Genomic DNA, 72,089 nt, shown 5'->3' on the forward strand with positions numbered 1-72,089 from the left:
CTAAAGAGGAAGGTAAGGTAGAATGGGAAAGGGAACTCTCATTCGAAAAGGAAGGTTTACAACTAGGTTCAAATCTTCTAATTTCAATTTTCGCACAACTTAGAAAAGTCAATTTTTAGGGTGTCTAAAAGGTCACATGGGAGTAGAAACTTGCCTTAAATTACCCCTAACCCTTAGGTATACCTTATGGGCTTTAGGAAACCCTATTAAACTACCCCTAGGTGTCCATTTAACCCTTTTTAACCCCTCTGAAGTTTATTTTCGGGTCAAACCTATGTTGACCATCCCAAAGATTCTTTACCCAAGGCATTTATGGAATCTCATTACATTAATTGAAAAAGCTATAGTTAAACTACTCCCTTCAAGTGACACAAAGAAAATACTCTTACAACTTTATACGTGAAATCGTCTCTTGTGGATTTTACATAAATCAATTTAAATAACACTTAACACACATGCATCATTTACTGTTACGAATAAAATACAACACAAACGAGGTGTTGTCTCTCCAAATAGACAAACCCTGGCTTTACGAACATACATAGGTCTAGGTTTGGTTCTCCGTAATATTTCCATGGTCACATGGATAACTTCCTGCACATCTTTATGTATATGGGTTTCGGGTCCCTTAAAACCTATTTTTAATTAATCAAAAACTTCCTGCACATCTCAATTTACACATTAGTAACTTTCAAATAACCACATATGATATAAATCACAAGAATAATAATACACATCATCACTTGCATACAATTTACATCTGAACAATTGAATACATCTTATATCAAAGCAATTTCACATAAGCAATTCATCCTAATTCTCATAATTTTGATCCACACATAAACATACATCATATTTCTATCATCATAGTAAAGTCCTGTAAATTCAATAATGACATTTATCACCGCAAATTCATCCTATTCAAAAATCATGTAGTGTTCTATATCATAAAGCATATAAATAAATCATCAACATATAGCAATGTTATCCAAATCATGGAATCATATAAGTTCTAAATCCATAATGCATAAAAATAAAGCATCCATAATAGTCTCAATATAAAAACCACTGAAATGTCAGACTGAGTTGAGGTGGGGCCTCACACCCTCCCCCTCTAGGCATGAACTTCCTCCTGGAGTTCATCAAAGAGGTGGGGGTACTCTGATCTCATACGTGCTATGTCCTCCCATGAAGCCGTAACCTCATCATAACAATCCCACTGGACCCTAACCTGGTCCAGCTCTCGACCTCGAAGGGCCAGCATCCGGCATGCCAAAATGCAAATGGGCTCCAAAGCTAGCTGCACATCTGACTCCACCTGCAAGGCATCCCAATCTAAAATATGAGACTCATCATAGATATATTTCCTCAAAGCTGATACATGAAATACATCGTGGATGCATGGCAGGCTAGGTGGCAATGCTAAATGGTAGGCAACTGGGCCTATCCTCTCAAGAATATCAAAAGGTCCTACAAAGTGAGGTGCGAGCTTAGAACCCTTTCCGTAACAGATTGGACTCTTATATGGTCGCACTCTCAAGAAGACTCTATCTCCAACCATGTAGCTACGATCTATCCTCTTCACATCAACATATTTCTTCTATCTATCCTGAGCCTCTCTAAGACGCTGCCTAATCAAATCCACCTATTGTTCCATATCTTGAACTATCTCAAGACCAATGGCAACTTTGTCCTCTATGCGATCCCAACTCAATGGTATCCTGTAAGGCCTGCCATATAATGCCTAATAGGGTGGCATCCCCAAAGAAGTGTGATGCCCATTTTTATAGGCAAACTCCACTAAGGGAAGGTACTCTTCCCATCTAGTCTGATGATCCATGACATACATGCGAAGCATATCCTCTAACACTTGATTAACCCTCTATGTCTGACCATCTATTTCTGAGTGATAGGATGTACTGAAATTGAGCTTAGTGCCCATAGCTGCCTATAATGACTTCCAAAAGGAAGAAGTGAAAAGGGAATCTCCGTCAGAAATAATCTTGCAGGGCACGCCATGAAGTCTAATAATGTCTCGCAAGAACACCTGTGCTACTGCTGGTGCTGTGAATGTAGTTCAAACTGGTGAAAAGTGGGCCACTTTGGTCAACTTGTCAACTATCACCAAGATAACATCATGGCGAGGAGAAGACATAGGAAGACCAATGATGAAATCCATAGATATAGTATCCCACTTCCACTCTGGTATAGCATGAGATTGGAGCAACCCCCCTGGATGGCGGTGCTCTGCCTTTACCCTCTGACACTCGAGGCATCGAGCTACTATCTCAGCAATGAGCTGCCGCATTCCTGGCCAATGATATAACTGCCTCAAGTCGGCATGCAACTTTTTAACTCTGGGATGAACTGCATAAGGAGCTCTATGAGCCTCCGTGACAATGAACTCTTGCAATCCCTCGGAGGAAGGTACATAAATGCGCCCTCTATGGCATAATAGTCCATCAGACTCCAAAGAATAATCCACTTATTTCCCCTCTAGAGTAACCTGAGATCGTATTACCTGACCAACCTTTGCAAACCATCCATCCTCTAGCAAGTGTTGTAGTATACGGTCTCTCAAGTTCGTGCCCATAGATATGGTGTAAACCTCATGACGTCTCCTACTCAAAGCATCTGCAACTACATTTTCCTTTCCTTTGACGTAGTGAACATCAAAATCATATTTGCACAAGAACTCCATCCATCTCCTCTGACATGCATTAAGGTTCAGCTAAGTGAAAATGTACTAAAGACTTTGATGATTTGAATGCAGCTTGAAGTGATGACCTAAAAGGAAGTGTCTCCACCTCACAAGTGCATGCACTACTGCTGTGAGCTCAAGGTCATGAGTAGGATAATTAAGTTCATAAGTCTTAAGTTTCCTAGACTCGAAAGCTATAGCCCTACCATCCTGCATAAGAACTACTCCTAAACACTCTAGTGAAGCATCTGTAGAAACCATGAAGTCAGCTGAGGGATCTGGTACAACAAGGATAGGAGCGCTAGTAAGTACCTTCTTGAGTTCCTAAAAGGCCTTCTCGCACTTCTTCGTCCACTCAAATTTCTTCCCTTTATGCTGAAGAGAAGTAATAGGATGTGCGACTCTGGAGAATCCCTTGACAAAATGTCGGTAATATCCTACTAAGCCCATGAAGCTCTTGACCTCTGTCACACTGGTTGGCGCTGGCCAATCCATAATAGCCCTAATCTTTGATGGGTCAACTAAGATCCCATCACCAAAAATAACGTGCCCAAGGTACTTGACCTCTGATCGAAAGAAAGCACACTTTGACAAACTGCCAAACAACTAGTTATCCCGCAAACACTGCAATACCTATTTCAGGTGCTCCTCATGCTCCTTCTCATTCTAAGAATATATCAGTATATCATCAAGGAACATGATTACATAATGGTCCAGAAATGTATAGAATACCCCATTCATGAGGCTCATAAAAATAGCTGGGGCATTCGTAAGACCGAATGGAACTACGATGAACTCATAGTGACCATATCTAGTGCGAAATGCGGTCTTGTGGATATCACTCTCCACTATTCTCAGCTAATGGTATCCTAACTTTAGATCAATTTTGGAAAAGACTTTGGCACCTTGAAGTTGGTTGAATAAATCTTCAATTCTGGGCAAAGGATATCGGTTCTTGATGGTTACTTTATTTAGCTGCCGATAATCCATACATAATTGGAGAGATCCATCCTTCTTCTTAACAAAGATGACTAGTGCACCCCAAGGGGATACACTAGTATGAATATGACCCTTCTCAAGGAGTTCCTCAAGCTATATTTTGAGTTCATTAAGCTCATTTGTGGTCATCCTATAAGGTTCTCTAGAAACTGGCTCGGCTCCTGGTACAAGGTCTATATGAGAGTCAATCTCTCTATGGGGTAGCATTCCAGGTAACTCTGAAGGAAAAACATTTGAATATCCCTTAAAGATAGGATGGTCATCAAGTGATGTTTCATTTTCTTCCTCTTCTCCTTTGTCACTAATAGTGATAGCAAAAAGCTGACATCCCTTTCGCATGTTCTGCTTAAGCTACATTGCGGAGATCATATGAAGAGACACGGGTCTCTGAATCCCGGTGATAACTATGGGTGAACCATGATCATCCTCACACTCGATCCTTTTTAGGCAGCAATCCATCTTGGGTCTATGGGCATAAGGCCAATCCATGCCAAGTACAATACCGTAAGATCCAAGTGGTGTCACTCTAAGGTCTACTAAAGTGGTGGTCTTGGTAATCTGCAGCTGACATGCCCTAACCTCTGATTCCACTTCCCAACTGACACCCTGTCTAGTTGCCACTAGCCCGCAACACTCCACAACCAATGGAGATATAAAGGAGTCAGTAGCTCCTGAATCAAACAAAATAGATACATTGTTACCTTTGATCATACTTGCAGACTCGATGACCGTGGCCTGATGCTCAGCCTAGCGGTTGTCAACCATTGTGAATACTCTATGGGATCTGCCCATATCACCAACTGTCGGCTCTGAAGTGGCCATCCGCTGATTCCCTACCATCTGACCCTAAGGGCAATCCCTCACCATATGCCCCATAGCTCCACATGTAAAGCAAGCACCCTGTGCCTGAAACTGGGCGCCTTGAGGCCTAGAGAAAGCTTGTCCTCCTATCCTACTGGATCTTCTATACCCACCCCTAGAGGACTACTGAGTCCTTGCCGGAGGTGTGTAAGGAACCTGCACTCTCTGATCTCGCCTCTATCCCTGAGACTGCCACTACTTGGGCTTGGTGCCCTGCTGATATTGTGGAGGCTTCTGCCTCTAGTTCTATGGTGTCTATTGCGGAGGAGGAGGTTTGGAGAACCCCTGTGAGTTTCGGTTGTTTCCCTTCCAATGTGGTTTCTAGAATCCATAAGTCTGAGGTGTGGGGTTTCGGTTTTGAAACTGATCCCTATAGTCTAGTGGTCTGACCTGCATTTCCTCAGCTATCAGTGCCTTCTCCATGGCAACCCGAAGGCTCTCTGGAGCAGACATCCTCACTGGCCCGGCTATACCGGCATTTAACCCTCTGATGAAGGGGTTTACGAGAAGTTTCTCATCCTTTAGATAATCTACATAAGGCAACAACTCAAAGAATTTGCTCTCATATTGGGTTACTGATAAGCCCTTTTGTTGGAGGTCATGAAACTTGTCTATAGGACGCTGTCTGAAATGTTTTGATAGGTACCTCTCCTGGAACCTCTCTGTGAATATCTCCCAAGTGAGAGTATCAGGAACTAATCCACATTTGTACTCCTCCTGTCTCCACCAAGTGGAGGCCGTTCCTCTCAGCAGATGGACTGTGACACATGCTTTTAGGTTTTTCTCGTAAGAGCGCAACGCAAAGCACTTCTCAAGGCTCAAAAGCCATGCCTCAACCTCTACCCCATCGGTAGAACCTCCAAAGGATGGTGGCTAGAGGTGCATGACCTCCCTGATAAGATCCCTTGGATCCCAACGAGCTCTCTCAAAATAAACTAGTTCCACCACTAGAGGTGGTCCTAGTATGTGCACAGACTCTAGCTCATTTCCACCTTGACTCTCTATAGGAATAGGAGTTGGGCTCCTGCTTCATTCTCTATCAACTGATCTATGACTCCCAGAGTCCTGATTTCTAACCTGAGGGTTCTCTGCTGGAATCCTTTCCTGAACTATGCCAACTAGGTTCTGGATTGCTTCTAAGAGGTTTCGGCTAGGTTCATTTGGCTATTCAGGAGGTGCTTCTGGGTTCTCTTTTGGAACTGATTCCTCCCTAGCTACCTCTTCGCATGTTATGCGCACACGCCTAGGACCCCTTCCACGCTTGCGAGCTTGTCGCGTCGTCGGAGGCATCCTAAGAGGAAAATAAGGTAAAATAAATAACTAATTTCTTTTAGGATACTTGCAAGGGAAAGAACCTACCTCAAAACCCCAGAAGTCAACCAGGGTCTTACTGACCAAAGCAGGGGCATTAACCAAGAAAATCTTAGATTTACCTTGATTAACAAACTGACCAGAAGACAAACAATAATCATCAATCATATTTTTTATAACCCTAGCTTCTCTAATAGACCCGTGTCCAAACAATAGAGTATCATCAACGAATAGATTATGAGTATAAGGCTCATCCAAATGACCCACCCAAACACCAGTCCAATCAGCAACATAATTTTCTTTAGAAATTTGCACTACTTAAGCCTTCTGCCATAATAATGAAAATAAATGGGGATAAAGGATCCCCTTGCCTAATGCCCCTGCAAGATCCAAAAAAAACATGCAGGGAACCATTTACCAAGACAAAAAACTTAGCAGTTGAAATGCAAGATGAGATCCATTTAATCCAACTAGGGGAAAAACCAAACCTAACCAGAACTGCGCTAAGGAAATCCCAGCTCACCCGATCATAGGCCTTCATCATATCAAGTTTTAACACCATAGCCAGTTTTTTTCTAAAGCCAAGGAATGAAGAATCTCATGGGCTAGAACAACTCCCTCAAGTGTCTCCTTTCCCAACACAAAAACCCCTTGTTCTTCAAAAATGATGGAGGGAATAATTTTAGTCAACCTAAGGGAAATAGCCTTAGAAAAGATCTTATAAAGGACATTACAGAGTGAGATTGGCCTAAAATCCTTAAAAGTTCTGGACTGGTCAACCTTTGGAATAATAGCAATAAAGGTACCATTCATTTCCTTTAAGATGGTATGGTTCCTCCTTGATTCTATAAGGGATAATAAAAGATCCCTACCTATAAATTCCCAACACTTCTGAAAAAAAAGTTTTGAATAGCCATCTGGACTCGAGGCCTTATCCAGAGGTAAGGAAAAAACTACCTCCCTTAATTCTTCAAGAGAGAATTTACCCACTAAATTTACATTATCCGCTTGTGTAACACAACTAGGAATGGCCTCTAAAATAGATTGAATAATGGAAATGGGTTCAGCTATCAATAAAGACCTAAAAAACTTAACACGATCCTCAATAAATAGACATGATCCTATTTTTCTGACACCTAAGATTAGCCGAAGCATGAAAAAAAATTGTATTTCTATCCCCCTCACTAAGCCAACTCTCCCTAGATTTATGTTGCCAATAAAATTCTTCCCGATGTAGAATCTCCTCCAATTCCTCTCTAAGAGCCTTATCTTTCATCAAAATATGATTATCTATTCCTCCCTTAATGACCTACTCATTAAGTGACTGTAAATCAGTCTCAATCCTAAATATCTGAGCAAATATATTCCTAAATTGCACCTTATTCCAAATTTTGACCTTATCCTTTAAAAACTAAAGTTTTTTATAGATCTAAAACATTCGGGATCCCTCAAAAAAAGGAGAATTTTTCCACCAAAACTTGATATAAGGAAGAAAAGAATGATCCTGAAACCACATAGGTTCAAATTTGAAAGGAATTTTATCAGAAGCTCTATCTTCGAAGACCTCAAATAGAATAGGAAAATGATCAGAACCAGTCAAAGGCAAGATTGAGGAAAAAGTATCATTTTCAATATTTAACCAAGAATTAGAAAGTAAATAACAATCCAAACGCTCTGCAATATGACATAAATTCTTTCTCTTATTGGACTAGGTAAACATACCATTCTTAGGAATACAATCCATTAAATTATTATTCTCAACAAAATTTTGAAAGTCAGGAACTATTTGCCTAGGAGGAATAATGCCTCCCACCTTCTCACTACTATTAAGGATTGCATTAAAATCACCACCAAATACCACCAATTCATCACTAAGAGAGGAAATGATCTCTGAAAGTTCTTCCCAAACTTGTAACTTTCCCCTTGTGGTATTAGGAGCATATATATATAACAACCAAAATTTCAAACTCGAATATCTACTCTTAACCAAGAGAACCATAAATGAACGAACAACCGAAATAAGTTCAATCTCAACATTATTCTCATTTCAAATTGCAGCAAAACCTCCACAAGTACCCATAGCCTGCCCCACACAAAACATACCTAACTTCCAATACGAAAAAACCTTATCTGCCTAATCTAAAGCCAATTTAGTTTCTTGAAGAATGACCAAGTCAAACTTAACACTTTCCAACTTGCACTTGATTAAGCGCCCTTTGTTAGGGGTGTTTAAGCCCCTAACATTCCAGGATTAGACCTTTATTGCCCTTGAGGGGAGACCTCATCTCCGCTCTTCCTCTAAGTTTTATGGGGACCAAACTTACCCTTAAAAAACTCTTGCTCCAAACTACACTTAGTGGCAAAAGCTCTAGTGATGCGAGGACTAAATTTACTAAATTTACCTTTCTTGACCGGTGAAAAAAAAATAGTTTGAATCCCAACATCAATCTCCTCTTCAAACTTAACCCTATTTGGCTTTCTACCTCTCCTCTTCCCAAAAGAAAGAGGAGAAGTTGGGGAAAACGGAGTCTGAAAGATGGGACAAACATCTTTTGACTTAACTTGATCTGTCAAAACCATTTCATATTTCAAATTATCAAAAGGAGATAACACCTCAAAGGGATTTGGAGAAATTAGAATGGAAATATCCTTTTGGAAAGACACAAGATCCGAATAGATAGTGTAGACGTCTAAAAATGGTCAACGCTTGCGGAGTCATATTTTAACATTGGCCCATTGCCTTATTTTAGGTTTTTGCGTCGCATTAACATTTCTTCTATGTTGCATACTTGGTCTTTATCATTTGCGAGCATCGAGTCCTTCTTCTACATTCCTCATTTTTCTCACTTTCAAATTAGGTCTTGTCGATAACAATCTTTAGTCATGATTTTGGTCGATCCTAGTCCTTGTCAATATCATCATTTTTGCGATCGATTCATCATCGATCCTTGTCCTTATCAAATCATGTCATTGTTGCGATTGATTCATAATCGATCCTTGTCCTCTTCAATCATGTCAATTGGCGCCTATCAATTTGATCTCTTTATCAATAATGGTCAATTTGTCAACCAATCTCAATTGTTTATCAATCAAATCATTTATCAAGTTAGAATCATGATCAAATCAAATCTACATCAATTATCTTTTGTCAAGACCTAATCTTCTAGGGTTTCATGATTTAATCATTTAACCTTGTTTGTCATTTCTCCCTCTAGGTTAAATAGTTGATTTATCCTAAGTCTTCTTGTCACAATTAAATGTTTATTTAATTGGCTAACTAATTCCTCCCTCTTTGTGAATTAATTAATAAATGAAAAATTGTTAATTAATTCACTTAATTTCACCTAATTTAATTTCTCCTAATTCCTAATTTCCTAATTTTCATTAATTTCAATTTTCTAATTTCAATTCTCTCCTATTTTTCCTCCTAATTTCATGGGAATGACATTTCAATTTGTCATAATTTGTCATAATTGACAATCAATCAATTTTGACATAGAAATTTGTCATAATTTTGTCATGAATTATCAATCAATCAATTTTGCATAGAAAGTGCAAATTTGCCATAATTTGTCATAATTGACATTCTTGATTTGCAATTTCCATTCGAATCTCTTCATGCTAATTTGATCTTTTCTCCAATTTGTCTATAAATTGGATGATTTTCTTCAATCAAGACTACTACCTGGTCGAATCAATCACGCTTCGAGTATTCTCGTGCTACAATCTTGTCTACTTGCTTTCATATCATGCTTATGCACTAGTAGGTGAGATCCACAAACAAAGCTATTTGAAGGAGAAAGAAGGACAATGGAGCCACATGAAGGAGACATTCAAGTCTACATTTGGTTTGCTTAGTTTTCAATCTTGAATGTCTTGTTTTCATGTTTTCATTGAATGTTTTTAGGATTGTTATCATTGCATTTTAGTTTTTGTGATTGAGCTATGACTAATGTTTATATTGCTTTGATGATTTCTGATTTCCTAGCTACAGATAGAATTGATAACCTTATGAGAAAGGAGAGGATCAATACATGCATTAGATTGAAGTAAAATCTCTTGAACTTTATTAATCAACTCTTGGTCCAAGATAATATGAAGACTGAAAATAGGACCTTCCTCGAGACAAAAGGGATGCAGCCACATTCACAGAAGACCCAACACCTACATTCACCAATTTTTAATCGGAAGATAGCCCAATAGACATTGTATTCTTTTCCAAAGTGATTGCATTAGAAACCCTCTTATCATAATTATGTACATCCTTTTAGAAAATAGGCATTTCAGAATTCAGCAAACCTATATCAAGAATTTACACAAAAATATTAGCTTCCCTATTAGCAATAGCAGCCTCGAGATAACAATAGGATCCTCAAGGATCTAAGGCTGAGGATCAGACTCATTATAACAAACCTTCTGGGCATCCAAACCTAAATTAAGAGGTTGACCATTTACATTAATTTGAACTATGGGGGAAACATGCAATTTTGCGGAGCCCTCAAGTGTAACAGAATTGAACTCACTCCTCCTTATATCCTTGTGACCCATAGATTTAAATTGATCATCAACCTTATGGAATGTACCATCAAATTTACACTTCGAGGGAGGATTCTTAAAGTTAAGATTAGAAAAATTTTAGTATCCATATTAATTATAATTTTTTGAAACCAATCTGAGTTCTTAACAATATCCTGACGCCAAATCCCATCAGGAGAAGTGATGCTGCAATAGACAAGAAGGGAAGCTTGTGGTTTAACCAAAACACATATACGAACCATAATATTTCTTTCCAGAAAATAAAAATCTGATAATAAAAAGACCCAAATGAATTGCTAATAAGATCAAGGATATCAGGGTCCGTGAATTCATAAGGTATAGAAGGCAAATCAAACAAAAGAGGTTCCTCCTTAATAAGAGACTAAGAAACTTGAAAAAAAGGTTTCCAATCAAACACAAACACTAAATTCCTTCCAAACTAGTAAAAATTATTATCCAAATATTTTTTCTTTGCATCCTTTGAATCAAAAATCACAATTAGGGTATTTGCAGACAAAACTTTAACATAAAAATCCCTACCCAATTCGAAGAAAGGCGTTTATGTAAATGAGAAAGAGAAACCCCATCACCCCAAACTTGTAATATTACTACAAAAGAGTGTAAATTTAATGATCTTTTACCCAATAACTCTATATTAGCAAGAATATGAGGAACAAGAAGCCAAACCTTTGCAGGAGAGGTAGTCGTATTACCTTGACCAAAAGGAAGATCCTTACTAGAGCTCGTATCCTTACCTTTCTGACCCTTATCATTTACCATTCCTTTCACCAAAGGCTTAGCAGCATTATCCTTTAGGGGACTATTACCCTAAGGAAATTGCTTAAATGGATAGCAATGGTGACCTTGGTTAAAACCCTCATTCTGAATCCTTCCATTCCACGGTAGAAAACCCTCATTCTTTTGCCCTCAAATATTCTTCGACCGAGACGACACATTGCCATTCTGATTTGATCCGTTAATGGGTGGGAATGACCAAAAGTAATCTAAAAATAGTTCAAAATCCTCATGAGTATTTATGCCTGAGTGTCGCCAAGGTAGATTAACAATATGATTACCACCATCAAACCATTGGATCGCCTGTGTATCTGGCCTCCATGAGAATTCGATAACCTTACCAAGACCATCATACCATAAAACTTTTCAGTTGTCTCTAGTATGGACGCCACCTCCAGAACCCTACACGTGCTCTATGATAAAAGCATGCTTCAAAGACGGGTCAGTGAGGGCTTCATTGTCCCAGCGAAACCTAGCGACTAAAGATATTATTTTCCCAGGTTGTTTGTAAATAATAAATTAATTATGGGGTGAATAAAATATTTATTAATTATTTGTTTTTCTACCCCTTTGGTTAATTAATATAATCTACCTACCCTTTTATTCGATTGGTTGGAAGGGAAGGTAGGTAAGTAAAAATATATTTAATAAATATCTTCCTCATACTAGGAAAAGGTAGGTATAATATATGGTATAATGGAATAGTTTGATTGGTTGAAGTTTTATGTAATTTTAATTTTGATTTTTGAATAAATTTAGCTTCATGTGCATTCACGGGGGTTGGAATTTTTGGGAGCTTTTGGAGATTTTGTTTGAAGATTTTTGCTTTGAGCTTTGGATTCGGTTTGCTAGAGGATTCTTGTTGGATTGGGAGTTTTCTATTTCAGATTTCATTTTCCAGGTTGGCTTCATTTTCCTGCACTCAGCATTTGATTTTGAAAATATTGTCTACAAAGTGTTTGCCAAAGATTGTTTAGGGGAATTTTAATGGAATTAATTTGATTCTTAATATCAGAAATATGCAAGGGAAAAGATTGGATTGTTTTACACTCGATTTGGCAAAATTTGGTTGTGCTTTTTGCTGGGTATGGGAGAATACTTCCTGAGGTTGAATGAGATTTTAAATGTTGCCTTATGGTTTTGTTTTGGAATTGTACAAGCTTTAGTTTCCTTTGTATACCCTATTTTGGGGTCTTCTTGTGTTTAGGGTCCTATTGATTCAATGGTATGGAAGAGGTTGTGTCTACCTCTTCCTGTTCATTACTTTTGTTGGTTGAAATCTATATTTTTGTTCGGATGCCCTTATTTGAGTCTAGGAACCCCTATTCCATTTTCATTATGGTTTTTGGTGAGTTTTGGGTCAGTTTTGGATAAACTGTAGGTCTGAGACCGAATCTAGACCAATTTGTATACCTCTTTGTTCTATTTTTTGCAAGTGGGTTCCCTGATACAAAAGCACTAAAATAAGTGACAAAAGTGCTAGGCTAGGAGTCAATAGAACCAAAATAGGATCAGGGCATTTTTGGTTAGGGTTCTTGACCTTTTAGTTGTCGTTTCTTGTTGATTTTGGACTCCAAAGGCAAGGGTTTGTTGTATTGATGATTTTTTGGGTAATGATCCATGCTTTTGTGATGTGTTTGAATCCTATTTGGGCTCTAGCAAGTATTTTTTCACTTATCTATTGGGTTTGAAATGTTGCTCCAGCAAGATGTATGCATTCCTTGATGTTGAGTATAAGAATATGCAGCTTGAGCAAGAGGTTATTTTGTGCCTCCTTGTTGAGGACTTTGTGGTGTCATTGAATTCATATTATTTCCCTATTTATGTGTATATATCACTTTTGAGGCTCTATTTATTGTTACATTATGATGCATTGAGCTTATGGAATGATCTAGATCTATGGCTTTGTATGTATATGTATAAGTTGTCCTTTATGAATTAGTTTTGTATCAGATTTGTAATGGTATATTAGATGTTTTCCATGTTGAGTTTCATGTTGTTGTAAGATGTATCTTGTTATGTTTTTACCCTATGGTCTTGGTTTGTGTTTGGGAGAGTGGGCTCTTGCATGTGTTGGACCTAGGTTATGAGCACTAGATCTCTAGGAAGGGGGTCTAGATATATGGAACCACATGAAGAGTTTATGGTTTAATTTGCAACTGATAACATTATTAATAATTGATTAGTAGATTGGGTATTTAGGAATTCATCTAATTAAGATAAAGAATATGATGTTGTATGTCCCAATTGGACAAACCCAAGGAGGTGGTTTTGGGATCCTAGATTGGGAAGATTGTTGGAGCGGTATACCTGATCTCCCTTGAGTGACTCCAAGGTGGATACAAATTTTGCATGATGTTAGCATGTGATGGCACTCTACCCCACATGTATCCATTATCCATATGCCTTGATTTGTTGTTTGTACCTTTGGAGGTTGATTGCTCTGGTTTATCCATGTGATGTATTTTGATATTGTACTCTCATATTGGATTCTTGCAGTGGCATGTTGTATCCTATGATTGTTAGGTGTCATCTTAGGTCTTGAGTGTGATTTGGAACCTTTAGTCATCTCCTAGCACAGGGGGTGGTTCCTATTTAGCTCCACATGGTCATGTGGTTTGATGCCTTCTACCATTGGGATATTCTTCCTTAGATGATAGCGTGTGTGGACATGGAGTTATATTATCTCATAATGTGGATGGATTTCTTGAAGCATATTCTATGTGAATAGAAATGATATCACGTGGAATAAAGAATGTAAATGTTAAGAAGAATATGTATTCAAAACATTGGAAAATATAGAACTTTTAGTAGATTGAATTCAGAATGAAATGTATTGAGTGAGATTAATATAATCAGATACTATATCATATATGAATGCAATTTCTTGTGTATATCTTGTGGATGGCAGTGAGGGGGGGTGAATCAATTTTCACCTAATTAAACAAATTAAGAAAAATCTCAGATCTGATCAACTGTAGCAAGAATAAGAATAAAGACAATAACAACAACACACATAACATGAATATTTTTGATGTGGAAAACCTGATTAAGAGAAAAAAACACAGTGAGAACCTACCCACAATAAGATGATACTCCTCTGCAGTATTATGTTTAAATATTACAATGGGGAATGTACATGCATTCAGGCACATTGCCTAGAGCTCACTGGTCAAAATATAATGACCCAGAAGGTAAGAACCTTTAGGGAAGGTTCACTACCTTACAATAATGATTGGACTACAATCCGGATTACATGAACTACAAAGATAGCATTTGCTAATGCCTGATGACAGTTCTAGTTAAGCTCTTTTATCTACTCTACAACACTCTCTGCTTAATACACCATACCAAAGGATAAATTCACTTATACACACATACACCACTCTCTCATAATGCAGACACCACATCAACTTCCAAATTACATGACTATACCACCTATTTATACAATGCATCAACCTTGACTATAAGGTCAACCAAACCCTCAAACCTTAATTACAAAATTACATCAAATGATACATAAAATCAAGCATCGGAACAATACAATGAAATAGATAGCATAATATGGACCTAAATTAAATCTCCAAACATGCATCACCACCGAAAATCTTGCCAAGATCAACCACAACATGTTACACCACCCAAAATACTGCATAACATGAAGAATATCACCAGATCAACAAAATCACCAAGAACATGCACAAGTATCAATGCAGACCACCAAAACAAATAGGATATGATCAAGAAACACCACCAAGCATGTTAGAACCATCCGCAATAGCTCCACCAACACCACTTATTCAAATATCCATTGATCAACATGCTAACACTAAAGAACACATAACAACAGTAATTCGGACTAGAAAGATAACTTGAAAAGCACCAAATCATGAACCATCTGAAATGCAGATACATATGAACATCCAAAACACTCTCCCAAATCTGCAACCAAAAATATGATTATACCGAAGCACAATGGATGAAATACCAAAATCTGCCAACCACTTAACAGAAAGACTAAACTTCAAACAAGATCAAATGATATGATCAAGTAAACTTTTGGATCACTGAAATTAATGAATGAAGTATTTTAGCATCCCAAACAGATAAACCAACTAGATAAACTCATTACAAATATCGGAACACCAAACAACTCTCTACAACACCAAGACACAGGAATATGTTGACATCAATGACAACAACATATCCTAGCAGCAGCAATATCCAACAATCTCCCCCTTTGGCATTGATAGAAACATATGAATGTGAAAAATAATGAATGCAAAGTAATGAATCAACATCAGCAATCTCCGAAAAACTACCCCTAAGATCATGCACACAAAGCTTCAAAATTTAAGCGGTTTTTCATATGCCTCTCTCCCCCTTTGACAGCAATGTCAAAGACAAAATACAAATCATGCATCTCTACCCCAATAACTCACCTTCTAAGAAGGACAACTGATCCCCCTTAGGATAAACTTACAACTGATCATTTGAATCACATACTGACTACTCCAGCTAAATATTAGTACCAACTCATCAACCCAGATAAAAATATAAGACTCTGAAATCCACTAGATTGATGCAACTCCATGCATCTAGTTATCAATAGGAGGGGAAAAGACTCCTAACTTGTCTCTCAAATAGACAAATATATCTGCAAGTAAAGGTTTAATGAAAATATCTACAATCTGATCCTTTGTAGATACACATTCTAATATGACTTCCTCATCGCTGACTTTCTCCCTCAAGAAATGATACTTTATTGATACATGCTTTGTTTTAGAATGCAGTACCGGATTCTTGGAAATATTGATAGAAGGTTAATTATTACAATAAATAATAGTAGGCTCATCATACACAACTCTAATATCTTTCAACATTTTCTTTATCCAAACTACCTGACTACAGTTGCTAGCAACAATAATGTATTCAGCCTCATTAGTAGATAAAGATAATGCATCCTACTTCTTACTAGACCATGAAATCAACTTCTTTCCCAAAAATAATGCTCCACTGATAGTGCTCTTTCAGTCATCAACATCATCGGCCCAATCAGCATCAGTGTAGGCACATAGCAAGAAATCATCATTCTTCAGATATCATAAAACATAGTCAACAGTCCCCTTAAAATATCTAAAAATCCTCTTCACAGCAGTAACATGAGTCTCTTTAGAATCAGCTTGAAATCTAGCACAAAGACAAATGACATGCACAATGTCTAGTCTAGTATGAGTTAAGTACAACAATCCACCAAACATAGATCTGAAAGTTTGATTAACTTTCTAAGATTCATCAGTCTTAGACAACTTGCATCCAGACACCATAGGAGTTCCAGTAGGTTTAGAACCATCTAATCCAAACTTCTTTAGCGATTCCTTCACATACTCAGAATGAGAAATGAAAATACCTTTATCGTTCTAAATAATTTGTAAACTTAAGAAGAATCTCATTTCACCTATCATAGACATCTCAAATTCCTTTTGCATATCATCAACAAACTTCATGCTCAAATCATCATCTTCTCCAAAAATGATATCATCAACAAAGACGTCAATAATCAAAATGTTATCATTCTCAACTTTAAAGTATAAATTACTATTAGTAGTACCTTTATAGAATCCCAACTTCAACAAATACTTATCCAATCTAGCATACTAGGCTCTAGGGGCTTACTTCAGTCCATACAGAGCTTTCTTCAATTGCATACCATATCTCCTTCATATGATAAAGAAAATCCATCTAATTGCTTAATGTAAACTTCCTCTTCCAAATAACCATTCAAAAAGGCTGACTTGACATCCATCTGATACACCTTGAAATTCTTGTAAATAGGATATGCAAGCAGCAATCTAACAACTTCAATTCTAGCCACAGGAGCAAAATTTTCTTCATAATAAATTCCTTCCATCTGATAACATCCCTTGCATACCATTCTTGCTTTGTTTATGAATTCACTGGATTTATTCAATTTATTCTTGAACACCCATTGAGTGCCAATCATATTCTTATCTTTAGGTCTCTAAACAAGCTCCCAAGTTTTATTCTTCTCAATCTGACTCAGCTCTTCTTCCATTGCTTTTATCCAGTTCTAATTTTTACATGCTTCTGCAACATCTTTAGGCTTAATCTTTGAAATCAAACATATCTCTTCAGTAGCAATCCTCCTCCTAGTCGTCACTCCTTTATTCTTATCACCAATAATCATATTTTCTGAATGATTCAATCTTACATACCTCAGAGTCTTTTGATTGTTCTGATTGTCAGGCTCTTGAACTTCTTCACCGGTAGTAGCAATATCTAGATTAACTGTCTCCACCGGATCATTCTGCTTCAAGATCTCAGTCTGCATAGGCTTTCAAATAACATCTTCATCATCTAAATCATATCTGCATGTTCTAATCTTCTTTCCAAAAAAATCATCTACCTTTACATTTCCACTCTCCACTATCTTATTCAACCTCTTATTATAGAATCGGTAGGCCTTTCTCTTAGTAGAATATCCCAAGAATATTCCTTCATCACATCTTTCATCAAAATTTCCTATATCCTCATCTCTTTTGATATAACATTTACTTCCAAAAACTCTGAAATATCTAACTATAGGAACATGACCAAACCATAGCTCATAAGGAGTCTTACCAAAATCACCTTTTATATGCACCTGATTGAATGTGTAAACAGAAGTGCTAACATCTTTTCTCCAAAAGGTCTGTGCAACATTTCCTTCAATTAGTATAGTTCTGGCAGCATCCAAGATAGTTCTATTCTTCCTTTCAACAACTCCATTCTGTTGAGGGTTTCTAGGAGCAGATAAGTGTCTTCTAATTCCATTCCTCTCACAGAATGTATCAAAATCTCCTGATGTGAATTCTCCTCATATGTCAAATCTCAGGCATTTCAGCTTCATTCTTGTCTCGGTCTCTACTCTATCTTTGAATATCTTGAATTTCTCCAATGCTTTTGATTTCTCCCTTAGAAAGGTAACCCACATCATCCTTGAATAATCATCAATCAACAACATGAAATATATGTCACCCTACATGCTTCTCACTCTTGTAGGACCACATAAGTCAATATACTAGATCTAGTAATCCACCAGATGAATACAACTTACTCTTAAATGAAGTTCTTGTTTTCTTTCCCATCTAATATTCCTTACATACCAGATTAGCAGGTTTCACAATCTTAGGAAAATCTTTAACTTAAGTAGAACTTATCCTAATCATGCAGTCAAAATTAACATGACACATTCTCCTATGCCACAACCAACTTTCATCAATCTAAGAAATCAAACAACTTTTCTCACCAGCATTCAAGTGAAAGATATTACCTTTAGTCTTAGTTCCTGATGCAATCTCTATATGAGAGTTATTTAGGATCTTGCATTCCCCATTCTTGAATTGCAAATCATATCTTGTGTCAACAATCCATCCAGCCCTCAAAAAATTATGCATCAAACCTTCAACATACAAGACGTTATCGATATTATGCTTACCATTGAAGGATATAGAACCTCTACCATGAATCACACAAGCTTTGTCATCTCCAAATCTAACTATTCCACCATCATACCTCTCCATACTCACAAATTTGCTTTTATCACCTGTCATATGATGTGAACAACCGTAGTCAATCACACATTCATCTTTCTCTTCAATCTTAGCAGCCAAAGATTTGTCCTAAACAATGCATCTTGTAGAATTCACTGGTACCGAATCATCTTCCTTGATAGCAATAAATACAAGCTCATCTTCTGAATTCCCATTCTTTGATTCTTCATCTATCACACCTTCATTAGTAGCATAATAACATCTCTTCTAATTTCTGAACTTTTGGTAGGGCTTATAGGGTGTATCATGCTTCTTGTATCTATTATTCTTATCAGATCTATCATTCCTTTCATGCTTATCATATCTAGACATTCTTTTAGGGCGCCTAGAAGAAAAATGTCCTATTTTATTACAAGAAAAACATTTCAAAGGTAACTTCCCATCATACTTATCAGCTCCTTTAGGCAATCTTCGAGCAATAAGGGCTTCAAGCTCATCCAACTCTCTTTCTTTCTCTTCCATCTCTCTCTTTTCTCTTTCATATCTAGATACCCAACATGAAATCTCCCGAATCATACTTCTTCTTCCTGGATACAAAAGCTTTAAATGCAGTCTTAGATTTTTCATGTGATTCTCCAAATTTGCTCAACTCAAATGCAGCAAGCTTTCCAGCCAACATGTCTCTAGTCACAACAGTCGTGCTCTAGATCTCATCAATAGCAGCTACTTCATGCTTGTAAGCAGGAGGTAATGATCTCAACACCTTAGCAACAATCTCATCTTTTTCAAGGGTTCCACTGGGACATCTAATATTCATGACAACCTCATTCACCTTAGTCATAAAGGATGTTATGTTTTGATCAAATCCCATCCTCAATGCTTCCTTAGCTCTTATATTATGTTTAGCATCCTTGATCTTAGCAGTTATAACTGATCCATTATGAGGAACATTATAGAATTTTTTTGTAATCTTCCAATACTCATCTCCAAGACATTCCAAATGAACTTCCATCTGGTCCTTCCAAATAGTATAATTGCTTCCATCAAATATAGGACTCTCCTTCTTTAACACATAAGTTGTCATACCAGATCTCCTCAAGCATTCAAGCTTCTTCCAAAGGATCTAGCTCTGATACCAATTGTTGGCAACAACAATGAAGGAAAAATGAGACAGGGGGGTGTGAATCAGTTTTCATCGGATTAAAAAAATTAAGCACAATCTTAGATCTGATCAACTACAACAAGAATAAGAATAAAGACAATAATAGAAACACACATAACACCAATATTTTTGACATTAAAAACCCAGTTAAGGGAAAAACCACGGTGGTAACCTACCCATAATAAGATGATACTTTGCAGTAGTATGTGTAAATATTACAATGGGGAATGCAAATGCATTCAACCACCCTGCCTAGAGCTCACTTCTCAAAATATAATGACCCAGAAGGCTTCAACCCTCAGCAAAGGCTCACTACCTTACAATAATGATCAAACTACAATCTGGATTACATGAACTCCAAAGATAGCATCTGCTAATGCCTGATGACAGTTTTGGTTAAGCTCTTTTGTCTATTATGCAACAATCTATGCTCAATACACCATACCGAAGGATAAATTTGCTTATGTGTACATACACCACTCTCTGATAATGTACATACCACATCGACTACCAAATTACATGAATATACCACCTATTTATACAATTCATCAACCTTGACTACAAGGTCGACCAAACCCTCAAACCTTAATTACAAAATTACATAACACAAAACATAAAATCAACCACCAAACCAATACAATGATATATATAGCATAATATGGACCTAAATTAAATCTCCAAACATGTGTCACCACTGGGAATCTTGCCAAGATCAACTGCAACACGTTACACCACCAAAAATACCACATAACACGAAGAATATCACCAGATCAAAAAAAGCACCAAGAACATGCACAAGGATCAATTCGGACCACCAAAACAAATAGGACACGATCAGGAAACACCAACAAGCATGTTAGAACTATCCATAATAGCTACACCAACACACTTATTCTAATCTTCATCAATCAACATGCTAACACTCAATAACACTTAACAATAGCAATTTGGACTAGAAAGATAGCTTGCAGAGCACCAAATCATGAACCTTCTGAAATGAAGATACACATGAACATCTAAAACATTCTTCGAAATCCACAACCAAAAATATGATCATACTGAAGCACAATGAATCAAATACCAAAATCTGTTAACCACTAAATAGAAAGACTAAACTTCAAACTACATCAAATTATATGATCAAGTAAACTTCTAGATCACTAAAATCAATGAGTAATAAAGTATTCCAGCATCCCAAAAAGATAAACCAACCAAACAAACTCACTACAAATACTGAAATACCAAACAACTCTCTACAACACCAAGACATAGGAATATGTTGACATCAATGACAACAACTTATCCTAGCAACAACAATATCCAACAGGATGTAGTAAAAGAGACTATGTGTTGTTCCATGTGCTCTTGTATATTTAGACTTGATGATATAGGACTATGTTCTTGTAATAAGATGATATATTAATATATGGATTGTGTTGTAGAAGTGTTCATCGTGTTGGTAGTGAGATTCTATGTTGAATTAGGCATTGAAAAATTAGATTATGTTTATTCTTGTAGGTAACAAATGACACTTGCATTTGTTTAGTAGCATGGAATCCTATCTAAAAGTAGATAAGTGCTTGATGTTAAAATCTTGCATATGAATATGAAAAGTAATCTTGATGAGTTGCAGTTAAGGAAATAATCTAATTCAATATGTAGAAAAAATTAAATGCACTTAAGCAACATTTGGTTGGTACTCTAAAATGAACCCTCAGAGTATGAAATGTGGTAGAGTTATGTAAATATATTAATAAATTATCACAGTTGTATGGGAAGTAAATGACCCATTGGTTCATAGTATATGGTGTACTAGTTGGATATGCAATGTGTTAGTATTATGTCAAGTAGTGATGTTGAGATGCCCTAGGGAATGGATATGCATTGAATGGTTCTATATGGAGTTATGTTAATGATTAAAAGGTTATTTCACTTGCGTAATGTGTTTTAATGGTTATGTTCATGTTGGTAGTTAATGATGCATTGATGAGAAATGGTAGTAATGTTTCATTAATGATGTTATATATTGATAGCATAGAAGTAATGGTTGTCTTAAAAGAAAAGAAAAAAATTATCTCCTTTTGTTGGTAGATTATGGTTTATTTCTCTAGGGTTTTTTGGCGGGAATCGCATACAACATCCTCTGAGACATGCAAATTCAACCTTTCATGAGGTCTCCTAACATTACAATTGCAATTAGAAGTCTTAAATACTCACTAAAAGGTTAAATATATATAAACAATCTTTTCTTACATGTAGGATGACATATATAAACACTCAATAGTTCTAATCGGTACAATTGCATCATTGGTTAACATCCTTATATTTCCTATCAAGATAGGAGAATAAGGGAAGAGAAAGGATATCATTATTTACTACTATATACATATATAGATGCATTCCATGCAAGTTCTCCACATACACATCATGATCTATACTAAGTCAAATTCATATGTAGAGCACAAGCACCTCATCTTACTATTCATAAGAAAAGAAAAGTATTATTCCAAAATAATAAGCTAGTCATATTAACATAGCATTTGTTAAGGGAATACACACAATTTCCTCCTAATTTATAACATGATAATTTATATACCTAAGACCACCTTTAACATTCAAGTAACCACCTTTAACATCAATACAAAGCTTCTCAATTTACCACACAATCAAACTTTCAATATTCGCTTATGATCTCATATACCATTTCATAACTCATCACACTTTTTATAAACATAAACTTAGTCAAATAATAACCTTGGAATAATTTCCTAGGTTCAATGAAACTAGACAATCTTACACTTCACACTTTACTTATGCCAGCCACCGACATAACAAGCCAAAAATAAAACATTATGTGTACCAGTTTACCGATCTTAGTGACTTTGTTCTACCGCTTAGTTGTTCTTCTTGATTGACTGCTATGTACATCATAACCTGCTCATCCTATTGAATATTTTGTTGTAGTATGAAACATAGCTACCTGATACAATCTCCAATACTCTTGCAAAATCACGTCACCTAACTCTTCATTGATCACTCATACCGGTTGCTTTGAATACAATATTGTTCATTTTTACCAGTTGAAGTCCTACTTTTTGGCTCATTGATAAACTATCTCCTCTACCGATTATGCTTTACCGGTTGGCCTAAAAGGCTTAGATGTCTATCAAAACATAGTTTCCATCAATGAAAATGTAAAACAAGTCATCATTTAACTTATTACATCAAAATATCATCATCAAGCCAGCAATCTCCCCCTTTGGCATTGATGGCAACACTTAGGAAAAATTTTGTCTGTGTGTGCTGCAGGAGCACCCAGTTTTGGTTACATTTTCAAAGTTTTTTACAATTTTGGTGTGATTAGGTTCAAATGTGTGTTTTATCAATTTGAAATAGCATCCCATAAGTGCATCGGGATAACCTACTCCGATGGGTTGTTTATTGTTGAGTCATCGGGTATCGGAAGGAGTCAATTCAAGTTACCCCGATGACCCGATGAGTTAGCATTGGCTTGGAGCGGAGTCATAAAGTATTGGCAGAAGCTTTTTCTTGCTACACTAATGACCTGATGAGCCATCTAGTATCAACAGGACTTGTTTCACACTACACCGATGTCCCAATGGGAGTTATCGAGTATCGGGGAAAAGGGTTTCTTGTTATCCTACGGATCCAATAGGAAAGTGCTAGCTGAGGAAAGAGTTATCGAGTATCAGGATGAGTGTTTTATTTTTACCCTGATAACAAGGTGCAAGTGGAGGAGATTGACTTTGGAGACATCGGCCATTAGAAAAGTGCAATGTCATGCTACCCGATGACCAGATGAAAAGTGTGAAGCGGAAGTGTGAAGACATTGGTCATCGGTAGCCATTCTGATGTTACGCGGAACACCCAATAGGAAGTGCAGAGAATAGAAAGTCGACATCTACTATCAAAGGAAGAGATTTCTTGCTATCTTGACGCCCGAAGGGAAAAGTATGAACTTTGCAATGGGCATCGGAAGCTAGGTTCTGAGGCTACGTCGATGACCGTTTTGAAACTATTTTTCAGCTTGTAACCGTCTGTGTTTCACGATGGATGAAATGTTTAGAAGACCAAATAGGAATTTGTAAAAGGTTGGATGTTGGATGGTTGAATACTACAGGAAATATATACAGTCTATTTTCTATTTTTCTTTCGCTGTGTGTTGTACTATCTTGTTTTGTTAAAGTTTTTCATTACAGTTTCAAAATTTAAGTTTCCTTTTTGTTGTTCATTTCGGTGTTTTGAATTCAAAGTGTAAATATGGCTCTATCTTGAACCTCCACCATGGGATCCACGTGGCTATTTGAGTTATTTAGAGAGAGCCAAAAATGTACAATAAGATTAGAGAAGTAGTAGGGGGAAACTTGAAAATGGCAATCGCCATTTCTGCAAACTGGCCCTAGGCGAGCTTGGTGATAGTCCGGCTAGGTGTCAGTAGTGTAAAGGAGATAACTTGTAGGGGAGGAATCTATTGAGAAATGGAAGAAGATCCACAAGGCTATAAGCCCTGGAACTTAGTCATTTTGTAACTGAAAGAAGAGAGTTTGCCAAACCAAACATGAAGGGTGGTTTTGCAAAGAGAGAGAGTAAGTGTTGGATGTCTGGCACCCCTGCAAGGATATAGTGAGAAAGCTTACCTTGTGAGCTTGAGGGATGTGAAACAAGCAAACTATTGGTAGGGGAGTACATAGGAGAAGACTATGGGCCCTAATAGAGAATAGGATTACACCATCAAGAACTCCAATTGGTGGTAAAATAAGACTCTCCCTATCAAAGTGGTATAAGAGCCAGTTAAGACTTGGAAAGAAACTTGTTGATGACAGACACTGAATCCATAGGAGAAAATAGTTTTAGAATGGTGACCAATGCAGAGTTAGCCAAGAAGGTAGAAGATCAGGAGGAAGAGAACAAACTCCTAAGAGAAAGATTGCTACAATTGGAGAGCAAACTGGACATAGTTGAGGATAAAACTGAGAAAGTAACAATTAGGGTCAATGAAGGGAAGGGTAAAGAATCCATGGAAGAGGATAGGATACCTAAACCAGACCCTATTCTACCTAAAGAGCCTTTCCTTAAAGAAACTAAATCCTTAAAGGGAAAATCATTGGAAGGAGTGCCACTTTTTTATGGGAAAATGGAGCCTGAAGTAGTTATGGAATGGATTGAAGGATTGAAGAATCAATTTGAGTGTGATGGTATTAGTGAAACCCGGGTGAAGGTAGCCAAGTCTAGATTGAGAGGAGCAACCTTGACTTGGTGGAAGTTTATCCAAGAAGGAAGGCAAAAAGAGGTTAAGAACCAAATAGCCAATTGGAAAGGAATGATAGCCAAGGTGAGGGAAGCCTATATCTTTGAAGATTATGAAATCCAACTGCACAAAAGGAGACAAAACTTGAGACAAAGAGACTTGGATGTAAGCAGCTACACTGAGGAATTTTAGAAGTTGTGTCTGAGATCCAAGGTGGTAGAGGATGAGAGCATCAAGGTAGCTAGATACTTGAATGGCTTGAGATGGAATATTCAAGAGGATTTAAGTTTGTTATGTCCTAACACCATGCATAAGTTCTTTCAATTGGCACTAAAGGTGGAGAAAAAGAGCAAGAACAAACAAGAACAAACCAACAGAGGCAGAGGCAGAGGAAGAGATGATAGTGGTCATAGAGGTAGCTATGGTGGTAGAGTTGTAGACCAAAGATCCTAAGAGGAATCCAAGTTGGTAGAGAAAAGTGGGGATTCCAATAGCAAGAGAATCTATAGAGGAAGGGGATCTAGCAAATCTAATAGAGGAAGGTCTAGTGGATCAAGAAGAGGGTCCTATTCTTTGTTGGGAATGCATACTTTCTTTTCCTTGCTTTCTTCTTTAGGTTTCACTACAAGTACAAACCCCACTCCGTCTCCTTCCTTGAGGGTGTTAATGAACTTCTTCTCACCAACTAGTAGCACATTGGAACCCTTAGGTCTACATACCACCTATATGGAGCATTTAGTTAAATGGTAGCATCTTCCAGAATCTGAGGCCTCTTGAGTCCCTGAGGCAGACTTTTTGAAGCTCAGAATTACCTCCTTTATGTTGCCCCAAGGAGTCACTTGACTCATTTCTCATTGGGGGAGTATGGTGCAGGAGCACCCAGTTTTGGTTGCATTTTCAAAGTTTTTAACAATTTTGGTGTGATTAGGTTCAAATGTGTGTTTTCTCAGTTTGAAATAGCATCCCATAAGTGCATCGAGATAACCCACTCTAATGGGTTGTTTATTATTGAGTCATCAAGTATCAGAAGGATCCAGTTCAAGTTACCTTGATGACCCAATGAGTTAGCATTGGCTTGGAGTGGAGTCATCATGTATCAGCAGAAGCTTTTTCTTGCTACATCGATGACCCGATGAGCCATTGGGTATCAGCAGGAGTTGTTGCACGCTACACTAATGTCCCGATGGGAGTTATCGGGTATCTAAGAGAATGGTTTCTTGTTATCCTGCAGACCCGATAGGAAAGTACTAGTCGAGGAAAGAGTTATCAGGTATTGGGAGGAGTGTTTTCTTGTAACCTGATAACAAGGCGCAAGAGGAGGAATTTGACTTTGGAGACATCGGCCATCGGAAAAGCACAATGTCATGCTACCTGATGGAAAGTGTGAAGCGGAAGTGTGAAGATGTCATTCATCGGTAGTCATTCTGATGTTACGCCGAAGACCTGTTAGGAAGTGCGTAGTACAGAAAGTCATCATCGGCTATTGAACGAAGGGAATTCTTGCTATCCTGACACTCGAAGGGAAAAGTGCAAACTTTGCAATGAGCATCGGAAGCCAAGTTCTAAGGCTATGACGATGACCATTTTCAAATTGTTTTTCAGCTTGTAACAGTCTGTGTTTCACAATGGATGGAATGTTTAAAAGACCAAATAGGCATTTGTAAAAGGTTGGATGTTGGATGGTTGAATACTACAGGAAATACATACAGTCTATTTTTTGGTTTTCTTTCGCTGTGTGTTGTACTATCTTGTTTTGTTAAAGTTTTTTATTACAGTTTCATAATTTAAGTTTCCTTTTTGTTGTTCATTTCGGTGTTTTGAATTCAGAGTGTAAATATGGCTCTGTCTTGAACCTCCACCATGGGATCCACACGGCCATTGGAGTTCTTCAGGGAGAGCCAAAAATGTACAGTAAGAGTAGAGAAGTAGTAGGGTGAAACCAAAAAATGGCAATCGCCATTTCTACAAACTTGCCCTAGGCGAGCTTGGTGATAGTCTGGCTAGGTGTCAGTAGTGTAAAGGAGATAACTTGTAGGGGAGGAATCTATTGAGAACTAGAAGAAGATCTAGAAGGCTATAAGCCCTGGAACTTAGTCATTTTGTAACCGAAAGAAGAGAGTTTGCCAAACCAAAAATGAAGGGTGGTTTTGCAAAGAGAGAGAGTAAGTGTTGGCTATCCGACACCCCTGCAAGGATATAGTGAGCAAGCTTTCCTTGTGAGATTGAGGAAGGTGAAACAAGCAAAACTATTGGTAGGGGGAGTACATAGGAGAAGACTATGGGCCCTAATTGAGAATAGGATTACACCATCAAGAACTATAGTTGGTGGTAAAATAAGACTCTCCCTATCAGTGTGCAATACAAAAATTGACTCAACTCATGACACATACTCCCCCTTACCAATTACAACATTTCATAATACTTATCTACTACTTATAATTATAACAAAATTTTGACTATACTACTACTCCCCCTTTGACAACAATGGCAAAGGTAAGCAAATACATAAAAGATAAATGTAATATACATCAAAATATGCATTATCATATATAGATATAAAAGTTCAAAATTTTTTACAATGCCATCTTAGAAAATGCATCTCCAAAATGAGACTTTAACTGCTTCAAATCATTGTGCCAAGTTTCCAAAAGAGTGTCGGTTATCTCAGCATGTGTTCTTATCTATTAATCCATCTCCTCCATGGAATCAATTGTACTCATCTAAGGTGTAGCTAGAATAGCTTTAGCTTCCTTGTAGCCTCTCTAGAAGATTTCAACCTTACGGATCAAAAGTGTTTGTATCTCCTGCAGTGACTTAGTCCTTTTGACTTGTCCATTCTCATAAGCTTTTATCTTATATTGAAGTTCAACAACTAATCTACCAAAAGTTATAGTAGAGTCATTTAGGGGGCTAAATGATTCACTTATAACTTCAAGTTCCTTTTCACCTTCATGTTTCCTTTTCATCAAATCATCACAATTTTAATGAAAACTTTGCAACAGTAGAAAGGATTTTACCTTTTGTTTCAAGTGCATCTTTAAGATGATCTTTATTAACCGTCAGAGCAACTTTTTCTTTATCAATATCATTCATCAACTACTCTATTCTCTTCTTCTTAAATTCCTTTTCCACATTCAAATGGAATGAATCTTCAAAACTTTTCATTTGTTCTCCAACATCAACAACCAATTGACTCAATTTAGCAATCTGTGTAGGAAAGCTATATGTGTTTGTCTCTGGTAACAGACTAGACAAAATCTCAACTGTACAATGTATAGTTTGAGCTTCCTTTTGATGTTTATTCATTGTTTTATTCTTATCTCTAGATTGCATGGCACATGAAATCTCCATTAGTTTTGTAGAACTCAGCAAATCCATATTGATGGGTCCCTAAATACTTAGTTTATCATCATCTTCATCCTCGTCATTTTTCTTCTTAGAGGTAAGTGATAAAGGTATCACTTTAGGTTCTAGTTTCACTGATTTATTTTATTTGATCTCCTCCTCTTCCTTCTCCTTTTCCTTTACTGGTGGTGTCTTTGTATCAACTGTTTCAATGATCACTAGTGGTTCTTCATCTCTTTGTTGCTCTTCATCTTTCTCCTATCCATGTTCCTGTTGTTCAATCATCTAAACATCTTCATCATGTACATTTAAAGTTTGTTCCTTCTTTTCTCCCTCACTACCGGTTGTATCATTTTTTGCATCATCATCAAGAATTACAACTATCTCATTATGTACATTAACCAGTTTATCATCTTCCAGTTGATTAGTAAAAACAAGCTCATCTGGTGAAAAATCATCAATATCTACATCATCTGGGAGATCTTCTACCTTAAGCTTCTCTAGTTTCTCTTCTTCCTCATCGGGTATCAACCCCAAAAATTTCTTTAGAATTTTTTCAATCTCAGCATCCAACAAAGATTCACCAACTAATGATCTTGTCAACCTTTTTTTTGTCAGGAATAATTGCAGTGTCTTAGAAATAATTTCTTGAATATCTTCCCTAGAGGTTTTCAGTTGTAGATGCATCAATATAAATTCAACAAATTCTTTGTCCTATTTTATAACAATTTTCCATCTTGCCTCCAATTTATCATATAAAGAATCAGGTATCAAACCTTGCAACTCAATCAATTCTTAACAATACTTGTTCATATACCAGACAATAGTATCTTTAATTTGCATTTGTTCATCTTCACTAAAATTGTTATAAAGTCTCTTTACATCAGTCAAAATACCATACTTTCTAATTTTCTCCAAAATCCTTTCAAGTAAAGTGAATCTACTTACCAGTGGCTTCATAGATTTCACAGTGGGAGATCCAACCACTTTGTATTTCTTCCCACTAGCTCTCATTTCCTTCTATCTTCCTTCAAATTAAATATCATCTTCCCCAATAGTTTCAAGCATCCTTTATGCTTGTTGCTTTTTTCTTTTCCTGTAAACTTCTTTCACCTTGGGTGCTTCAAGCTTAGCTTCCTTAGGTTTTCTTCTAATCTGGATCTTAGGAATAGGAGGTGGCTTCTCCTTCACCAATGTACTCCTTGTTTGTCTACCAATGTTGGTACCGGTTGGGGCACTAGAGGATTCATCTATCCTTGCTTCAAAATTAGCTCTAACTTTTGCAATTGCCTCTTTAGTAAAACCTTGTTCAACTGCAAATTGTTCCACTTCTTTTCTGACTTTCTTTGCAATGACTAGTCTGGCAAGCTTAGCATGCACCTTAATGGATTTCTCCTTATAATTCCCAAACCTTGCAGCAGTAGTATCTACCAGTTGTGCTAGCAATTGTTTAGCATAAGAAACCAAAAGATCTTCTTCAACTTTGTATCCCATAGGCATCACCCAATTTGTCCTGGGATCAACTGCCTCCATCTGACATGTGTCTGTGTCAACCAAAAAATAGATAGTATCCTCATATCTACTAACAACCTGTGTTGGTATCCTCTCTCTTGCATGTATCTTTTTTCTAAAAATATTTGAAATAACCCCAAGCAATCTTACCAAAATCATTGCCCAACATCCTTATGTTGTTCTTCATCTGTAACAATGTTGGTGTGCCCTTAGACCACTGAATGTCACCTATACTAGGAAAGAAATTCTGAAAATAGAAGAACAATCCAACAATCAATTGTCCAAATTTAAACTTCAATCTTTTGTCTTTCTTGATGGATTCAAGATTGAGTGCCAACTGACTTCTCAATGCCTCAAACAAATCATAATCAACATTTTCTTTGATCATCGGGTAAGCAGTAAGGATGGTTGCAGTAGGGATGTTGTTCATCCTGCTAGAATGATATACCTGGTATCCTATGACCATTGAAGCAAATTTTATTGCAGGATAATAAATCTCATTAACAGTCATATCTCTTCCATCCCATTGTGACTTGGTTAGCTTGGCAACATCATCCTTAGAAACTGATCTCAGTACTGGAACTTCACCGATGGAACACAATCTAGTTACTACATGAATCGCTTCTTTAGTGATCTTATGTGGTCAATCAAGCCACATAAACTAGTCATGCACACGACTCAAAACATATCTTACATGATCATCTTCAAAATCATCAATAGAATTTAGTGCATGATGAAAACCTTTATCGGTAACCCTCCTATACTATTCTTTCAATACTCCATTCTTGTCACACATTACCCTATATTGATCAAAAATAGAAAAAATTCCAAGATCTTCAAACTTATAGTGGATGTATGATCTAATATCCTCTACATGCAAAACTCCATATGGGACTCTAGCTAGGGCTCCAAAAGGATCTATTTCAATGGATTTAAAAGGGTACCTCTCAAACTATGGACGAGGCATAACTGTAACATCTACCATATGTGGTGCATCCATCTTCAGAGACTCAGACTTTGAAACAGATAATAGGATTTGTAGGATAAATACCTTTGAACGCTTCCACAACTAGGGTTTCAACACTGAGAATGCACTTTCACCGATTACTGATCATAGATCACTCCAAATATTTTGTTAAACTGATCAAATTCTACTCACACAAACTCTTATCTTCTCTTTTTGCTCTCTAAGTCCTCTCAAGAATACAAAGTGACAAATGATATTCAAAAAGTCATTTTATTTGCTCAATACCAACCACATTAAATGTTATTCCCAGTTGTATAAACAACAACCCAAAAACACCATTCAATATATTACTAGTTCTCATATCACATCAAATCTACCATTTTGATCATAAAATTACTTTAGAATATCGTAATGCATCAAGATATGCAGATTTATCTTACCTCACACCATATACAGGGGTTTAGAAATGGATCTGACATTAAGCTCCCCCTAAGCCTTTTAACAACTTAGTTTGTTGGTGATGAGTTCTCCACACTAGGTGAAGAATTATGATCTTCTGATGGTTTCTCATCACTCTTATTTTTCAAGATCTTGTTCATCTCTTCTCTAGTCTCTTCCACATCTAGTTTCTTCTTCCCTTTCTAGTCAACAGATTGATTTATAGGTTGACTCATTTTAGCTCTGCAAAACTTTGCAAGGTGTCTTGGTTGGTGACAATGAAAACATGTCATACCAGATGCTCTCCAGGGTCCGGAATTGCCTCTACCAATCCTTCTTCTATAATTCATAGCTACATGACCGTAGTTATGCTAGATTGTGAAAATCACATTCATTCTCTTTTCCATCTCATAGGGACTGGACCAGTTAGCAGAGGGTCTCTGCCGATTTGTATTTCTTCGATCATTAAAATTTCTTTGCCAATCTCCACTAGATCTTTGATTCGTGTGGGATGTCAGATTATTTGCTTCATACCTGCATTCAACAACTCTATACATATTGGAAGTGTAACAATATCCATTAAAGGTTCTAGGTTTGTATCCTTATAGGCATTAGGTCTATAGCCATCATAGGCATTAGGATTGTATCCTTTATAGGCATTAGGTCTATAGCCATCATAGGCATTAGGTTTGTATCCCTTATAGGCATTAGGATTTTTGGATCTTATGTGCATATTTACCTTCTCCAATGTTCTCCTTTGTATCAGAAGGCTCACCTTTCTCAAAAGTAGTGTAGCCCAAGCCTTGTGTCTCACCTTTCATCCTCTTTGATTGAATCTATTCATCAAGCATAGTAGACCTTTTGTTAAACTTTGCAAGTGTTTCATTAGAATCAGCAAGTTCCTTTGTATGATCTTCATTCCTTTTCATCAGACTTTCTCTTAGAGACATTGCCATGTCTAGATCAACCTTTATTTATGTTTCTTCTTGTTCCTCATGAAGATGAGCATATAGAGTTCCAACCTCCTAGTTTAGATTAAAGATATCATGTTCTTTTTCTCTAATATTGTCTCCAACAGTCCTTCTAGCTTCCAGTTCTTGACTTATCATGATAGTTAGCACTTTCAATTCTCTCCTTGGGTTTTCCTTCTCATCATTTAGTTTTTCAACTTCAGTAACCAGTGCATCCAAATTTTCTTCCTCAAATGAACTATTTTCACTAAGTTCATACAATTGTTTAGATAGCTCTCTCCTCTTAGCCAATGAAGCTTTATACTTGACCCTCAACTCGCCTAGGGCTTCTTCAGATTCTGCAAGTCAGTTAGATGGCTCTCTATAACTCATATCCCCCATGATAGCCTTGAGAATCCTTCCCAAGCAGTTAAGCCTTAAGGAAATTAGGCTCTGATACCAATTGATAAACTTATAAGGCATTGAGAGGGGGGGTGAATCAGTGCAAGCAAAAATAACAACACAAATCTGATCACCACTTTAAATAACTTAAATCTTAATAAACATAAAAGAAATATCACCACATAAGCTAAAACCCAATATATCATGCTCCACATAACACAAATATTTATACGTGGAAACCCAAAAGGGAAACACCATGGTGGGAGTTAGTACCCACAAGATTCACTATCTACAGAATACAAATCTTTGACCAATTAAGGTCTTACAAACATGCCCAGTTAGGAGCAAACCCTATTAGGAGTCACCTGGTTAAGGGATTTACCTCAACCCTGTTAAAAGATTTTCCCTGTTAGGAGAAACCTCGCAAGAGGATTTAGACTCAATTTAATGAGCTACCTTGTTATAAGATTTACAATTTCAATCTTGTTAGGACCTACCCAGTTAGGGGATTTGATTGCTGCAACTGTTAGGAAAACAACAGTAAAATGATTTGCATGTAGAACCTCTATGCCTGATAAGATTTGCTTTAGTTCCACTCAATACATCAACAACACATCAATACAAAGCTTCTCAGTTTACCCCACAATCAAACTCTCAATATTTGCTTATGATCTCATACATCATCTCATAACTCATCACACTTTTTATAAACATCAACTTAGTCGGCCAATAGCCTTAGACTCAATTTCCTAGGTTCAATGAATCTAGACAATCTTACACTTGACGCTTTACTTATATCGGCCACCAACATAACAAGCCAAAAATAAAACATTATGTGTACCGGTTTACTGACCATAGTGACTTTGTTCTACTGGTTAGCTATTCTTCTTGATTGACTACTCTATACATCATAACTTGCTCATCCTATTGAATCTATCATTGTGGTATGAAAGATAGCTACCCGATACAATCTCCAACACTCCTGAAAACCGCACCACCTAACTCTTCATTGATCACTCATATTGGTTTCTTTGAATACAACTCTATTCCTATTTACCAGTTGAAGTCCTATTTGTCGGTTCACTAATAAATTGTCTCCTCTATCGGTTATGCTTTACCAGTTGGCCTAAAAGACTTAGATCACTATCAAAACATAGTTGCAATCAATGACAACATAAAACAAGTCATCATTCAACTTATTACATGAAAACATCATCATCAAGCCAACAACAAGACTAAGGACAACAACCTTAACAAAAGATTCTAGTGTTTTCAACATACTAATTAACATAGGCACTAATTTGTGTTTCTTATGCAATGTTCGAAGTTGTGAATGTGTCATTTTGAGTTAAGAATGTGTCATTCTATATTTTACAAGTGTCACTCTATGTTGTAAAGGCGCCAATCTATGTTTCATTTGCACCTAAAGAATTAGTAGATATGCCAATTTAAGTGGTGAATGCACTAAGAGATTTGACAAAAGCATTATTTCTTTGTTTTTATATTTCTGGTTGATTTTTGAAGTTCGAGTCAGTTTGGTTCAGACTAGAGGCTTGTTTTGTATTTTTGATTTGTTCTTGTATTTTTCTAGAGGATAATTTGACTGGTTATGAGGATTTTATGTGATATTTACTTCCTTCTTATGTATCTAAACTCTTTGGTTTATTTATTGGGAAACTTGATGTTGCATGCTATCTATTTACTGAGAAAGAGTTATGATCAGATTTGTTAAGGTGGATCATATTTTGTTATTGATCCAATGAATAAAGTTTCATGTTGAATTATGAGGTCTTTTCTTATGAGATGAGATTATAATGATTCATTATGCAACCATGGATTTTATGTATTTGTTGTGGTCCTCTTGTTATACCATAGGTTTTTAGGAGCATATTAGGGGGAGTGGCTCTCAAGTGGGTGTTGAGGCCCTCAAGTGGCTGCCAGGAGATCTCATTGAGATTTGGTTAATCAAGTGATAGCATTAAATTAAATTAATTGTGTTGGGCTTTGAACACATTAATAAAATAATTGTTAGTGTCCCAGACATGCATCATGTGCTTGTATAAACAGAGGATGGGATATCATGGCTTGAAGTGCTCATTTAGGCTCAGGATGAGATTGGGAAGGCTTGTATGGAAGATTGACATCATTGCCTGCATGGAAGGATTGTTTAGTTCCACATGTGCATCAAATGGGCATCAAAGCTTGGAGTTTGGAGAAGGTTAGGCTACCAAGAAAACTCATGTTGATGCCATGTGATGACACTCTTCCTTGTGTTTTTCTTCAGACCTTAACCTTTGTACTGTGTAAAAGCCTTTTGTGAGTTTGTATTTTGTGATTAAGCCTATGCCTTGTGGTATTTCAGTTCTTGTATGTGTCTATTCCTTATGTCTATTTGCATTCCCTTGGATGTATAGGTATCGACCTAGGTCAAGTGATGTGTGTGGGGCCTTATGTCAATTATCTGGAGCACAGGGGGTGGACCTTTTTGGTTCCACATGGTTGGGCAATCCGACACCTTCTTCCATTGGGATTTCTTATTTCATGATCATGTGTGTCATTTAGGATTTTTCTTCTCTTTAGTTCTAGTGTTATGGATTTATGATACAAATATAATCTTTATTATATGTAAAGACTCGTCTATGTACTGTATTTGTATATCATTCATGTGATCATTGTATCATAAAATTATATTTGTAATGGTTGACTTATATCTATAATGTATTCTATGAATGAGAGTTATAATTTAATGTAATGATGATGTTTTCAAATGTTCTTTCTATGTGGAATTGGTACTAACTATATTATAGGTATGGATAAATTCTATCATGTTGAATGTTTTAATAGCTTAAGAACAATTGGATATTGGTGAGATAAAATGAATGTAGTAACCTAGTATTGTTAGATAAGTTATATCTCATGGTTATAGCCCTATTGTTTTGATGGTACTTTTCCTATGTCATGGGTAGTAGTTTGGGTAGTGAAAAAACTCGTGTATATTTTAGTTGATGCTTTATTAGTAATGATGTTAAGAACCTTAGAGGATGTAAGTTATATTTTAGAGTTTATTTATGTTGCACATTAGTGTTATGTAATCAAGTAAGTTTAAATGTATGTAATTCCTTTGAGAATGACATTGTGTTGTCTCTCTAATTTCAACTTGAACACATAAGATGTTGTGATCCTTTAGTTAAATTCATTGTTACTTCTTTCTTTAAAAAACAAATATCTCTAAGATCTCTAGTTTAGGTTGTTAGTTGGCTTAATTCTCTAGATTTTCTTGGCAGGCATTACATTTGGTATCAAAGCTTGTGTTGCAAACATTGGGATCTATGGTTAAGGTTACATTGTCCTTAGTCTTGTGTGGTGTGCTATAGTGTTCTCTTTGTCTTGTGCTTGTCCTTCAAGATTTATATTTGGGAAGGTCATTAGGACCTTGGAGATTTTAGATGTTTATGCTTTTTCTCTCTTTCTCTCTTTCTCATTCTTTCTGAAAATCATAATTGTGTGCAATATGTGTATTTATTTCTTGTGCATGCCTCCTTGATGCAAGTAATTAATATATGTTGCTATGTGGCATTGGTTTTCTTTGTAATTTCTAGTGATTACTTTAATTTTAAAGGTTGTTTAAGTTATATAAATTATCATATTATAGATTAGGAGGAAATTGTGCATATTTCCCTAACTGATGCTACGTTCATATGACTAGCTTATTACATTGGAGTGACAAATTGCTTTCGTATGAATAGTAAGATGAAGTTCTTGTATTTTAAATATGAATTTGACTTAGTATAGATCATGACCCATATGCGGAGAACTTGCATGGAATGTATACATATATAGTAGTTGAGTGATATCTTTCTCTTTCCTTCTCCTATCTTGATATGAAATATAAGGATGTTAACCAATTATTTATTTGTACCGATTAGAACTATTAAGCATTTTCATATGTCATCCTACATGTAAGAAAATATTGTATGTATAGATCTCACTTTTTGGTAAGGATTTAAGACTTCTAGTTGCATTTGTAATGTTAAGAGACCTCATGAAAGGTTAGATTTACATGTATCAAAGTATGTTGTAAGTAGCTGCATTGTACAATAAATATGGTATGTCTAGAAAGTTTAATTATCCATGTATGATCTTGCATGCATATATTGATCTATTAACAACGCTTTCTCCCCATGTATCCCTCTCTCTGTATATAAGAATTCATAGTACTTAAAAGTGTAATTGATATCAAATATAATTATTGAATTCTTATTGATGAATATGACTTTGCATGTATTAAAAGAAAAGCTTGGTTAGAATAAATTTTGCACTAAAGAACTAAAATTCATGTATCACATCTATGATCCCATTTTTTTTAAATGAGTTAGGTACAATATATTTTGCATGAACCATATAGGAAGTCTTATAAAATATTAGACTAATAGATCATATTATAGTGTATGTGGAATAAGGTAAAGTAGGTAAATTGTAGGTAAAGTGTGTGTAGGAAATTTGAAATCATTCCTTTGTATCCCTATTTGATTTGGAAAGATATAAGTCAAAGATATTAAATTTTCATGACTCATGATAATTATTATGTCGAGTTTCTGGATTCAACTATGTAGATTTTGTTAGAATCAATGTTTTGGATCACACTCCATGATCCATCATTAGGATTCTTAATGATGGATCATGAATCCTGATGATGGATCATGGAGTGTCATTTGAAACGTTGATGCTAACAAAATATACACAGTTGAATCCATAAACTCAACATAATAAGATAGAAGTTTTTAGCTTTGTGAAATATTTGCATGGTTTTGATGAAATGTCTTGTTTGATCAAACAAATAGGTTAATAAATGATCTTATCTCCTTACCTTATTTGAATTTCAAGAATGTACTTGCTCACTGAATTTTAGTAGGTAGAATTATGATGAATTGAATGAGCTTATAACATGTTAATAGCTGACAATTTTCCTTGAAGTTGTTGAAATCATTAAGTTTCTAAATGATAATATTTAAGCGATGATAGGAGATGAGTTTGATAACAATATGTATATAATTGAATTATTGTGACATTGCATGAAAATGAAAAAAAAATGTTTCAAGGCTATGACATTTAGTTCCATGCTTAAATAGGCAAATTGATTGGTTAGTGATACGTTAGGATACATATCATAGATGATAGGAGTAGATGTAATTGAAATATAATATTGAAATTTGTTTATCAATAAGTAATGAGATTTGTCTCTTAAACTTAATGTTGTTATGTTATGTGTGAGTATTTAAATGACTAAATTGTCTTATGGTGTTATCAAGGGCATTCTAATCACCTGCATGCTATTTATTGTACTTTGTGAGCAATAGTGTATGTTGTAGTATATCATTGAGTGGTTGATTGAGATTTTGATATCTATTTCTATTTTAGTCTTAACCTAGTGAGTGTGATTATGTAATGCCCACCAAAATACCCTAAAGAATTAAACCAAAATCTGCCAATAAATGGAGATAATTTTTATTTTTTAAAAATTAATATTCACTACAAAGCTGATACTAACTTCTAATTTGCATCATAACTACCAATAATGCATCATTAACTATATCCATGATCACATGAATCAACATGAACATAACCATGAATTGTATTATGCAAGCGGAACATCTATTTAATCATTAACATAGCTACATAATAAAACCATGTAATGCATCTCCATTCCCTAGGGTATCTCAACATCACTACTCAGCATTAAACTAACACATCTCATATCCATCTAAAATACCATATACTATCATCCAACTAAACATTTACTTCCCATTTAACTATGATAAAACATTGGCACATATGCATAACTCTATTCCCTTTCATAATCTTTCTAAGGTTCATTTTTAAGTACCAATCAAATATTTCTAATACTCGTCTTTACTCATTTGAACACTTAACACATCATGAAACTAAATACATTTATCCTTATTTTACTAATGATATTAGATTATTTCCTTACGTACAACTCATCAACAATACAATCCATATCCATATGCAAGATCATAGCAGCAAGTACTTATCTATATCCAAATAGGATTCCAATCTACTAAATAGGTTCGAGAGTCATATGATTCTACAAGAATAAATACAATCTAATATTTCAATCCCCTAATTTCAACATAGGATTTCATTCTCAACATGATAAACATATCTATAATATGAACCACATACCAATACATCATCTTTAGAAATATCATAGTTCTTCTATATCAAATTCATTTACATAAGAGCACATGGAGCAAGCACATAGTGTATTTGCTACATCTCATCCTAATGCTTAATAATATAAGTTACATAGACACATATTCATATTCCTCATTTTAAAGACATCATAATATGGTAACATCTCTAATACATAGAAATCAGCACCATAGGACAACCGCATAATAAAGAGCCATATTTCCATACAAACCACAACTACTCCCTTAACTTCCATATCTCAAGATATCTAACATTGGAGACTAACATCTTTCAAATCGAGGCATTTATGATAATTAACATAATCACTACTATCTATAAAATATACTCAAGACATAACATACATATCTCTAAATCATTTAATTCCTTTCTAATCAAGAACAACATCTACAATAGAATATCCATTTATAGCAATCTTATTCAATACATTTCATTCAGAAATCATCTTACTACATGATCGCAATATGTTGATTACATATTTGTCATGCCCAAACTTTTGGGCACGAACAGAATAAATTTTATTTTTTTAAAAAAAAAATATTTAACTTAATACAACTAACTTAATTAAAATACTCTACTAAGTACGATTAACTTACATATAATAATGCAACTTAGTTTGGTCTTAACTATGTTTTCAAATAAACCAAGCAACTAAATTAATGAGACAATAATAATCTATGTTAAAAATGAGCCATTATTTCCCCAACTAGTGGTCATTAATCTTCTATTAAATGGATAAATTTTCTAGCAAGAAATTCCAAACTAAATATAAAATTTCTAAGATAAGTTAAAAACTTTCTATAGTTCATTAACTACTTGGGCAAATATTAACTCATCCTAACTCTTAGATTTAATAAATTTGTTAAATTAAATATTCATTAATTTGAAACAAGCCCATTAATTCTCAGAATAGAGGGGCCAACATGGTTAATTTAATCCTCTAGAATTTACCCTCCCAAAAGTATAAAATCTCTCTCTCTCTTTTTTTTATACTTTATTAAAATGCTCCTACATTTATCAATAATTTAAAGGAAAACATTACTTAGCTTTACAATTAACTATTTGGTCCAAATGATTATCGAAATTAAACCACACACATATATAAAAAAATATTCGCATATATATATATATATATATATATATATATATATATATATATATATATATATATATATATATATATATATATATATATATATATATATATATATTTATCTATACCTTTATACACAAACTTATAATTATATTTCCCAAAGAGGGTGGGGTCTTCCTTTTATTAAATTATTCAACCCCCCCTCTTTCCATACACTCCTAGCACACACATGACTATTTTGAATCCCTATGTGAGTTTGCCCTAACCCGAGACTAGGGTTAGGGAAAATTGGCCAACATCTTTTTACTATCCCCCCCTTTTTGGTTGTGCTCTGTGTGTGTTTGAAATATTTTTTTTTTTTTTTAATTTGTGAGTGTGTGCAGGTGAAGAAGGGTCGGCAGCCATGAGAGGCGGCGCGTAGGGCAATCCGAAGCCAACCCCTCTCTTTTTTTTTATGCATGTTCTAACTAGTTGGTGGGTGGAGGAAGGGTCGAGCGGAGGAGGGGAGAGGCGGAGCGGCATTTTTTTTTGTTAGTTGTTGCCACAGCGTGGGGAGTAAGGAGGAGGCGGAGCGGGGGGAAATGCTAGCAGCGCGGGGCATCGCCGGCTGCGGACGGCGCCGCCCGCAAGCTGCGGCTCCCGCAAGCTACGGACATCGCCGCCCGCAGGCTGCCGCCGCCGCCGCCCAAGTGCTGCGGCCCCCGTGGTTAATACAAATCATGCCCTTATTTCAAAATGTTGATTCATTTTTTTGGGGGGGTTTAGTAATATTTTTAAAATCAAAAAAAAAAACAAGGTTTCTTTACTATTAAATATGCTTTCCGTTTTCCAGCGTATATATATATATATATATAAAAGAATGTTCATAGGTTTACTGTGTATATATATATATATATATATATATATATATATATATATATATATATATATATATATATATATATATATATATGTTCATAGGTTTACTATGCAATATATAGATTTTTCACTCTAATATATATATATATATATATATATATATATTTATATATATATATTTATATATATATATATATATGTTTTTAAATGATTTATTTAACAAGTCTATTAGATCTCTTTTTTTGTTTAGTATTATTAGATCTGTAAATATTCTTTTTTATTCTTTTGTATAAGCAGATTATCAAAATAACATTTTAAGAGCTAAAATATTTGAATATGTATATATATATTGCTACCATTTACTTTTTTTTGTCTATGACCCATATAGGCTTTCCTTTTGAGTTTAATATTATTTAGTTAATCAACAAAATGCATTTAAGGGATTTCCTAATATGTATTATATTTTTTTTTTTATTCTTGCAACAAAAATACTAAAACTAAAAGCTAAATGTTTTTTTTTTTTTTTTGGAAGGAATAAATTACTATAACAAGTTTCATTTTCTGCAATAAATGGGGAAAATAAATGACTATTTTTAATTAAATTTACAGCAGTATAATATCATAAAGCACATGTAGCAATAAATTTCATCTACTTGCAGAATTCATAAGAAATGCATTTATTTTTCTTTCTTTTTGTAAAACATGAAAATTTACCTACAACCTAAAGCATTGCTTCTTTCATTTGCAACTAACTAAAGTAGGAAAGACATTTTTGTATTTCATTAACAAGTAGATGCAAAATAATTATGGATACCAATGGGGTGGAAAACCCAACAATGTTTTCCTTTCCAAGATAACATGAATATAATACAACACTTCCTTTTCTTGAAGGTAAATACAACAAAAGCTCACCATTCTTCTTTTATACAAACTAACACATTGAATCTATCCCCTTTCTCTTTTTTTTTTAAACATTTTTTTTTTTCTGCAACACAAAATAGCAACATAGTTCTTTAGTCCTTCTTTTCCCATCCCATGCAACCTGCAATAAAACACATCTTTGACCATGGAGAGCTCACCTCCTAGCCTAGGCTTACTAGAAGCCACCACCGAGCTTGGAGAACCAAGCACTAGATGGGTTACAAACAAGCAAACTCCACAACAAACATAGGAAGACACTCAACATACAAATTTCCCATCCCAAGCTACACTTTCACCACATTCGTGATGATTCTTCCATGGGTGGAAGTGGACCAAGTACCAATGGGGAGATTGCAAGCCAAATACAACACAAGCCACCTCATGGCAATACAAATGCAACAAAATACTTCCACATTCCTTATGCCCCCCAAAAGGCTCAAGGCCATATTTACTCCCCTTATGACCCCCAAATGCATACACAAGGCTGTGCAGCAAGGGTCACAAAGGACACCCTTGAGATCACTCTCCATAAGGAGAGCCTCTCACCCAAGGCTGTCATACTCCTTCCACCCCAAGATCATCCTACTCTCCCAAGAGTAGGAGATCTTGGACACTCCCAAAACAACAAGAACACAAAACAAAACACATAGAAATGAGACTACACTTTCTTTACTTCAACAACAATTTCATATAACACTTTCTTTACAAACATTGCTTTCCTGCAACAAAACAACATAAACTAACATAAACAACATAAACAAGAGGAGATAAAAACCAACCTTATTCTACCAATAGGTATGCTAAAATTAGTTGGGGATGAGCTGCCTAATTCCACACAAACTTTTCTCCAAATTCCACCAAAAGATTCTATTCTACTACTAATTTTCAAAACAAAGCATAATCTCCAAAAATGGAGAGTGGGTGATTACTCACTAAGTCTCCAATTCTTGCCTAAGAAGGCCTCTCACACACTACCCAACTCCTTGGGTGAGGTGAGAGTTCCCATTGGTTTCTCTTCCCAAACTCTTACACATTACTAAAACTGGAAAGGGAAAAGGTGAGAGAAAATGGGGAAGAGAGTTTGACATCAAAAGGGAAGGTGGTCTATCCTAGGAGGAACTTTCTAAGTTGAATTTTCGTTCACCTTGGAAACACCACTTTTTGAGGTGACTAAACAGTCACATGGGAGAATTCACATGTTTCAAAATACCCCTAACCCATAGGTATACCCTTTGGACCTTTGGAAAAGCCTTAAAACTAACCCTAGGAGTACATTTAACCCTTTAGAAACCCAACTGAAGTTTACCTACGGGTCAAACCTGAGTTGACCGCTCCCAAGACTCCCTACCCAAGGCAAATTTGGGACCACACTCATATTTTTGAATGGCTTTGGTAGAAACAAAACTCCCTCCAAGAGACAAGTCAAAATCAATGACACTAATCAGCACATGTGTCAAGTGACACAATAAAAATACACTATGAAAATCACACATGGAATTTGTCTCTTGTAGGATTACACATATACATATAAATTAATTTTAACACTCAAGCATCATACACTTCACAAATAAAATACATTACAAATGGGGTGTTGTCTCTCCAAATAGACAACTCCCGGCTTAACAAACGTACATTGGTCTAGGTTTGGTTCTCCATATAAATTCCATGGTCACATGGACAATTTTCCTGCGCATCTCAATTAACACATTAGTAATTCCAAATAATCACAATTATACATAATCAAATACATGGATTTCATTGTACATCAAACACTCATACATTTGGCAACAATAATTCAATATCTCATTCATTCAAATTCGATTTCACATAAGCAATTAACATAATTTTCCAAAATTGAACCATTCATAAATAAGCATCATTTTTCTATCATCAAAAAGAAGTCCTGCAATTCCAATAATGATATTCACCATCTCAAAATAATTCTATTCTAGCAATATATATATAGTTTCATAATCATCATGCATAAAATAAAGCATCAACATATGTCAATGTGATCCAAATCATGGAATCATATAAGTTCTAAGTCCATAAAACATAAAATAAAGCATCCATAATAGTCTCAATATGCAAATAACTGAAAATGTCAAACTGAGTCGGGGTAGGGCCTCACACCCTCCCCCTCTAGGCATGAACTTCCTCCTGGAGTTCATCAAAAAGGTGGGGGTACTGTGATCTCATACGTGTTGCATCCTCCCATGAGGCTGTGACCTCATCATAGCAATCCCACTGGACCCTAACCTGGTCCAGCTCTCGACGTCGAAGGCCCAGCGTCCGGCGTGCCAAAATGCGAATGGGCTCCAAAGCTAGCTGCCCGTCCGACTCCACCTGCAAGGCATCCCAATCTCGAATATGAGACTCATCATAGATATACTTCCTCAAAACTGAAACATGAAACACATCATGGATGCGTGACAGGCTAGGTGGCAATGCTAGATGGTAGGCAACTGGTCCTATCCTCTCAAGGATCTCAAATGGTCCTACAAACCGAAGTACGAGCTTAGAACCCTTTCCATATCGGATTGGACTCTTATGCGGTTGCACTCTCAAGAAAACTCTGTCTCCAACCAAGTAGCTACGATCTATCATTTTTGCATCTGCATATTTCTTCTGTCTATCCTGTGCCTCTCTAAGACGTTGCCTAATCAAATCCACTTGCTGCTTCATATCCTGAACTATCTCTAGACCAATAGCAACTCTATCCTCTATGCGGTCCCAACTCAATGATGTCCTACAAGGTCTGCCATATAATGCCTGATAGGGTGGCATCCCCAAGGACATGTGATGCCCATTTTTATAGGCAAACTCCACTAAGGGAAGATACTCTTCCCATCTGGTGTGGTGATCCATGACATACATGCGAAGCATATCCTCTAACACCTGATTAACTCTCTCTATCTGGCTATCCGTCTCTGGATGATAGGCTGTATTGAAATTGAGCTTGGTACCTATAGCTGCCTATAATGCCTTCCAAAAAGAAGAAGTGAAGAGGGAATCCCTGTCGGAAATGATCTTACGTGGAACACCATGAAGTCTAACAATGTCTCACAAAAACACCTGTGCTACTGCTGGTGCTGTGAAGGTGGTACGAACTGGTGAAAAGTGAGCCACTTTGGTCAACTTGTCAACCATCACCAAGATGGCATTATGGCAGCGAGATGACATAGGGAGACCAATGATGAAATCCATGGATATATTATCCCACTTCCACTCTACTATAGCATGAGATTGGAGCAACCCACCTGGATGGCGGTGCTCTGCCTTGACTCTCTGACACTCAAGGCATCGGGCTACCATCTCGGCAATAAGCTGTCGCATTCCTAGCCAATGGTATAGTTCTCTCAAGTCTGCATGCAACTTCTTGACCCTGGGATGCGCTGCATAAGGAGCTCTATGAGCCTCTGTGATAATGAACTCCCGCAATCCCCCAAAAGAAGGTACATAGATGCGCCCTCTATGGCGTAATAAACCATCGGGCTCTAAGGAATAATCCACATATTTCCCTTCTAAAGTTTCCTGAGATCGAATAGCCTGGCAAACCTCTAAATACCACCTTCCTCTGGCAATCGCTACATGATCTGATCTCTCAAATCCGTGCTCATAGACATGGTGTATACCTCGTGACGTCTCCTACTCAAGGCATCTGCAACTACATTTTCTTTCCCTTTGATGTAGTGAACGTCAAAATCATACTCACACAAGAATTCCATCCATCTCCTCTGACGTGCATTAAGATTCGGCTGAGTAAATATGTATTGAAGGCTCTGATGGTCTGAGTGCAACTCAAAATGATGACCCAAAAGGAAATGTCTCCATCTCACAAGTGCATGCACTATTGCTGCAAGCTCAAGGTCATGAGTAGGGTAATTAAGCTCGTGAGTCTTGAGTTTCCTAGACTCAAAAGCTATAGCTCTGCCACTCTGCATAAGTACTGCTCCTAAACCCTCTAGGGAAGCATCTGTGCAAACCATGAAATCAGCTGAAGGATCTGGTACTACAAGGATAGGTGCGGTAGTAAGTGCCTTTTTAAGTTCTTGAAAGGCCTTCTCGCACTTCTCCGTCCACTCAAACTTCTTCCCTTTGCGCTGAAGAGAAGTGATAGGATGAGCAACTCTAGAGAATCCCTCCACAAAACGTCGGTAATAACCTGCTAAGCCCATGAAGCTCCTGACCTCTGTCACACTGGTAGGTGCTGGCCAATCCATAATGGCTTTGATCTTTGATGGGTCTACCGAGATCCCATCACCGAATATAACATGACCAAGGTACTTGACCTCTGTTCTAAAGAAAGCACACTTCTAGAAACTACCATACAACTGATTCTCCATTAAACACTGCAAAACCTGTCTCAAGTGCTCCTCATGTTCCTCCTCATTCCGTGAATATATCAAAATGTCGTCGAGAAACACAATCACAAAACGGTCGAGGAATGTATGGAATACTCCATTCATGAGACTCATAAAAACTGCTGGGGCATTCGTAAGACCGAATGGGACCACGGTGAACTCATAGTGGCCATATCTAGTACGAAATGCGGTCTTGTGGATATCACTATCCACTATCCTCAACTGATGGTACCCTGACTTTAGATCAATCTTGGAAAATACTTTGGCACCTTGAAGTTGGTCAAATAAATGGTCGATCCTGGGCAATGGATATCAGTTCTTGATAGTTACTTTGTTCAACTGACGGTAGTCCATGCATAATCGGAGAGATCCATCCTTCTTCTTCATAAAGATGATTGGTGCACTCCAAGGGGATACACTAGGGCGAATGTGGCCCTTCTCTAGGAGTTCCTCAAGCTGTAGCTTGAGCTCATTAAGCTCATTTGTGGTCATTCTATATGGTGCTCTTGAAATTGGTTCGGCTCCTGGAACACGGTCTATATGAAAATCAATCTCTCTACGGGGCGGCATACCAGGTAACTCTGAAGGAAATACATCTGAGAATTCCTTAAGGATGGGATGGTCGTTAATGGATGGTTCCTTTTCCTCTTCTTCTTCCCTATCACTAATGGTGATGGCAAACAGCTGGCATCCCTTTCGCATGCTCCGCTTTAGCTGCATGGCGGAGATCATACGAAGAGACACGGGTCTCTGAATTCCGGTGATCACTATAGGAGAGCCATGATCATCCTCACACTCGATCCTTTTCAGGCGACAAACCATCTTGGCTCTGTGGGCATAAAGCCAATCCATGCCAAGTACGACGCAATATGATCCGAGTGGTGTAACTCTAAGGTCTACTAAGGTGGTGGTGTTACCAATCTGAAGCTGACAACCCTTAACCTCTGATTCCACTGACACTCTAGCCCCTGAAGCTAATTCCACTTCCCAACTGACCTCTTGCCTAGTTGCCACTAGCCCGCAACGCTCCACTACCAATGGAGATATAAAGGAATCAGTAGCTCCTGAATCAAATAATATAGATACACTGCTACCTCTGATCATACCTACTACCTCAATAACCATGGCCTGATGCTCTGCCTAGCGGTTGTCAACCGCTGCGAAGACCCTATGGGACTTGCCCATGTCCCCAACTGTCGGCTCTGATGCTGCCATCCTCTGATTCCCTGCCATCTGACCCTAAGGACACTCTCTCGCCATGTGTCCCATGGCTCCACATGTGAAGCAAGCGCCACGTGCCTGAAACTACACTCCCTATGGTCTGGAGAAAGATTGTCCCCCTGTCCTACTAGAACCACTGTACCCACCTCTAGAGGACTGCTGAGTCCTTGCCGGAGGTGTGTAAGGAGCCTGAGATCTCTGATCTCGCCTCTGACCCTGTGACTGCCACTGCTTGGGCTTTGTGCCCTGCTGACTCTACGGAGGCCTTTGCCTCTGGTTTTGCTGTGACTGTTGCGGAGGAGGGGGTTTGGAGAACCCCGATGAGTGCCTGTTGTTACCTTTCCAATGGGGTTTCTGAAACCCATACGTTTGTGGTGTAGGGTTACGGTTCTGGAACCAATCCTTCGAGTCCTGTGGTCTGACCTGAATCTCCTCGGATATCAAAGCCTTCTCCACAACAACTCAGAGGCTCCCTGGAGCGGCCATTCTCACTAGTCCTGCTATGCCGGAATTCAATCCTTGGATAAATCGGTTGACGAGAAGCTTTTCATCTTTCAGGTAGTCTACATAAGGTAAGAGTTCAAAGAACTTGTTCTCGTACTGTGTCACTGAAAGACCCTTCTGCTGGAGGTCATGAAACTCATCCACCCTACGCTGTCTGAAATGCTCTGATAAGTACCTCTCCCTGAACCTCTCTGTGAAAATCTCCCAAGTGAGGGTCTCTATCTCTAAGCCACACTTATATTCTTCCTGTCTCCACCATGTGGAGGTTGTTCCTCGCAATAGGTGAACCGCTGCACGTGCTTTTAGATTGCTCTCATAAGAGCGCAATGCAAAGCACCTATCTAGGCTTAAAATCCATGCCTCTGCCTCTACCCCATCGGTAGATCCCCCAAAAGATGGTGGCTGAAGACGCATAACCTCTCTGATTAGATCCCCTGGATCCCGACGTGCCCTCTCAATATACACTGGTGCTACGGCTGGAGTTGGTACTGGTAGGTGAATGGGTTCGGGCTCATGCCCAGCCTGACTATCTATGGGATTAGGAGGTGGACTCCTACTTCGTTCCCATTCTACTGTTGTATGGCTTCCTGAGTTCTGGTTCTCAACATTGTGATCTACTGTCGGAAGCCTATCCTGAACTATGCCAATCAGGTTCTGAAGAGCTACCAAGATGTCTCGGTTTGGGTCAACTGATCGCTCGGGAGGAGCTGCTGGGTTCACTTCCTGAACCGATTCCTCCCTAATGACCTCTTCGCATGCCATGCGTTCACGCCTAGGGCCTCTACCACGTTTGCGAGCTTGTCGCGTAGTTGGAGGCATCCTCTTTAAGAAAATAAAATAAAATGAAATAAATAACTATTTTAGGAGAAAATATTTTAGCTAATTTAAAATAAATATAATAAAAATAAACACAATTTAATTAATTAAATAATTATAGCGAAACGTAATGGAGTAAGGTTCCTAGTGTTGGCAACCTTGCTCTGATACCAAAATGTCATGCCCAAACTTTTGGGCACGAACGGAATAATTTTTTTTTTTTTTTTTTAAATATTTTACTTAATACAACTAACTTAATTAAAATACTCTACTAAGTACGATTAACTTAGATATAATAATGCAACTTAGTTTGGTCTTAACTATGTTTTCAAATAAACCAAGCAACTAAATTAATGAGACAATAATAATCTATGTTAAAAACGAGCCATTATTTCCCCAACTAGTGGTCATTAATCTTCTATTAAATGGATAAATTTTCTAGCAAGAAATTCCAAACTAAATATAAAATTTCTAAGATAAGTTAAAAACTTTCTATAGTTCATTAACTACTTGGGGCAAATATTAACTCATCCTAACTCTTAGATTTAATAAATTTGTTAAATTAAATATTCATTAATTTGAAACAAGCCCATTAATTCTCAGAATAGAGGGGCCAACATGGTTAATTTAATCCTCTAGAATTTACCCTCCCAAAAGTATAAAATCTCTCTCTCTTTTTTTTTATACTTTATTAAAATGCTCCTACATTTATCAATAATTTAAAGGAAAACATTACTTAGCTTTACAATTAACTATTTGGTCCAAATGATTATCGAAATTAAACCACACACATATATATAAAAATATTCGCATATATATATATATATATATACCTTTATACACAAACTTATAATTATATTTGCCAAAGAGGGTGGGGTCTTCCTTTTATTAAATTATTCAACCCCCCCCCTTTCCATACACTCCTAGCACACACATGACTATTTTGAATCCCTATGTGAGTTTGCCCTAACCCGAGACTAGGGTTAGGGCAAATTGGCCAACATCTTTTTACTATCCCCCCCTTTTTGGTTGTGCTATGTGTGTGTTTGAAATCTCTTTTTTTTTTTTAATTTGTGAGTGTGTGCAGGTGAAGAAGGGTCAGCGGCCATGAGAGGCGGCGCGCAGGGCAATCCGAAGCCAACCCCTCTCTTTTTTTTTATGCATGTTCTAACTGGTTGGTGGGCGGAGGAAGGGCCGAGCGGAGGAGGGGAGAGGTGGAGCGGCATTTATTTTTGTTAGTTGTTGCCGCGGCATGGGGAGTAAGGAGGAGGTGTAGCGGGGGGAAATGTCGGCAGCGCGGGGCACCGCCGGCTGCGGATGGCGCCTCCCGCAGGCTGCGGCTCCCGCAAGCTGCGAACGTCGCCGCCCGCAGTCTGCAGGTGCCGCAGACTGCGGCCACCGCCGCCCAAATGCTGCGGCCCCCGTGGTTCATACAAATCCGCAGACTGCGGGCGGCGCCGCCCAAGTGTTGCGGCCCCCGTGGTTCATACAAATCATGCCCTTGTTTCAAAACGTTGATTCATTTTTTTGGGGGGGTTTAGTAATATTTTTAAAATCAAAAAAAAAAAACAAGGTTTCTTTACTATTAAATATGCTTTCCGTTTTCCAGTGTATATATATATATAAAAGAATGTTCATAGGTTTACTGTGCAATATACAGATTTTTCACTCTAATATATATATATATATATATATATATATATATATATATGTTTTTAAATGATTTATTTAACAAGTCTATTAGATCTCTTTTTTTGTTTAGTATTATTAGATCTGTAAATATTCTTTTTTAATCTTTTGTATAAGCAGATTATCAAAATAACATTTTAAGAGCTAAAATATTTGAATATGTATATATATATTGCTACAATTTACTTTTTTTTTGTCTATGACCCATATAGGCTTTCCTTTTGAGTTTAATATTATTTAGTTAATCAACAAAATGCATTTAAGGGATTTCCTAATATGTATTATATTTTTTTTTTTATTCTTGCAACAAAAATACTAAAACTAAAAGCTAAATGTTTTTTTTTTTTTTTTTTGGAAGGAATAAATTACTATAACAAGTTTCATTTTCTGCAATAAATGGGGAAAATAAATGACTTTTTTTAATTAAATTTACAGCAGTATAATATCATAAAGCACATGTAGCAATAAATTTCATCTACTTGCAGAATTCATAAGAAATGCATTTATTTTTCTTTCTTTTTGTAAAACATGAAAATTTACCTACAACCTAAAGCATTTGCTTCTTTCATTTGCAACTAACTAAAGTAGGAAAGACATTTTTGTATTTCATTAACAAGTAGATGCAAAATAATTATGGATACCAATGGGGTGGAAAACCCAACAATGTTTTCCTTTCCAAGATAACATGAATATAATACAACACTTCCTTTTCTTGAAGGTAAATACAACAAAAGCTCACCATTCTTCTTTTATACAAACTACAACATTGAATCTATCCCCTTTCTCTTTTTTTTTTAAACATTTTTTTTTTTCTACAACACAAAACAGCAACATAGTTCTTTAGTCCTTCTTTTCCCATCCCATGCAACCTGCAATAAAACACATCTTTGACCATGGAGAGCTCACCTCCCAGCCTAGGCTTACTAGAAGCCACCCCCGAGCTTGGAAAACCAAGCACTAGATGGGTTACAAACAAGCAAACTCCACAACAAACATAGGAAGACACTCAACATACAAATTTCCCATCCCAAGCTACACTTTCACCACATTCGTGATGATTCTTCCATGGGTGGAAGTGGACCAAGTACCAATGGGGAGATTGCAAGCCAAATACAACACAAGCCACCTCATGGCAATACAAATGCAACAAAATACTTCCACATTCCTTATGCCCCCCAAAAGGCTCAAGGCCATATTTACTCCCCTTATGACCCCCAAATGCATACACAAGGCTATGCAGCAAGGGTCACAAAGGACACCCTTGAGATCACTCTCCATAAGGAGAGCCTCTCACCCAAGGCTGTCATACTCCTTCCACCCCAAGATCATCTTACTCTCCCAAGAGTAGGAGATCTTGGACACTCCCAAAACAACAAGAACACAAAACAAAACACATAGAAATGAGACTACACTTTCTTTACTTCAACAACAATTTCATAAAACACTTTCTTTACAAACATTGCTTTCCTTCAACAAAACAACATAAACTAACATAAACAACATAAACAAGAGGAGATAAAAACCAACCTTATTCTGCCAATAGGTATGCTAAAATTAGTTGGGGATGAGCTGCCCAATTCCACACAAACTTTTCTCCAAATTCCACCAAAAGATTCTATTCTACTACTAATTTTCAAAACAAAGCATAATCTCCAAAAATGGAGAGTGGGTGATTACTCACTAAGTCTCCAATTCTTGCCTAAGAAGGCCTCTCACACACTTCCCAACCCCTTGGGTGAGGTGAGAGTTCCCATTGGTTTCTCTTCCCAAACTCTTACACATTACTAAAACTGGAAAGGGAAAAGGTGAGAGAAAATGGGGAAGAGAGTTTGACATCAAAAGGGAAGGTGGTCTATCCTAGGAGGAACTTTCTAAGTTGAATTTTCGTTCACCTTGGAAACACCACTTTTTGAGGTGACTAAATAGTCACATGGGAGAAGTCATATGTTTGAAAATACCCCTAACCCATAGGTATACCCTTTGGACCTTTGGAAAAGCCTTAAAACTGACCCTAGGAGTCCATTTAACCCTTTAGAAACCCAATTGAAGTTTACCTACGGGTCAAACCTGAGTTGACCGCTCCCAAGACTCCCTACCCAAGGCAAATTTGGGACCACACTCATATTTTTGAATGGCTTTGGTAGAAACAAAACTCCCTCCAAGAGACAAGTCAAAATCAATGACACTAATCAGCACATGTGTCAAGTGACACAATAAAAATACACTATGAAAATCACACATGGAATTTGTCTCTTGTAGGATTACACATATACATATAAATTAATTTTAACACTCAAGCATCATACACTTCACAAATAAAATACATTACAAATGGGGTGTTGTCTCTCCAAATAGACAACTCCCGGCTTAACAAACGCACATTGGTCTAGGTTTGGTTCTCCATATAAATTCCATGGTCACATGGACAATTTTCCTGCGCATCTCAATTAACACATTAGTAATTCCAAATAATCACATTTATACATAATCAAATACATGGATTTCATTGCACATCAAACACTCATACATTTGGCAACAATAATTCAATATCTCATTCATTCAAATTCGATTTCACATAAGCAATTAACATAATTTTCCAAAATTGAACCATTCATAAATAAGCATCATTTTTCTATCATCAAAAAGAAGTCCTGCAATTCCAATAATGATATTCACCATCTCAAAATAATTCTATTCTAGCAATATATATATAGTTTCATAATCATCATGCATAAAATAAAGCATCAACATATGTCAATGTGATCCAAATCATGGAATCATATAAGTTCTAAGTCCATAAAACATAAAATAAAGCATCCATAATAGTCTCAATATGCAAATAACTGAAAATGTCAAACTGAGTCAGGGTAGGGCCTCACAATATTCTTCTTTACATTTCCATCTTTCATAACACATGATATCAATTATAATTACATAAATATGCTCCAAAAATCCAAGCTCATGATGAGATACTATAGATCCAAATCCACGCATGCTAACATCCAAGAAGAATATCCCAATGGTAGAAGGCATCAAACCACCCGACCATGTGGAACCAAATAGGAACCACCCCCCATGCTAGAAGATGACATAAGGTTCCAACTCACACTCAAGACCTAATCTGACACCTAACAACCATAATATACAACATGACACTACAAGACTCCAACATAAGAATATAACATCAAAATACATCACATGGCTAAATCAAAGTAATCAACCTCCAGAGGCACAAACAACAACAAGGCATATGGATAATGGACACATGTGGGGTAGAATTTCATCACATGCTAACCTCATGTGGTATCCATCTCCACCTTGGATTCACTCAAGGGAGATCGGGTATACCACTCCAACGGTCTTCCCAATCTAGGATCCCAAAAACCACCTCCATAGGTCCATCCAATTGGGGCATACAACAACATATTATTTATCTTGATTAGGTTAATTCTTAATTACCCAACCCACTAATCAATTAATAATAATGTTATCACTTGCAAATTAAACCATAAACTTTTCATGTTGTTCCATCAAGTCTAGACCCCCTACTAGAGGCGTAATGCTAAAGACCATGGTCCAAAAATGCAAGAGCCCACTCTCCCAACCATGGACTATAACCATATGGTTAAACACAACAAAAGACAACACAATAAAAAAATGAAGCTCAACATGGAAAGTATCCAAAAGTCATTATAAAATTGATACAATTGAATCACAAAGATAGCCATCAACATACAACCAAGAGCCACTTAACAAGGATCAAGTCCTAAGCTCATAATGCAAAAATGCAATAATAAAAAGAGTCTCAAGAATGTCAAATACACACAAATAGAGGCAATACATGAATCCAATAGCATAGAATGATCCTCCACAGCGAGGCACAATGTAACCTCTCACTAGAGCTACAATTAACCATCCTCAACAGATTAATAAATTTTGAGATCATTAAGGCCACTGTTGACCATGTTAACATGCTAATTAATAAATTTGAACAGATTAAAGGCAAGGAGGATGATAAGGATCAGACTGATAAGAAGGGTCATGAAAAAATAACAAGGGCCAACACTTGGAAACAGGTTGATATCAAGGAAAAAGAGCTGGATGATATGAAAAATTATGTGGTCAACATGAAGCAGATGGTGGTTCATGCGAAAGAACTCATGAGAAACATTTAGTCCTTGTGTTGTCTCGGTGATGTCTTTGTGTTGTCCTTTGGTTGTCTAGTGTTGTTCTCTTTGTTTTGTGCTCCCTTTTTGTTTTAACTAAGATCTGTTCTTTGTTTAGGTGACCAAGCACTGTTTCATGCCTCTTTAATGCTTTATCTTTCTCCTGTTATGTAACAAGGTTCAGGGTTCCTTTCAAAACCCTATTTTTAATTAATCAAAACCATCCTCAACAGCAAGGAATCATTCTACTTGCCAGAGCAACATATCAAAACATCAATGGGCAATCACAAAACCACTTGTCAGAGCCCAAATGGATTCACACATATCATAAATGAATGGCATAGTGCCCCAAAACCATCAAACATAACAAAACAAGCCTCTGGAATAAAGACCAAGCAAAGAAATCAACTGAGGGACTCAAAAACCAACCCAGAAATCTATTGACACTACTTTGGCACTATTGAAGCATAGACTAGCTTTGTTATAACAAGAGACCAACTCATAGAAAATGGGATACACAGATACTCAAATTTGCCAAGATTTGGGCATGGGCCTTACAATGGCATAAATACAACCTAGAAGTCACTAAAATCCAATAAGAAACCAAAACAAAGCCTCATTAAGGCCAACAATACAACGCACCCAAGAATTCCAACTTATACCAACAATAACTTGCACATAAATGATTACAAACATAGCCACTCTAGATCTAATCAAACCAAATGGACAAAAGACAGGGTATGTAACAACAAATAAACCTCACAAAATGAGCCATTACCACAATGCATTCATAGGTAAATTATAATCAACATACATAAATGCCCTTTTTCTGGCAATACAACACAGGATTCATAAAATCATATATAAATCTTTTTCCCAAAATATTACTCCAAATTACTGATAATAGAATAATCATTCATTGTCAAATCTTCCCAAACAATCTTTTAGCAGTCACGAAGAAAACAACTCTTTTCAAAAATCAAAATGCAAGAATGGAAAAAGATCTTCAACCTAGTAATAGAGTGATGGTAATGAAATCATAGAAGAGAAAAAATACAAACCAACAAGTTTTCCAAAATTCAACCCAACCAAACACTTCTCCCTCCGAGCAATTCTAAAATCCAAAAGTCGTAGAAAGATGTCTAGAAGCACCCCCACAAAAATGCTCACAAAGCCAATAAATAGAATCTCATTCAAAACTACAGAAGAATATCTGTCAATCAAAATATTCCAATAAAATATATTCTATATCAACCCCCCTACCAAAAATCAAGGTAAGAATATAAAAGTTTGAGTATCTCATGCATTCATATTGAAGAAGATTCCATGTTAATCATTAATGCTTGTATTTCAAAGAAAATTATTAATTGGCAGCTCAGTTATATTTTCGAGCAAATATGGCCTCTTGTTGCTTCTTTTGATAAATACGTTAATTCTCATGTATACCGTGAAGGTAATTGGGTTGTTGCTTTTTTGGCCAATCTGGGAAGCAATAAAGAGGAACTTGATTGTTCGGATCCAAATTGGGATTAAGCTCATTTTCTAGCTCTTAATAAACTTCTATCTGATCAATTGGTTTCTATTTGATTCACTTGACATGGTATCTGGTTTTTTATATGTGGTATCCAGTTTTAGTTTATGCCCTATTTTTTCTCTGTGAGTTGGGTTTTTTCCACTCTGTGCTACTAATTGTGTCTGCTCCAGTATGCCTCATCTCTACTCTCAAGCTAGTCATGGTCTTGATTACCCCCCTGTGCCTGGTCTCTATTGTGGGATCTTATTTGCTCTTTCTTCCTGATCTGGGTCAACCTTCATCCATACAAATGAAAGAATAAGTTCTATTTTTTTGTTTTTGGTGTATCTGGTTTCTTGCTTTTTGCAGGTTAACTTGGGCTTTCTATGACGAGGCACTCCATTATGCGTGACATTATCTCTACTACGACTATGAAAGGCTAAAATGTTATTGATGTTTTGTAACTCTATTCTTCTGGTTGCATACTCTACTTGCCCAATGTTGGGATTTTTGTAATGTATCTGCAAACTCTACTGTAATCTAGCCACTGGCTAGTTGGATATATTTGTTCTTATCATCTGGGGGGCTTATAGTTTTTAGGTTTGGATCTCTCTGATCGTTACTTGTATCTAGCCTCGGGCTATTCTAGGGGGCTTCTTTATTAGCTTTAGGAATCTATATTTTGCATTTCTTGTATAGGAGCAATGATCAAAGTTTTTCTTACTGGTTCTTTTCTTCGGGAGCTCTTTGAACCAATTTTAAAATTTAAAATTAATATAATATATATATTAAGTGGTATCATCCACTTTGCGCAAAAAAAAAATATTATTTACTTAACCTCAAATCTCAACCAATAAAATAATAGGGTAGGTATAAACATAATATTAGATTACTTAATTAGTAACAAAATAATGTAATAATAATAAATTAAAGCTCAATAAAATAAATCAAAGGCAATAGAAATAAATGCTCCAATTAAAAATAAAACCAAAATTAATATAAATAAATAAACAAACAATTAAATAATATTATCCTCACAATTACAACTCCCAAGAGGGCCAATCATAACAAGGGGTAGGTACATGAATAATAGCAAATAAATAAAACAACAATGCAAATAAATAAATAAATAATCAAAACAATAAATAATTAGATAAACAATAAATAATCAGATAAACAATAAATAATCCAACAATAAATAAATAATCACTAAAGAAGATAAATAAATAAATGTACGGATGGACATAAATACCCATCCAGTAATTAAACAATAAATAAATAAATAATAATCCAATAAATCAAAATCTCAAATAATAAATCAAAACCAATATAAATAAATAATAAATAACCAATAAGTAGATGAGCCAAAAATAAATAAATAGATAAACAATAAACAAATAATTAAATGTACAGATACATATAAATGCTCTAGCTAATATAAGTTAAAGTCAATACTATAAATATCTCCCACATACATATAAAATAAACAAATAAATAATAAACAAATAAATGGGTGTACTGATAAGCATAAATACTCAACTAATATAATTCCACCAATTAATTATTAATTAATTATAAACTCCCAGTAAATAAATATATATAAGTATATTGTATTCGTACTAACCATTATTTAATAATTTATGCCAATGGCTATATGTCGTAATTGATTAATTAATTTCCAAAATTCCAAATTACCAATAAAATATAAATCCATAAACTAAACATTAATGAGTAATAATTATCCAATAATAATAATAATAATCGCACATTAATACTAAATATTAATGTCATCTATTAATTTAATTTAATATTTATAAACTATATAAATTGATTAATTATTAATTAATAAACAATCACAAACTCACAAGGAAACTCGACATAAGGTTGAACAACATACCACATGACGCAGACCAACGACTTAAGCCAAGACACTAATTGACAAGGGTATCAACTTAAGCCTAGAGTATGAGGAAAACACATGTCATCTCCAACAACTTGCCATTGGGATAAAAACACATTCAGACTTGTGAGACCAGGTCGAGTTGATGTCTGGTACATGCAATCATGCACATATGTACAACACATACACATCATAAATGACCAGGCAAGTAATAGAGAATCACAATGCCATATCGTGCTCACATTGAGTGGTATGACATCGTCTCTAATCATGAAGACACTAGAAGAAAATCACAAACATCATGTAGCATCAACTCAGTCATCATAATCATAGAGTAGGGTTAGCATAATCATAATGTCATCAAAATCCCATAAGCAATATGATCCATCATGAATAATGATCAAATATAGATCCATCATCATATCCAATACAATCATGAAATAGGGTTAGTACATAACATGATACCATCAAATCATCATAAAGTAGACTAAGCTAGATCAATATATTCCTTTGATGTACAAAAAGGCAAGATGAATCAGGGAGGGGTACTACAGATTATCTTGTGATGGGATATCTTAAATGAATATCGGTCATGTATTGTGTGTATTCCTTGTGTGTGTGTATGAGACATTGTATCCCTTTCTTGCATATGTATTATTCCATAAAGGATAATTGAATAGACTCTCATGTGTAAGGATAAGAATTTTGCAATGCATTAAAGATGATAAATGGTTGCAAGTAAGCAAGAATTATGATTGCTTCTAGTGTTGCATAAAATTTGCTTAAGAAATATATATATAAATAAATAAATGGTCTAATTTGTCTTGTGTACACTCTCTAATGTATTCAAGACATTGTGTCCTTGGGTGTCATGCAGTGATTACTCCAATGTGGCTGATATTAGTCACCTCATTATGTGGATTTGGATGTTTTGGTTAACTCACCTTGAATTATTTGTGATTTGTATATGGTGTCGTTGGGGATAATCTAATTTTTTGATTTTCTTATTCTAGTACTAGCCACTAAATTCTTCTTCCTATCTAATTTATGGCACTTGTCACACTTTATATATTGTTGATGTTGCCAACATTTTTTGTGATTTAATGTTAAACTTAATGATTTTCCCATTTTGGTTTTCTCTTTTGATGTCCATGGTGGTCATTCTGAATGTTTAGTATTTTTGACCCTAGTTATGTGTTAAGTGTTGCCTCTATCATGTTCATATTGAACCTTTGATAGTGTGTCTAAGGGAGGACCCAATAGAGAAGTGCACAAGGCATAGTGGGTAATTAGATAATACTGATATTGGTTGAGGTAATGAAATATGGGTCAAACAATTAAATGGACCAGAATACTGAGAGGGGGGTGAATTAGTATTCGCACACTTATAAAAAAAATTTATTTTAATCTTAGCATTTAATCTCATCAACATGAATCAACAAAAACAAAATAAGTAAACAATATAACCACAAAATGAACTCCAAATTTTTATGTGGAAAATGCAAATGGGAAAAACCACGAAGAGGGTTAACTCTCAAGATAATATTTCTAGTTATATGGTGTTTACAAAAGAGGTGGATCACTACCGGATGTCTCACTGCCAGAATACAAAAATGGCTCGTTGTTGGAATGCTCACTGCAATACAAATAAGTGAACTGAAGAAAGTTACATCTCCAAATGCATAAAGCTAGTTCCAAGATAAGCTTAGATATCAACTTACAATGACTCACAACAGATCTGGTAAGGGATCTCTCCAAACTATTTGCAACTACCTGCAGCAGATTTGATAAGGGATTACTACAACACTGTGACTGTACTCTGTTAATCCAATTGCTTGCAGCTAATCCAATAAGGTATTACTACAACATTTTATGCACTCTGACTTTCCTACATACACCTTTGCTCATACATCATATTCCACTACTCACACTGTATATTGATCTTCTATCCACAACTCATTTACTCACACTTCTTACTCTGTATTCATCATACACCACACATTATTTTTCACATACACCAAGATATATACCGATAAGCACATACACCAAGATAATATGTCGGCCAAGAACAACTGATTTATAAAATAATACATTGCTCGAATCAGCACATTACCAAGATATGTTCTGATCAAAATAGGTAACCAAGTCAGCCTTTATTGATCTTCTACATGCTTTCTTCACATGCTTCAATTACTTAAACACACGCCTCAATTATCGGAACAAAACAACGGTCTATTGGACCCATAAGAACAAATCCCAAGCACAACAACTCTTATCTTCAAGATATTAATAACATAGATTCTGGAACATAAATCATAATGCAATACAAAATTTCGGCAATACAACTAATATTGGGAATTGGATACAAACTATGATAAGCAAAACACAAGATTCCACTAAAGAGGATCTTCCAGAAATAACTCTAGCAGATCATACATACCTTACTACTTTATATCACATTCATACCTATCTTCTACTATTATTCAACATGTCACATTCGGTCCTAATCAAATCACCGAGTTTGACATCAATGACAACATTCACACAAATCTAACAATATGTTTCCCAAGATGAAATGCATTCATAATTTTCTAAATTATGTGAAATGTTAGAGAGAAGCACGTTTGGATTAAAGAAGTTTGTATTATATGCAACAGTTAAATGCTAGTGAATTGCATATTTCTTATCTTCAATGAATGTTTATGTTTACTTTATGTATAATTAATCAATAAGGGTGTCTATGAATAATTTACTGAGTGCATCGAGTGCTTGTAACATGTAGTGAGGTTCACTTCTTCTCTTTAGTTAAGATTGTGTTTTGCTTCATGTTTAGTGATTTTGGTGTGGATATTGAGATGTTTTATATGCCATGAATCTTGTTCTCTATTATGAGTATGGACTATGGATTCTGGATATTGTATGATGTCTTACTTATATTTGTCTTTGAGAAAACTTGTGCTGAGAAAATTTCCACACATATAGATGTATGGTGTAACTTCTTCAGTAGTATTGGGGAGTGTGTATGTGTAAGGTGTTGTGTAAAATGTATGTATGTCTTCCTTATTGTGTATATATAGATGTTAAAGAAGTGTTGTCATGCTTGAAAAGTGTGAGTTACTATGATATGTGTTTTATGGATACTAACTTGGTGATGGAAATTATGAATGAAAATTATGTCCTACAAGAATGTTTTTAAATAATGGTCTCTTCAAGGTATTTGAATAAATTAGTATGCTTATTGTGGCTAGTGAAAAGTGAAGTACCTTGTTTTATTTCTTAAACCATGCATTAATTTGAATAACTAAAGAAGGTAAAGGTAAACTTTTGTTGTTATTATTTAATCTTGAGATAAGATAATGATTAGACTAAGATGTTTTCATTGGTTGACGAATCCTATAATGAGAAGATTAGGTATGTTGTTCATAATTTTCCTAAAGGTAAGGAGTAATTTGGTAACATTAAAGTTTCAGGGCTAATGTGTGCATGTTTTCATCCTAGCTTTGGGACTTCCAGGAGTAAGACAGGTCTTAGGGGGAGGATGTGTCGGCAATTGACACTCATCTGCTGATTTTCGATGCTTGATTTATGGTTTAGGGTTGTCATTGATGTCAACTCTTGGTGATTCGATCCAAAGATCATGATTCATCTTATCTGGAAGTAGGAATTAACTGGTAGCCATTTAATCGGTAAAATAGGGCTATCTCAGTGATATTTTGGTCCAGAAAGATTTTTGATGATTGTGGTGATTTTGGTGTTTGATTTTGTGATCTCGGTGAATGGAAAGATTCTTAGGAAGCGTGTGACTATACTCTTTTGGTCTGGTGCTAAGTTTTGTTCATGATTGAAGCCAACTTAAAGGATAAAGAAAGTGTCTATAGAGAGAAGAAGAAGGAATTGATGGACAAGTTGAAGGAGAAAGAAGATCAAATCATGGAATATTAGGACAAAGTTGATGAAGTTAACAAGCTTGAGAGAAAATGTTTCTTTGAAGAATTAGATGAAATCCATTATGATGAGGTTGACCAAGGAAATTGAGGACCAGAAGAAGAATGAAGAGAATCTGGCACAATCATTGAAGGAAAGAGTTGATGAATGCTTCAACTTACCTATGAGAATGACCAATTGAAGCTTGAGTTAAAACAATCAAGGAATAATGTTCAAGAACTTGAAAGATAGATTGCTACCTTGAGGGGTGAACTTGCTACTACTAATGAATACAAAGACAAATTCAAAACTAGTTTAGCAAGGCTTGATGAGATGCTGGAAAGTCAGAGACATGGAAAGGATATGCGAGGCCTAGGATTTGAGAAAGGTGAATCCTTTGGATCTGGACAAGGCAATGCAAAACCTGATCAAAAGAAGAGCAATAATCCTCTGGTAAGACAACATAATTCTCGTAAACTCAAGGATAGATTTTTTACTTACAATAAGTTTGTCATATGGTGAGTCAATGAAGAAGTACGATGAATAATGGAATGATGAACAGTAACAATATGATGAACAATATTAATAATGTTCTTACCTTTACCGGTCAATGTTTCATATGCAATAACTTTAGACACAAGTCAAATATGTGTTGATTAGTAATGAATAACTTTCAGAACAAAAGATGCTATGGTTGTAGAATGTTTGGAAATATCTCTAATTAGTGCATGTCAAGACCAAATTAGATGAACTTCATACCTATACAGAATAATGTTGTTTGTAGAGCATGCAAGAAAACCAATCACATTGCAAAGTATTGTAGAAGCAAAAACGGTTCTCTGGTAGACAAGAATAAATCAGATGAAATGGGAAAGGTAAAGGTAGATGAGATCAGAGATCAGCATAAAAAAATGTGGGTAAAGAAGGATGAACCTAAGGCAGATGGTGGATATGTACCTGAATCCGGTATAGAACCTTCATCCAATAACTAGGGCTTTTGGCCTTAGGGGGAGGCAAACTCATGCAAATCTTGTAGTATCCCTTGATGAGATTTGTAATTGATGGATTACAAATGGCAAGAATCGAATTTCAATTGATATTTGGGATTCAGATGGCTGATTTCAGCATCCGGTAGTTGTGCAAGGCATTCGGTTGGATATCTGAGGCACATTTATTTTAAAGTGAAATTAGGGTTTTCAAAGATAAAAGGGAAAATGCAAGAGTTATTCTTCACTTTGCGAATATTTTTTTTGAGCTACAGAACAAGGCGATTAGAGAGATAAAAGTGATCTGACGAATGATCTAGGGCATTCGACAATCAGTTGAGGTATTTTTCAAAGAGCATTTTTGAGTTCGGTTTTCTAAAACTTTCAAATGGCATCTTCTTCTTCCATTGCTACTCCACTGGTAGTTGAGGTCAAGGATAGAACCCCTCCTGTGTTCAAGAAGCACCCCTACAAATCCATGGAGGTCGACCTAGTTGGAACCTTCTCTTCCATTCCGCATGGAGTTTTGCATGTAGATGATGTACGGGCCTATATTCACTGTGAGATCGAAGAAACCGGCACTAAGGATATCTTTGACCTATATACCGACAGCATCATGGATGAAATCAGCAACCCCAAGCTAGAATTTGTGTAGTTGTAGAGAAAGGGTTTCACTCATTTCGTGAACTTTCTTTCATTCGATGACAATGAATGGGTGAGGTATGTGTTGAGAAGAATTCATGTTCAATTTATATGGTTTGACCAACCCTACAAGATTACTTCAGAAGCAATTAGGGTGGTAACTTGGTTGAATCAAACTGGTGACAAGTCAGGGCTACGCAAAGTCACAAAACCTACCGTCAACAAGTTAACCGGTGTAGAGTTTGATGGGCGTTCAATGAAGATCAACATAATGAAGGAAGATGATGTTAAGTTTTCTGCAATGGTTATAGGTTATAAGGTATATCAATCTAACCAACTAAATTTTGTATCTAGCATTTCCATCCATACATCCTACCAGATGGTTAAGGAAGATTCTCATTATGATTGGTGCAGTGTTCTGTTGGAGGAATTGATGATAAATTTGAAGAAAATTAAGCAAGATAAAAAGCATGTCTTCAAATTTGGTTCCTTGATTATCTGTCTGGCACTTTACTTTTTGATTCAGATCCCCGAAACCAGTAGTGCAGTGGGATTTTGATGGACCAGTGGCCCAACAGATAAAGCAGGTTATTGACAAACTTGGCAACAGAGACAATCAAAATGTTGCATTATGGGCATTCTTCAAGACTTTTCAGGACAAGATGAAACAGAGGGTCAAAATCCCCAAGAAAATTGTGAAGAAATATGAGGGGAGAATCTATTTTATGGTGAATAAAGATGAATGTCTTATGGAGGTAGTTGAGCCCCGGACGATGTGGATCTTGCCTATGGGCTATGAGTTTGATGCAGGAATTTTGGATGCCTACGCACAACACCTGCTAAATGCTCTGGTAGATTCTAAAGAAGAAAGGTTCAAAACTTGGAAGGAGAAATCAATGGAATTGCACACCAAGTTCACCGAACCGGATAGGAAAAGAAAAGTTGCTAAGATAGTGGAGGAAATCCTTGTTGAGGAAGGTCACCCTCAAGAAAAACTTAGGGTTGCAAGAGCTGCAAGGGATGCATTTGAAAAGGCAAAGAAACAAAACACTACACATGCTCTAGTCAAAGTGAAGGTGACAGGGTCTTCTTGTTAGACAATCCAGATAACCGGAAGACAACTGAGAGGGGGGTGAATCAGTTGTCACAAATTATTGGAATCATTAGCAATTTAAAACAACAATACCGAAATAACAGTTTATCCAATTAAGCATAAACAATAATCACAAAATAAAAGCCATCAACACAACACCAAGATTTGTACGTGGAAAACCCGGTAAAGGGAAAAACCACGGTGGGAAGTCTACCCACAATCAGATAATACTTCTGCAGTAAGTATGTGAATTTACAATGAAGGGGCCTGCACTTGCAAGAAGGCCAATAGCCTAGAGCACACTGCTTATCACAAAAGGAGTCTCACTGACTACATACAAATCCAGACTACAATTCGGAGAAGTGTTGAATTGCAAAAGATAGCATCTCCTATGCCTGAGTACAGTTCCGGTTAAGCTCAATACCAGGGCACTAAATCCTCTTCTAGACCCAATTTGATCTCCAATGATCAACCAACTCTTCTACCTAAATGATATTACATTATCCACACATTACATTCCTTGACCATGACCTCTTACAATAACCATGATGATCTACAATGAGATCTTACATCTTATTTATACAAACCCTCGACCATAAACAATTAGGTAGTCCACCAAACAATAAACCAATTACATAATTACAAACCATGCCATCCTTAGACCAAAAAAAATAATATCCAACACATAAGACATCCCAGAAATACAACAATAGGTCATATCCACATGTTACATCAATGTCGGTTCATAACCTAGGTCAACCAGGACCAAGTATAGGTCCACACGCTTTAGCAATGATCTCCAAATGCCAAGTCTCAAATGTGATCACCAACAACATCCTAAAACTCCATCAAAAGCTGCACCAACACCAATTATGCAATGTATCAAAGATCTCCACCAAAAGCTCTGTCGGTGAAACCCTCGCCGGAACTAGAAACCAATCTTCTAAGTAGGATAGTGTCCAATCACTAGACCAAAACCAACTGACCAAATATGAGTATAATCATTATGAACAAGTCAATTCCATCACTAGATTATACCGGAGTCAACCAGATCATGTTGGATCCAAGCTAACCAAAAACTAATCAACCTACCGGGACCAGAAGGGTGTCGGTAAAGCATCCAAATAGCTAGTGTTGACATCAATGACAAAACATCAATGCAATGCAATCAATTCCACCAAATGGCCAACACTTCTCCCGCTTCAATGAAGACACCTCTTGTTGAATTATAACCCTTCGGTTCATTTGTTAAGGCTAAAGGTGTTCTGAGGAAGAAGTAGAAACCCCAAAGGGAGTATGTAGTAGTTTTCTGGTGGTGTCTAAAACTGAGTCAGATACAGACATTCCCAAGGCCCCAAAGAAAGGAGAGTTTGCAAGAGTAATTTGGAAACCTCATTCCAGTGATGAGAAGAAAGGGTTGAAGGTGAAGAAGGAAAATTTTGATCCTCTACTGGCAAGCAAGCCTAAGCGAGGAAAGAAGATAAAATTTGACTTGGATGAGGCAATTGAATCTGGTAAGATGGAGACCTCTCAAACAAAGTATCATATTATTCCTCCTATGTCTACTCAAGAATTAATAGATGAAATTATTAAAGATGGAAATTTGAAGAACATTTATGTATATTATGAAAATATGGATGATAAGGATGAAAGACAGATTGAGGAAGTTATAGTTTTGTACATGGATGTATTTAGTAAATCATTAATTGAATTAGAAAAAAATCTTCCAAAAGATCTGTGTAGTATAATAATTGATGCTAGGAGAAATTATGCAAGTCAGATGAATAGAGAAATAAAGAAAAGTGAGTTGGTTAATCAATACACCAGTATTACTATTGAAGAAATTGATAGATTAATTTTGTTAGCAAATAAAAAGGAATTCGGGAGTAAGCACGGAGTCAACAGCCTAATGGCTAGAAGATTTGAAGAAATAAGGAGAGAAAAAATTGCAAATTGGAAGAAGTTTCTCACTGAGAACTGGCTAGTAGAAACTGTTTCATAAGATGAAGCCACTCGATCAGAGAATCATCTAGTAAATAATGTAAATAAGGAGGACACTCAGGATGTTGCAGAGCAACAAAATTTTGATTTTGTAGAGGTTGAACCTGTTAAGGAGAATGATAAATCAGTTGAGGCAAAGGTTGGTGCACCAAGTGGTAACATCAGTGCACAAGAGGCACCCAAAGGAGACAAAACCAAACAGGTTGAGGCTGAGAAAAAGGAAGAAGAAAAACAAGAGGAACCGGATAAAGGAAAGGGTAAGGTAATGGAAACTCTTATCCTTATGACAATTGACACATCAGAAAAACAAAGCCAAGGGAGCTTTCCACAATTTAATATCAGTTTTGACAAACCTTTCAATCAAATGTCTCGGCTAAAAGGAATATTATTGATGTTTCTCTCCAATCACAAGCTAGTCAAGAGTTAGCACAGTCAGAATCTGAAGAGAAGATGCTCATTGAGAAAAAGGTTTCAGTTTTGGAATAGGTGGTACTAGAACTACAACTCAATGATGATACCAGCTCATATGGTAAGCTTCAAAACCTAATAGATCACATATCCTCTCAATTTGATTCTTCAACCAAGGCATCAGCCCGACAAGCTATGGAGAAATTCAAAGATGCCAAAGTACAAATATTTTTGCAAATGACTAGCAATGATAAGGCCCATCTTGAAAATGAATTAAAACTAACTGATGAGGCCTTAACGGAGGGCGGTAAAATTTATGTCTTGTCTAGTTTTGACAAATTTTACTACTAAAATAGACAAGCAAATAGATAATTGCATAGGATAGTTAGCTCATATTTCTCAGGCCTATGATCCTACGGCTAACTTAACCGACAGTATTGAAGGCTGAATTTTGACAATTATAGAGCAGATTAGGAATTTTGAGAAGGAGAAGGAGAAAATGGTTAGGTGGTCAGGTGAACTTTGGAACCTAATTGGTCCCCGGTTAGACACCTTAGTGTATCATAAAATGGACTGCATTCAAAATGTCTCAGGAGACTCCAACTGGGATTGCAGCTATAGAATTTCATGCTTATGTTTTCAATGGTTTTGTTTCAATTTTGGAGAATTTATGGGCAGGATGGAACACCTATCTTGGGTTCCTTAAGATGGCGTATGCAGATGTCCTTGAGCATGTATAGATTTGATCATTCGATGTGTGTGTATATATATAAAGGCAATTTTGATGCGCACCCCATCTTTGGCATTATTGTCAAAGGGGGAGAGATAAGGTGAAAAATGTACAGGTTGATTGTGTACAGTTCGGTGATGCATATTTTTGGGTTATTGATCTAAGGGGGAGCCTTAAATAATTCTTTCATTCTTTTTCCTTCGATGTACAGGTTTCAACACTTAGCCATTTTTCATGAGTGTTTCCATTAATGCCAAAGGGGGATATTGTTGGCAATTGACACTCATCTGGTGATTTCTAATGGTTGATTTATGGTTTAGGGTTGTCATTGATGGAAGATCTTCTTGGTGATTCGATCTGGCGATCATGGTTCATCTTATCTAGAAGCAGAAGTTAACTGGTAGGCAGTTAACTAGTAAAACAAGGCTATCTCAGTGATGTTTTGGTCTGCAAATATTTCTGATGATTGTGGTGATTGATTTTGTGATCTCCGTGAATGGAAGATTCTTAGGAAGCATGTGACTATACTCTTTTGGTCTAGTGCTATGTTTTGTTCATGATTGAAGCCGACTTGAAGCTACATGTTACACTTCTTGAAGCCGACTTGAAGGATATTATTTTTGAATATGACTGGATATATAAGATCAAATTGGTGATTGGTTTTTGTGGTAATACTATTGTGTTGATCCATTTTGGTGCGATTGAGCCTAGTTTCACTTGCGCATTTAGTTAACAGATAATCTGGTAGCTGAATGAGACAAAAACAAAGTATTTGCAGAGGATAGTAAGAGATCTTGTGCTTAACCAGAACTCGTTCATGCATTATTAGATGTTATTTCAGAGTTCATTTCATTTTATTTTCTCATTGTAATCAAATTGTAAGTCGGTGAGACTTCCCTAAAGGTTGTAGCCTTCCAGATCATTATAATTGGGCAGTGATCTCTAGGCAGTGAGCCTGAATACAAGTGCATTCCCCATCTATGTAATATTTATGTACTCCTGGCCATAATATATAAATATTATGGGGCTGGTATATTGTGGGTCCCAGCCCCACCATGGTTTTTTCCTTTCCGGGTTTCCACATAAAAATTTTGGTGTGGATTTGTGGTTTATTTGTTGCTTGTTTATGTTCTTTTCTATTATGCATTGCTAACCGATGGATAAAGAATAAGTTTGTGGATTTTATTTTTGACAAATCATTGATTCACCCCCCCCCCCTCTCTCAATGATCTTTGATTCTAATAGGATGCAATGCCCTTCCCTGATTCATCCTTTATGTAGGTTATGGTACATACTTATGGACAAGTTTGTGTTCCTGATACTTCTTGCTCCATGTTTGACTCTTTACATTGATATTCTCTTTGATATTAGTAGATTCATAATGATTACTATGATGATGTCAATTTTGTACTTTGGATTAATTATTGTAGTTAGAATTATGATTAGCTTCGTAACTATTCACTATTTAGGAGATGTGGTTCATGTTTATTGCTTATAATGATTTATCTTGTGCTAATTCTAATTTAGTGTCTATATTAGATGTGAATGATGTTGATGTTATTTATTATGTTATTGTGTTGTTATGTTATCTTACTATTGTGGATGTGAAAGGGACGATGTCACATCACTCACATATGAGCGGGGTGTGATGTTGTGATTCTCTTTCACTTGCTTGTGTATCTTATGTTTATGTATATGTTGTGTATAAAAGTTTGGTGTTATGCAAGATGCAGGTATTAGGCATCGACTTCACCTAGTTCCAGAGGTCTGAGTGCACCTTTAATGTGAATGGCAGTTGATCAGAGGTGACATAAGGCCTTACCACATTCTAAACTTAGTTGGTGTCTCGTCATTTTTCATGTTTAAGCCTTAGTCGTCTTGTTAGGTTTTATGTGGTTTTAGGTATGACGTATTTTATTTAATTTTTATTTGTTGATTTGATGTTCTTGAGGTTAATAAATATATTATTATGTATAGCTTTATGTATGAGTAATTAATTATTCATGTGGGGATGTTGTAAGTCTCATATTATTGTATTAATATTATTTTGTGGATTATAATATTTAGCATTCATAATTATGCGTGGGAAATTATTTATTTATATATTTTATATGTGTTGTGGGAAATATTATTTGGTAATTGAGTTTGAAATATATTATTTGAGTATTTATCTCTATTTATGAATTTAATTGTTTATTTTATAATTGATAAATATTTTGGAGTTGGAAATTGATAATTATTATTTTCTTTTCTTTTCTTCATGTGGATGTGAGGATATTTTTGTATTTGCATGGGAAGTTGCTAATTTAATTCTCATGAAAGAGGAAAAGATGTTTTTTGGGGGTTTTGCATGTATCTTCTTGAGGATTTTTGGGTAGGAAGGTAGTATGATTGTTGTTGTTTATTGGCTAGAGAAATGAGAATGTTGTAGAAATTTTGGAGATTTTGCGGAATTTTGGATTTTTGAAGGAAGCTTTGATCTTGTTTTTTTTCTTAAGAATATTTATGTGCATGCTTGGGGTGATTGTAAATTGTTCTCGAATCTTTCATTGTTGCTATGCATGCACTTAAAAGATTGTTCATTTTTGTGGATTGATTGATCATGCAGGATCACCATCTTTTGCAAATCTTTTGTCTACTTCTTCCTTCCAGGTTGGTGATCTAATCTATCTTTGTTTCTTTTATGCATCTTGTTTTCAAAAGAAATAATACTTGTTAATCGTATTCATGTTGTCTTTGAAATTATAGAATAAATTTCTCTCTTTACCTTGGTATTTTTTATTATATGTTATTTGTGTGTATTGCTTCAAATGGATAAAGATTGTCTTTATCTATGTTTCCAAGGTTTTGATTGTTTTGGAAAAACTCTATGTATTCATTTTCTATTATGTTATTTGAGTGTATAGAGTTTTAGGTTTCTCTTCTTCTAGAGGTTGTGTTTATTGTTTGAGATTTAGTGAGTTGTGATTTCGCTTTTTGATTGTCAAGTTATATTCTGGGTGAAAAACACCCTTCTTATTATTTGATTCGAGTCAACTTTCGGGTCTAGAGGTTTTCTCAAGTTAGTCAATGAAATTTTATCTATTTGTGTCGTATTTTGGCCACTATTTTATATGTACCAAAATAGAGGTCAAATGCGCAAGATTAATTAACATAGGTGCTAATTTGTGTCTCGTATTGATGCAAAGAATCAAACAATCCCAACCAATTAGGGAGATCTTCCTAGGTACATTCATCTTGCCAAATCCATCTTGAGGTCTTCCAAACCTTGAAACTCACCAAGTCACAAACTCTTACTCCCACAAGTCCTTCTCCAATTAGGACTCCTAATGGTTTATAGACACAACTTCCAATGCCAAGTAGGTACACACCAACCCAAGGGTACTCAAGGAAACATCAATTACTCTCTCTGTCATAGGCAAAACACAAATCTTAACCCTCCCATCCACCCTAGAAGGCAACATAACACCCTGTTGTCTTAACACTATTCACAAAGACAAAAAAAACTTTAGGATAGTCAACTATGTGGGGAACATTACCCATGACTAGGATTAAAATAATAGTGATGGTGTAAATGGATTATCTTATACACCTCATACATCAAACTCCCCCAATACCAAATTCTTCAATTAGTTTTGACTTTGCAAAATAAAGAAACTCAGTCTGTTGTCATGTTGTGACAAATCATATCCAAGATTAGCGGACAGTCATAGAAGTTTGTGGTTTATGACTTTTTCATAGGCTATTAGACCTTGGAACCAACTCTTGAAACCCTCACTCATGCTTCTAAAACCCAACCACCTCTAGTGATCCTTCCCTTACACCTTATCTATTCCAAATTGTTCAAATTCACTGCCCCTACGGACTTAGACTCAAGAACAGTCAGTATCTTCACATTTGGCACATGCAAAACTTTGCATGTGACCCTGAAAACAATGGAATGTGAAAGGATACACTATTTTACATGTGCACACCCATTTTGGCCTTATTCTATGCTAAACATTTAGAGTAAATTACATTTTTCTTCCTCACTGTGAACCCTAGGAAGAGTTTTGAGTGGATTTTACAAAAATGGTTATAACTTAATCAAAACAACATGAAATGGAGTCAAACAAAAATAAAATTGAATTATATTAACTCCCCTTAAATCCCCAATAAACTCTAGAGGCAGATCAACAAGTTTCAATGATGAACAATGAGCATTTTTAGACTGTTACGTGGTAAACTC

Source organism: Cryptomeria japonica, chromosome 2 (genome assembly GCF_030272615.1).
Source record: "Cryptomeria japonica chromosome 2, Sugi_1.0, whole genome shotgun sequence".
NCBI classification, from domain to species: Eukaryota; Viridiplantae; Streptophyta; class Pinopsida; order Cupressales; family Cupressaceae; genus Cryptomeria; species Cryptomeria japonica.